General features: G+C 42.8%; 1 protein-coding gene across 1 annotated transcript; it reads right to left on the bottom strand.

Annotated features, from left to right (window-relative positions):
* Nucleotides 1–16,289: 16,289 nt before the first annotated feature.
* Nucleotides 16,290–57,827, bottom strand: HADH (hydroxyacyl-CoA dehydrogenase; the record flags this gene model as incomplete). Its single annotated transcript, XM_082243463.1, has 8 exons — nt 16,290–16,433; nt 32,148–32,264; nt 35,530–35,602; nt 37,845–37,934; nt 43,297–43,423; nt 44,858–45,015; nt 45,470–45,598; nt 57,705–57,827. 8 exons carry the CDS (start codon nt 57,825–57,827, stop codon nt 16,315–16,317), a joined length of 936 nt encoding a protein of 311 aa, XP_082099589.1. The 3' UTR covers nt 16,290–16,314.
* Nucleotides 57,828–62,191: the final 4,364 nt, after the last annotated feature.

Raw genomic sequence — 62,191 nt, 5'->3', positions numbered from 1 at the left:
GTGAGTGGTCGGCAAGTGGTTAAGGTAACAAATGTTTAGGCTATACAACCACTTTAAGGTTTTGTGCCCTTTTTGAAATTATTAGTAGCTTTACACAGTTTAGTTCTGAACCCTGTTCTAATGTAGGAGTATTATATTCAGTGTTTATATTTCTACATTTTTTCTATGCTAATGTATGCATGCCTATCCATTATAATGCATGTGCTTCCACTGTGGAGGCTCTTAAAATTCAGTTAGGACTGCAGATAATACTGGGGTGCCGTGAAGTAGCTCTATAACTTACGCATGTATTTGCAAATGTGTGTAAACTAAACCCCTGTTTTTAGCGCATACTGTTAGACAGGACAATGTGGTTGATTAGCAGGCTGATCAGTGGGTTTTGTTTTGCACATGATGCCCTTCCATGTGCTCTTTGCTGCAAAGGCTAATTAAAGGGGGGGGGGGGGCAGTGGCCATTTGCTTGTACTGTTGGAATACTGGGGAGGGGATGCATTGAACACCTTTGCTGCCATTGTGCTATATGCTGGGTGACCAGCGTGCCACTGTGCCTTTTGGCAGGGTTGAGCTCCCTCCAGGCTCACCTGCCCTCTACCTATCTATTATAATGCATGTGCTTCCACTGTGGAGGCTCTCAAAATTCAGAGTTAGTGTCCATTCACACTGGTATGACTTGTCAGGCGACTTGGTCAGCCTGACAAGTCGTGCACCGTCGCTCCCATAGTCTAGTACAGGACCGGTTCTAATAGGAGCAACACAAGTCACTCCGACTTAGAAAAAGGGTCCTGTACTACTTCGGGGCGACCTGGAGGCGACTTGCATTGACTTCCATTATGTGAAGTCCATGCATGTCGTGCCGAAGTCACGCTGCACGCGACTTCACAGGTCGCCCCCTAAGTCGGAGCGACCTAATGTGAACAGGGCTTAGAACTACAGAAACTGGGGCTTATGCATGTATTTGCAAATTTGTGGAAAAAAAAAACCCTGATTAATGCATACGGTTAGACAGGACATTTTGATTGGTTAGCAGGCTGGTCGGTAAGTTGAGCCAGGAATTTCTTTGGGTTTTTTTTGCACGTGTTGCCCCTTCCGTGTGCTCCTTGCTGCAAAGGCTAGTTATAGGTGAGGGCAGTGACCCTTTTTTACATGTATAATATATATATATATATATATATATATATATATATATATATATATATATATATATATACACACACACTATAGATCGAGAGATGTAAGAAAAAGTAAGTGAATCCCTTGGAATTAATGGTTTTTCTGCAGAAATTTGCCATAAAATGTGATCTGATCCTTATCTGTCACAACAATTGACAAACACAAGATGCTTAAGCTGATAACACAATTTCTTGTATCTTTTTTGAACACACCCAATAAATATTCACAGTGCGTGAGGAAAAAGTAAGTGAACCCCTGGGGTTTAATAGCTGATCGAAGCTCCTTTAGCAGCATTGACTTCAAGCAAGTGGATCAGACCTGCACAATGTTCAGGAGGAATTTTTGACCATCCCTCTTTACAAAACTGCTTCAGCTCAGACATATTTGTAGGATGTCTGGCTCTCTTGAGGTCATTCTACAGCATCTCGAAGGGGTAAAGCCCCGTACACACGTACCGATGGTCGGCATACAAATGTTCCTCTTTTCTCCCCGGGATGTCGGTGTCTGCTGAAAAGTGCAAAGACAGCACAAGGACAGCACAAGAATTTTGTCCGCCGACTGCAGAAGTGATGTCATGTAATGGTTAACTTTCCCTGTGTTTTCTATTTTCTGAGCATGCCCAGTCTTGCAAATCTGCGGTCTGTCGGCCGAATTCTGTACTGGCAGGCGAACAATCGTCCGTTCTGGTGTCGGCATACAAAAATTTTCATGTTTGCAAGAAAGACTTTTGTCCGCGGATTGTGCGCAGACATCTGTCGGAGGCACCATACTAACACGCGTACAATCGGCAGATCCTTCGTCCACCGACGTTTGTATGCCGACGATCGGTACGTGTGTACGGGCCTTTAGGGTCTAGAATCTGACAGTGACACTTCTGAAGCCATTCTGTGGTGGATTTACTTTGATGTTTAGGGTCATTGTCCTGCAGTGTTAATTTCGTCTACTAAAACCGACTAAAACGTTTTCGTCGACTAACACAATTCAGATGACTAAAATACGACTAAAACTAAAATGGCATTTTAGTCTTAAGACTAAAATACGACTAAAACTAAAATTGCATTTTAGTCAAAAGACTATAACTAAAACTAAATCGAAATTTGCTGCCAAAAATTAACACTGGTGCATGCTCAAAGCATAAATAATAACATATTAGATTTTTCACTCCAGGACCAACAGTAGTATATAATGAGTTTGGAAATTGTAGAGAAATGCTTAAATAATGCATTACAAATTACAATTGAACTACACACATTTGATTATAGATGACTAAAATGAGTTTTAGTCGACTAAAATGTAGGGCGTTTTAGTCGACTAAAATATACTGGAGTTTTAGTCGACTAAATACGACTAAAACTAAAACACTTGCAGAAGACTAAAATAGGACTAAAACTAAAATGCCATTTTAGTCCTAAGACTAAGACTAAAACTAAATTGAAATTTGCTGCCAAAATTAACACTGTTGTCCTGCAGCATCTCCCAACTTCTACTAAGCTTCAGCTGGCAGACAACCACCCTGACATTATTCTGTAGGATATTTTGGTAAACTTGGGAATCCACTTCTCTCTTGATGATGGCAAGTGGTCCAGTCTCTAAGGCAGCCAGGCAAGCCCAAATCATGATGGCCCCTCCATCATATTTCAGTGTTGGGATGATGTTTTGATGTTGGTAAGCTGTGCCCTTTTTGCTCCATATAAAGTGCTGAGTATTCTTCTCAAACAATTCAACTTATGTTTCATCAGTCCACAAACCATTTTTTCCAATAGCATTGTGGTTTGCCAAAGTGCTATTTGGCAAACTTCAGGAGGGCAGCAATTATTTGGGAAAACAGCGGCTTCCTCAGTGGTGTTCTGCCAAAGACACACTGCTTGTTTTAGGACTTAACATATGGTAGACTCATGAACAAAGATGTTTGCCAGTTTCAGTGATGTCTGAAAGCCTTTACCGGTTATTCGAAAGGCTCTTTTTTACCTCATTGAGGATTCTGTTTTGTGCTCTAGGAGTTATCTTGGCTGGGTGCCCACTTCTAGGAAGAGTAGCCACAGTACTAAATTGTCTCCATTTATAGACAATTTGTCTGTCGACTAAACACTTTGAGATTGCTTTGTACCCCTTTCCAGCCTTCTGCCAAAGCAACTACCCTTGACTGTATGTCTTCAGAGGGCTCCTTTTTGTCAGGAATGGTTCACATCAGCTGATGATTTTTATAAATACGTTTGAGTTTCTTTTATCAATCAAAGTAGCTCTAAACCCTACCTCCAAACTCATTTCATCAATTGGAGTCCAGATGTACAAACTTCTGACTCCAATTAGCTTTTCTTGAAGTAATTAGTTTGTGGGATTACTTACTTTTCCTCCAGCACTGTGAATGTTGAATGAGTGTGTTCAATAAAGACACAAGAAATTAGGCCACATTGGCCAGTTAAAAAAAAAAGCCAGACAATACTCAGCCCCTGTGTATGGCAGCCAATCCGACTGGAGTGTCCTGGTGAGGCGCTTGTCCCCATCAGAACGCAATAGAAGAACAGGGGAGATCAGTGTACTAACATTAGACTGTTAGTACCGTGGCTCTGATGCAAGCTGTCCCCACTGGGTTGAAAAAAAAAAAAAAAACTGATAGTGTATACCAGGCTTTAGATAACATTTTTATGGCAAATTACTGCAAAAAAAAAAAGTTACTTGCAAGTAAAAAAAATTTCTGTCACTGTAGTATATAATAAAGTGTAATAAACGCCCATAGAAGTCTCCTTTACCATGTACAGCCAACATATAGTGTTGACTGCTTGTTCTTTACTTCTATACTGTACAGATACTAAGCTGTTCAGCTGTAGTCTGACTCATTAAGTTTGTTTGGTCAGTTCTACCAGTCCCGCATATCCCTGTCTCTAATTAATTAGGGTGTATATGGAGTTGATGGGGAAGAAAGAACAAAGTAAGCAGCTGCTGTTGGGCTGTCCTTTTAGAAGGTGACCAGTGTCATGGAAGCACTGTGTATTCAATCTTTATTTCGAACATGAAGATGTATCATTTAACTATGTTTACTTGTGTCACGCTACCCCCAAAGGAGCCACTGGAATACTGCCCGGGTTCTTTCCCCAGTATATTGTCCCACAACTAGGCACACATTCACAGTCACTCTTTTCCTCCAAAACCAGTCTAGCGGGTATTATTTTTTTGTTGTTTTTATTTTTGGAGCAACCTACATAGGGTTGAGGGAATTGAGTGGGATACTCCATAAACAGAACTATGTACAAGGTAAATAACAAGTGCAGCGCTCACAAACCCATAACGAAAATGATAAAAATAGTCATGAAACATTATCATATGAATCACCAAGATCTTACCCCTAATGTCTCCTATGTAATCAAAATGCTTTACATAAACTGTAATAATGTGGTAACATAAAAAAACATAAAACAAAGTGCTTAAATCCAGGAATTCATATAGGAGCATATAAAAAAGAACATACACTAGGACAGAATAAAAAGAGTCCCACAAGTCGAGATGAGAAATTAGGATGAGCTCCTCAGGCTGTCACCATCAAACACTTGTAAAGTCTCCTAGGTGTCATTACCAAATAATGTGACCCTTCATATAAGGCCACTTGCACACAATACTCCTGTTTGAGCATCTACTTTTTCCAGACGTTTTTTTTTTTGTGTGTATTTGTGCGTATTCATGTGTATTTGCGTGCATTGAGGCTTACTGACCAAAAATGCTGATTTTTCTATTTTATTTTTACTGAAGAATGCACAGTGCTTGTTTACGCGCATGTGTGCACAGGCACATTACAATTAATGGGCTGTATTTTAGCTCAGAAAAAAAAAAAAAAAAGCTGTACTGAGCTTTTTCAAGCTGCGAGATGCTCAAACAGGAATATCGTGTGCAAGAGGCCTAAGAGTGGTCATATGTGCACAGTGAAATTCCCAGAGGGAAAGGGTTCTCTCCAGCTTTCACTCATCCACAGAGACACCAGGAATTTTGCTTGTCAGTTGTCACTACGACATCTACAGCTATCAGGGCACTGCTGCACCACTGGTAATTAGCTCAATAGGACTGATGCATTTATGATAAAAGACACTCAACATAGCATAAAACCACTCATAAAAAGGAATTGTTTAGGTCTGAGGACTTACAAATGTCCAGAAGTAACACAGCATATCACATAGTACAGCAATATGGAATTCCAGCCTCAAAGATGGCCGTCATGCCTTCGCACAAGCTAAGTAGCGTGTATCTGACTCCGCCCCAATAGTTTAGTCACAAATGATGCATGCCCCCCATTATGTCATTTGTGACAAAACTGGTAGGGCGGGTTTGTGAGCGTTCCACTTGTTATATACTTTACCTATATCTGTTGGGCCTAGGATCTAGGCATAGTGTCAGCAGCTAATATATGCATTGATGCACCTGAGCGCGGATATTACAAATTCTATTTTTTTAGAACTATGTACAAGTTGAGGGCAGTGAAATCCTTTCTGAAAAAAGTACTTGCTTATAGAAAGTTGTGGACTTGGCTTTGTAGTAGAAGCAGTTAACAGCACAAACACTTTCTTTAGAGCAACCAGAGTAGAGTCCCTTTACAAAGAATCAGATAGACTAAGCTCTTCAGGACACAAGCGGATGTCCCCTTTAGCAAACTTCTTTATACAGGCTCCCAGCAGCCTTCAGGGCCACCCTCCCAAGGATTGGCCAGGACTGCATAAATATTCATGCTCCCATCTGCATTAGGTCTACACCTATGTTCCAGAAAGATCTGTAGTGGTGTGCCCCTTTATCCAGATGCAGGTGCAAGTCCCTTTAACTCAATTCCCCACAATCCTCTGGGCTCCCAGCATCCCCTGAGTTCCAGGACATGCCCAGGGAGTATAAATGCCAGCTCCGCCCAGCTTCCTGTGCTCAGAGAGATCCTGCCTGATGGGACAGCAGTGACTGGGCAAGTGAGCTGTCCCCAGGTGCTGGGTCATCAATCGATCAGTCTGGTGTGTGGGCCTCCAGCAGTGAGCACAAGAGCACGCGGTATTTATCCAAGCCCCAGTCACTGGAGAGGACTCTGTTACAGTCCATGTGGAGAAGTTGTCCAAGCAGTCGGTTGGTCCTATCTACGGCCCCCAGAGCCTCCTGACCAAAGTCATCATCAGCAGTGCCTGTGTGAAGTCTGTGCCAGCATGAAATCCCCTCAACTCCCAGTCTGCTGAATGAACGATCAATCTCTGGGAACACGTGAGAATATTCAGATCTTTTCCTATCTGTAAACTGAACTCAGAACACTCTGCTGCCATCTAGTGGCCATTACTAGAACTACAATAGAATTGTTTTCACATGTTTTATGAATATTTCTCCCTTCCTCATATTGCTGTTTTGTACTGCACACCCCTGTTCACATGATCTCCTGTGTAATCTACGTTCCACATTGTTAAGTAAAGTAGAAATTGCACATCACCACTGGTCTGATCATTGGCTGATACCATTACATAACACTTGGCGTCACGAACAGGATCAGCCATGTCAGTCAGTGGTGAGGGAAGCAGCACTGAGGGTGTCAAACAGTCTGCCATAGCTTCCCTATTACTGGCAGGATTGCTACCACAGCAACTGCCTAAGTACACAGGACCAGATCAGGACTTGGATGACTGGATTAGGAGATTGCGGGGCTTGATCCGGTCATATGGGGTGCCACCCACACAGCAGGCAGATCTGGCTATTAATGCCCTTGAAGGGGAAGCAAGGAAGTTAATTTTGCCCCTTCCAGCAGAGGACCAGGATTCCCTAGACAAGATAATCAGCCGCTTGGAAGCAGTGTATACCCAACCGGTTGCATTAGGGGATCTTAGGGCTCGCTTTATCAGTAGAAGGCAGAGAGTGGGAGAATCCATTCCGCAGTACGCTCTGGAACTGCAGGATATAGCAGCCGAGATCCGACGCAATGAGAGGAGGCGAGCAGGACGTGCTGGCTGGAGTGATACAGATGGGTGGCTGAAGGATCAGTTTTTGGATGGACTTCTGTCTGACAAAGTCAGGGAAAAGCTACAAGAAAAGGACAGAAGTAACCCAAACTTAAAATTCCATGAAATTTTAGAAGCAGCTATCCTGTATTCAGAGCCCAGACGTGCCAGTGTGGATGTTAGGTGTCAAAAAAGACACATACGACCCCATACCACCCACAGGGTAATGGAGCATGTGAGAGGTTTAATAGTACCCTGATACAGCTGTTGAGAGGACTGGCCCGTGAGAAACGAACCAGATGGACCCATTACTTGGCTGAAGTGGTTTTGAAGTATAACCATACTGTGCACTCAGCGACAGGTCGCTCTCCTTACCATGTGATGTTCGGCCGTACTCTTGGGGGACCCACAGATCTATGGGGTGTTGTCCCCACTGAAGAACTGGAGTATACTCCAGCATCCTGGATTCAAGAGTGGAGGCGACGCCTGTCAGAAGTCCAACAGTTCGTAAAGGATCGAACCTGGGTGGAACAAGAAGAGTCAGGAACGGAGGTCCATGACCTGAAACCTGGAGACAGGGTCCTGATCCGGCGCAAAGGTGCAGATCAGCAGGGTAAGCTACAAACTCCATGGGAGGAAATGCCTGGAGTTGTGTTACGGCAACCCATCCGAGGAGTGCCAGTCTATGACATACAGAAGCAAAATACTCAAGACAGGCCAAGACGGCTACACCGCAGGCTCCTTAAGCCTATTGAAAGCTACAGGGAGATTCATGGGAGCTCATCTAGAGAGCCAGAAGAACAGGTTTCAGAGCCACCAGTAACAACCCCAACAGAGAATCAGTGTTGGCTATTCCCTGTTCCCCCACTGCTACCTCCAAGTCTCTCAGGAGAGATTACAGGTACAGATGATGCCGTACAGCCCAATGATTGCCCAGCTCAGATTCCTACTCCTGCTGTGGAGCCCTCTGACCCACTGTCTATGGAGAGGCCTGAAAGTGAGGATGCACCTTTGCCTGCTCCTGGAGAAGAGCCTGAACCTCAACCCTTGAGATGTTCTCAGAGGCGCAACTTTGGGAAACCACCGGAACGCTTTGCACAAGAGGACTTTGTATGGTCTGTAAACTTGCCTGGGATCGCAAGTTCAAGTGGGGTGGAGTGTAGTGGTGTGCCCCTTTATCCAGATGCAGGTGCAAGTCCCTTTAACTCAATTCCCCACAATCCTCTGGGCTCCCAGCATCCCCTGAGTTCCAGGACATGCCCAGGGAGTATAAATGCCAGCTCCGCCCAGCTTCCTGTGCTCAGAGAGATCCTGCCTGATGGGACAGCAGTGACTGGGCAAGGGAGCTGTCCCCAGGTGCTGGGTCATCAATCGATCAGTCTGGTGTGTGGGCCTCCAGCAGTGAGCACAAGAGCACGCAGTTTTTATCCAAGCCGCAGTCACTGGAGAGGACTCTGTTACAGTCCATGTGGAGAAGTTGTCCAAGCAGTCGGTTGGTCCTATCTACGGCCCCCAGAGCCTCCTGACCAAAGTCATCATCAGCAGTGCCTGTGTGAAGTCTGTGCCAGCAGGAAATACCCTCAACTCCCAGTCTGCTGAATGAACGATCAATCTCTGGGAACACGTGAGAATATTCAGATCTTTTCCTATCTGTAAACTGAACTCAGAACACTCTGCTGCCATCTAGTGGCCATTACTAGAACTACAATAGAATTGTTTTCACATGTTTTATGAATATTTCTCCCTTCCTCATATTGCTGTTTTGTACTGCACACCCCTGTTCACATGATCTCCTGTGTAATCTACGTTCCACATTGTTAAGTAAAGTAGAAATTGCACATCACCACTGGTCTGATCATTGGCTGATACCATTACATAACAGATCTACAGTTTTCTGTAAAGCAGAGGAAACCGTCAAAACTACCGTGTTTCCCCGAAAACAAGGCCTACCCCAAAAATAAGATCTGGCGTGAGTTTCTGGAAGAACTGCAATATAAGCCCTACCCTGAAAATAAGCCCTAGTAAAGTCCTTGTAAAATCATCTAATCCGTTCTGTAACAAGGGTATATAATGTGCAGAATGTCCCCTTGTGTAACTTTATTGTGGAAAATAACATTTACAGCACTGCTTGGTGCTCATTTGACCCACTGTAGTGCTCGGAGTGGGCTCCCTTTGCAGTATTCGGAGCAGGGAAGAAGAGCTCTGGCGGGTTACGTGAGCGCCCAGCCCTACTGTAAATAAGGTATTTTCCACAATAAAGTTACACAAGGAGACACACTGCACATTATATAATCTTTTTACAGAATGGATTAAATGATTTTACAAAATCTTTAACTAAGGTATATTTTTGGGATTACAGAATTTTACAATGCTGACTCCTGAGTTTACAGGGGGAGAAAATATCCCCTAGTGTTTTTTTTGTAGCCAAAATTATTACAAGAGAGTCTTATTTTTGGGGAAACACTGAACAGACTTAACTAATCACATTCAGCTACACCGATTACAGCGAGCACAACTAAATTTACCTAAGCAATTACAGCCACACTGGTTACAGCGAGACAAGCTAAATTTACCTAGAAACAAAAATACAGCTCCACTGAGCACAGTAAGCTAGAACTAAATCTACTGAATTCTAGCACCTATCTAGGAGGGTGCTACACTTGTTAATATGTATTAAATATTTTTAAGGTTTGATTGTGGACTCTACACAAGGAACATGAAAAAAATGCAAATGTGGGCATGGCTTATCACTATTGGAATTGTGGGTGGAGCCTAGCATTGGAAGTGTGGGTGGGGCCTATCGCAATTGGAAATGTGGGAGGAACCTGTTACTTTAAAAAAATGTCGGGAGGGCTTGTCACAAATGGAAATGTGGGCAGAGACTGTCACTATTGGAAAAGTGGGCAGGGTCTGTCACTATTAAAAATGTTGGTGAGGATTCCTACTATTTGAAATGTGGGTGAGGTGTGTCACTATTAGAAATGAGGGCGGGCTTGATACTATTAAAAATGTGAGCAGGGCCTGTCACCATTGGAAATGTCGGTGGGGCCTATCACTATTGGAAGTGTGAGTGGGGGCTTGTCAGTATTGGAAATGTGGGTAGGGACTGTCACTACTGGAAATCTGGTCTGTGCCTGGCACTTTTGGAAACACAAGTGGGGCTTGTCACTGATAGGAATTTTGGTGAGGCTTGTCATTTATAGAAATGTGGGTGGGGCTGTTCACTATTGGAAATATGGGTGGAGCTTGTCACTTTTGGAAATGTGGGTGGGGCTTGACAGTATTGAAAATGTGGGTGGGGCCCGTAACTATCGGAAATGTGAGCAGAGCCTGTCACGATTAAAAAATTAGGGCAGGGCTTGCCATTATTGGAAATATGGATGGGGCCTATCACTTTTGGAAATGTGAACAGGGCTTATTACTATTGAAAATGTGGGCGGGGCATGTCACTGTTGAAAATGTGGCTGGGGGCTTGTCACTGTTGAAAATGTGGGCAGAGCTTGTCACTCTTCTAAATGTGGATGGGGCTTGTCCCTTTTGGAAATGCGAGTGGGGCCTCTCGACGTTGATAAATGTGGGTGGGGATTGTCTTTGTTGGAAATATGGGCAGGGCCTGTCACTACTGCAAATTTGGGCAGGGCTTGCCACTGTTGGGAAATGTGAGCAGAGCCTGTCACTAATGGAAATGTGGGCAAGGTCTGTTACAATTGGAAATGTGGGTGGGGCCTGTCACTATTGATTTTTGTGGTAGGAGCCAAGCTTGTCACTGTGGAAATCTGGGTGGGGTCAAACCTGTCACTGGAAATGTGGGAGGGGCTAAATCTTTTACTGTGGAAGTGTGGGAGTAAAACCTGTCACACAAACAGGACGTTACAGGAGACGCAACAGGTGATGAAGATGAGGGTGACAGGAGTGCAGTTCTTCAATTCTGTGATCCGTTTTCAGCTGACAGTGTGCTAAAGCACATTGTTGGCTGACATCACAGAGCCGGTCCAAGCTCTGAAAATATCGAAACCATATGGTTGAGATCAGTCCAGAAGCCTGGACCAACAGCTGGCCCAGCCTCTAAGCGAGCCGCTGAGAGCCTGTGCCAGCCACTTCGAGCCCCTCCACAGCTCAGTGCTGTAGGCTAAAGACAGAGTTGAGCGATCAGCGGTGTTTGAAGATCAGTTCTCGGTCTTAGAGACAATGGGGGCAGCCACAGCTGGGATTGGTGCTGCAGCCATCCAGGTAAGTGTGTTTTTTTACAAAAAAAAATACTTTATGACATTTTGATTTCTAAAATCACTCTTTTTACATTTTTTTCTGTGTTCTTTTGTTTTAGCTCAGTGCTGTTAATCTCCTGCAGACTCTGCAGCCACTTTCTGTAATCTCACAGTTCCTACATGGCATTTCTCAGGATGGGTTTCCTGATGGTGACTACAATGGACCATATCTTTACAATGCGTGTTGAAATCGTCTGTCAGTCTGTGTGTCCAGGCAACAATGCAGGAGCTAAATTAAACAGGAAGATCCCAAACAAGGATCTCCATGAGAGGAGCAATGGGCAGTTGCAGATTTAGAATGATTGAACATTTGTTTAAATAAGATTGTAATAAAGTTTACTTTAACTACTTGCAACCTGCCCAAAGACGACTGCTGACAGGCAGCACAGGCAGGCCTGCTGCTTATGTCTGGGTCTGTGGGGCACATGCACGTGCTCTCTGCCTATCTATGCTGTGATTGGACACAGCAGGAGTTTTGCAGCAGATTTCCGTCAATGATTTTGGCTGAAATCAGCTTATCGGCTGTCTCCGATCACACACAGTGTTCTCTGCTTGCAAAACACACAGAACTTTGTGTACATACAGTGGGTATAGAAAAGAATCATTGCCCTTAGACATTAACCTCTTCCCAGCAAGTGTCATTAGTACAGTATTATCACTGATCACTGGATTAGTGTCACTATGTCACTAACGACATCAGTGTCAGTTAGTGACCCTCCCGGAAAGTGTGTTAGTGCCAGATTGTCCGCCACATTATCACAGTCACTCTATAAATCACTGATCACTGCCATTACAGTAAAGCTTCTATAGCTGCATTAATTCCAGTATTCATACCATAGTTTGTAGACACCATAACTTTCACATAAACCAACAATATACACTCAAGCAGCATTTATTCATAAGTGAAGTTTTGCTTTAAGCAGCATTTATTCAGCATTTTCAAACTCTCATAACTGCCCTTCAACCCCTGCCATAAATATTACAATGGGCACCACACGGTGCTGTACACACAGGATTGGTAAACTTGCATTGTACTAAAAATTAGGCAGTAGTCGCTTTCATGGGACTTGGACGCTCATCAGCCGACTCAATTTATTGCAATGCTCTGTAACAGCACCTATAGCATTTATGGTATGTTGTTATGTTAGTAAAGCATTAGCTAGTCATTGGGAGAAAGGCAGTGGAGGCTCCAGTATCCCAGAATGCACTGCTAAATAGAAAACTAGGACAGAGCAGCTCCAGACACTTCCTGGTTGTACAGAGCGGCTGTGTGGTAGCACCAATTGCTTCTGTGTTCAGGCAAAAGCATCAATCCAGCCAGCAATACTGACAGTGACAGATAGGAGCAGAGGCATTCAGCATTAGTGTCAGTGACAAAGCTTTTTGTTTCAGCAAAGTTGAGCTAGACCAAGCCAAGTGTCAACGAGATCAAAGTATACAAATCCATCTTCCAGAGAATTGACAAAAAAACCTGCTATCACCTAACCACACCTCAAATCAAATCCTCTACATCACTTCCCCTTTAATCCCTTCCCACTAATAAAGCAGCACTTCCACTGGCATTTATCAAGCATTCTTGAAGCTTTTTTGAACACTTTAAAAACATGTCATAAATGCTATTGGCACTGTAACAAATGTGGGAACAACAAAATTTATAATGAAGGTATACTGGACAGCCACTGAAATATCTAGTAAATATTTAAAATGAACAGACACACCAAGAGCAGTTTTGATAGAAAGCATAAAACAAAAAACTTTACCGGACATCAAAATACATAAAGCGTCTTACCATAAACATTACACAAAATACCACGAATTAAACATACACTCCTATTCCCAATATCCAAAAATATAAAAACTAACTTAGCTCTGGTAGTTGAATGTCAAATAGCTTACACTGGATAGATAGAGAAACAGGACAATAAGAAATGCTGGCTGCATGCTTGGTCTTTCCACAGCTCCAAAAAACAGGCTATTCCTCAAGCTATGGTCTCTTTGTATACCAGAGACCACCCACAGAATGTAAATCATTCATCTTGACCAATCACAGGTCATTTTGTGAGTGAGGTCAGCAACACATGGTTGCACTTCCCCCTATAACCACATGGTCAATTGCATATGCGGCAGCCATTTTTACACACGTCAAAGCTCACCAAACCACCTGCGGGTGAGAGATATTACACATGTATGGGAACATTTGTCATGAATCAGTTAAAAATATCCACAACTGATACAGGCGTATTAATGAACGTTGCTTCATTCCATCGACCCACGGGAATAAGACTTTAAAGTGGTTGTAAACTTCAGACATGAAATATCAATAAAGCATATCCCTTGATAGTGTGTAATTGTGTCATTTCTGGCTGCTGCTTCCTTTCTCTATCAGCATGAATCACTTTTTTTCTGACACCAAGAGAAAAATGGAGAAGGGAGGGATCTCCAGCTGATTGACAGCCTCAGCTCTGTTCCTGTGTGGAAGGAGGGGGGAGGTGTCCTTTCCCTCCAATCAGCTCTTAGAGCTCTCCTCACTGAGCTCTGCAGGGTGTAACTTCAGCTCACCACCTCATTTTTTTGAGCTCTCAGATGAGCTTTATAACTCAGCACTTTGAACGGATATAGAGAAGAGAAGACTGCAGATAGACAGTTACAACTTATGTAGGAGGATGTTTCATCTCTGTGTATCACCTGAGGATAGTCCCTTCACTGGGTATATGGAAGGGTTTACAACCACTTACTGAGGAGTTGCTTCATTCTTTATAGTCAACACACGGTTGAACGTGCCTGAAGAAAGCTGGCTTAGCAGCTAGCACTATGTGTTTGCATCATGAACCCCTGATCTGAATTTGCACCATAGACACTATGTAATGGAGCTAGGATGGTAATCTAAGGCCTGTTTCACGCAGGCTTCAGTTTAAGAGCAGTGTGCACAGCTAGCTTTGAGAAAGCATTTGCAGAGCTTTCAGTGAGCTTTGTTGTAGTTTTTAAAAGTACCATTCAACTCCAGTTTGTAAATTTTGAACACAGACCTAATTGGAGTGCTGATTGCCACTTTAAAGAAGCGGCTAAGCTGGCTTCAGCACTACTTAAAGCATGTTAAACGCCTGCTAGCAGCTTGTTTAAAATGACTATCAGCACTCCCATTAGGATCTGTGTATAATATTTTTCAACAGGAACTGAAGGGTGCTTTAAAGGCTTAGAGGAAGCTGCTCAAAGCTTGCTGAAAAGTTTCATAACACTTTTACAAAAGAAATCCCCCTGAGGAAGACACGTGACCCTGTGTCCACACACGTAGGGGAGGGGCACGGACGGTGATGACACCTGGAACTAGCGTGGAGCTGGCTGCCGGCAAGTTGTCTGCGAGGTTTGTGTGGAGTGAGGGAGAGACCTCAAAATAATGGAGGTTTATGCTGGTTATAGACTGATGCACTGGAAGCACCAGTGAAATGTGAGTACCTTGTGCATGTGTGTATGCAATAAATTGCTTTTTTAAATGATTTAAGCACTATTAGATTTTCCTTTTATATATACTGTGGATGTCATGGGCTATTTGAGAGGAGATAGTGGAGAAGAGGCTTGGAATGGGCTAATTTGTTGCCCTGGAGAGGCTAAAAAGCAGTTTCTGTCCCTACTTGGCTGTAGTGGTCGCATTACATCAGGTGAGATTACTCTGGGGGGGGGGGGGGTATGGGGGGCATTTTGCGGTGACACATTTGTTTTCACCATTTTTGAGCACTAAGTAAGGAGCGGATGGGGTAAAAGACACCAATATGTGGATCCTATTTATGTGAAGAAGGCTGTTTTCTTCCATTTGCACGGACACTTTTCGGTTTGGACTGCACTTATTTGATGTATGTTTTTTGACATTTGCATTTTATTTTCTTTGTTCACACCATTTATTGCACATTGTAAATATTAAAATAGTGTAATATTGGGCACAGTTTGTAAATAACACTAGTGGTTGTAACGCATCTATGGGATTGTGAGTAGTGCCAGTGGCTTTTTTATTTTTTACAATTTTTTTAGTAGCGTGCAGGTTTGTTACATACATGGTAAATTTCCATTGTTTGGCTTTGTTGTAGTGTGTTGGCAGCCCATGCCCTTATACAGCACGCATTAACATGTGTATGGTCCCTAAAGTTTTCTTCCATGACACAGAAACATGCTGGAGGGTTAACTGGCTTCTACCAAAACTGACCCTCATGTGTCTCTCTCTGTGGAAGAGACATTAGTCTGAAAAAATGCATGAGCTACGTAAATAGGCAACAGCAATCATCATTTCCAGTACCAAAAAATAATAATTTATTGCACTAACTACTAGCGTTTAAACTCTTCCCGCCACCACCTTCCGACTCTTTAAGAGATTCTAAATGCTGGGAGGCAGAGGCAGGCATTCAGGTCATGTGAGCGCTGTGATTGGCTGTCACGCGATCAGAAAGCTTCCAAACACAAGTATGGATCAGGAGCTATGCGGTCCCCATCAGTTACTGTACTGGGAGTGCGCAGGGCATGAGCTCTCACACAGAAAGGTGTTTACATAAGGCCGAATATTGGTGTTAAAGCCCACCCGTCGAGAGGCTACATATATGCGTACCATCAGCGGGTACAGGTTAAGAGTCACTTTCACATTTTCCACCTTCAAAAACAAAAACAAAAAAAATCTCATACAGAAATAAATTACCATTTTTTTTTTTTATTGGTTCTGGCTTGGTTATGACATTTCAATACCTGAAAGCGTCTGTACAAAAGGCTTTTTTTTTTTTTTTTTTTTTTATAATGAACAGAAACAATCTTTGCTCTAAGGCACTAGTGTGGACATGAAGAGTGTAGAAAAAACTACTATGGTAAATTTGGCCACTCGACAAGAAGCCACTGTCACAGTCACCGTGAGGCAAGCAGAAAGCTTTATAAAAAAGGACGTCTGCAGAGTGGTAAGCCGGTTATCTGTATTTGTAAAAACCTTCTCCAGTCTTCTTTCCCAGCTTGTTCTCAGCCACCAGTTTATTAAGCAACTCACTGGGCGCAAAGAGATTGTTTTCCGGTTCCATCTGGTGCCAACCTAAAAGGCAAGTGGAATATGTTAGCTGAACAGTGATTTACATATATAAAGGCAAGACTACATGTCAAGGTGTCACATGCAGGTGGACTATGGTGGAGGATAAAGGAGGTTTTCAATCTATTTTTTCAAAAAGAAGCATAGAGATAGGCAGGCAACTTCTGCAGCCAAATAGTATAACTGTCCATACTAGGGTTGTTGAAAATAATTGTGGAATAGATGAATAGCGATGCAGCCTTGAATGATTCTGCATCTATGCAGAGAAGGGCTGCATCAAGATTCCATAAATAACATCACCCTGGCTCGTCTCCTGGGACAGCCCTGCCAGCGTACTTTCAAGTAAAAAAAATAAATAAAAATCACTGCCAGCCTCTGTTTCATGCATTCTTCCTACTCTGTGCAAATGTCAATGTAAACCGATGCCTCTAAATACTTTATTATCTTCGTTCTTTCATGGCTGGTCACGTGCCCTCCGCCAGCTACTCTCATCCTTCTCCTCAGGCTGTAGTTTTAAAATTGGAGGAGAGTGATGACGTGACTGGCCATAAAACAACAAAGATAATAAGGTATTTAGAGGCATCAGTTTACACATTGACACTTACACAGAGTAGGAAGAATCCATGAAACATTGGGTCTGGCAGTGATTTTTTCTGACAGGGTCTCCTGGGAGTGCAGGGGGGCTATTTAATGTGCAGGGGGTCTCCTCGAAGTGCAGGGGGGATGTATAATGAAAGGGGCTGTGAAATGTAAAGGGGGGCTGTGAAATGTAAAGGGGGGCTGTGAAATGTAAAGGGGGGCTGTGAAATTTAGTATTTACTGTTCAAAATAAATAATGTTGTTGTCTGCTGGGTTCAGACTTTGCTACATGCAAGTTGTTTTTCTTTTTTCTTTTAAGAGCAGATAAGAAATAAAAATTGAGTTTGTTGACTGCTTGAATTTTTTGATAAAAATCATGGGCAGTAATCGTGATGCACTGCGGAATTGAATCGAAGACAGGATAATCGTATTTGAATGAATTGTGAGACCAGTGAAGATGCGCACCACTAGTCCATACCATGGAGAAGCAAAATGGACAATCCTTGTGTCCAATGGCCTTCTTGCAATACTTTATATACATTTTCACCCCTAAAGATTTTCATTCATTTTGTAGTGATACACCTCTTAAATAAAATGGATTTAACCAGAATGTTAAATACACAAGAAAGCAGGCAAATTGACAGCTAAGGTTAAAGGATAACTATACTTTTAGTATAGTTATCCTTTACAATGTGTCTAAAAATAAGAACAAAATGTAATATGTTGCAGTCTACCAGTCCTAGATGGTCACTACATTAGTTTTCTTTTTAAAGGCTTTTTCCACTTTATTTCAGCAGGTCATCATGCCAGTAACAAACTGTCGAGTGACAACACTAATTTACTGAACTGTATCCATGGAGAAGCAGTGTTGTCATCTTTCAGAAGCAACAGGCGCTGTCAGTTCACATTTTTAATTTTCATACTAATTTTCTTTAATTCGCTTGATTGCAGATTTGTATTTAAAGTCGCTGATCTGCGGAAATGTCTGCCCCAGTTTCAGTTTTCTTGCACATTGGAGTCTCTCTGCTCAGTAACTGGCTCCATCCATCTTGCTTGCTCCCAGTCCTCTCCAGTTTTAATTTCCTTGTTGATAAACAACTTCCTCATAAGTCATGTTACCACCTCCTTACTTTACACTACTGGAGAAAGTAATGGCAATTCTGCCACTGTTGTGATTGCTCTTGGTGCAGGGAGCACCTGCCTTCAAAGGGGTCTTGCAAACCTTGAGGAAGTCAGAGCATGTTACTTTGCAGAGAGACACAGAGTGGTGGCAGCTTTTCAATTCATAATTATTTTCTTCTTGGGGGGAAAGCTAGACACAAGCTCAGATTTTAATTGTCATGTTCTATCACTGTAAACTTGCCCACTAAGTTCTGTAATTATAGAAATTCTGATTATTTTGTTTCTGAAGCTCAAAGAACAATAAAGCTAGTTGTAACTAGACAAACCTGAGCACGGATCACAGAAGTGCAGTTCGTTCTGCAATCCTGTGACCTGTTTTCAGCAAACAGCAGGCTAAGTTCTGCTGACAGCTGACATCACAGTCGGGATCCACTCAGAAGGATAGATTGGCAGCTGGCTCAGCCTCTCAGCAAGCCAGTGGGAGACTGAGCCAGCCCCTCCCACCCCCTCTATAGCCTAGCATTCCAGTGAGCGCTGGAGGGATACAGCAGAGAGCCACATACTGACAGTCATGGCTTTCTGCTCAGAGCGGAGGGGAGAACTCTGGGTTCAGCAGTGTTTGATTGCTCAGTTCCCAGTGCAGGACTGGCAGGGAACAGATGCAGCAACAAATCGATAAAAACTGGATTTTTGTAAGAACTTACCGTAAAATACTTTTCTCTCCATCTGGATATAGGTCACAGCGGACACAGGTAAACCTTTACGTGATCCCTCAGTAAGGACAAAAAGAGCATCCGATTTCCTCAAAGACTCAGTGACCGTCAGGTAAACCCTGACCGCCCAAACCACATCCAGAGAGTGCAAAGCAATTTCCTTGGGATGCCTAGGCTTAGGACAGAGTGAAGTCAACACAGTGTCTTCATTTAGATGGAAATCACATACCACCTTAGGGAGAAAAGACGGATTAGGTTGGAGTACCACTTTATCTCTGTGGAACACCAGGACAGCGCTGCCAACTCAGACACTCTGTGGGCAGAAGTAATTGCCACCAGAAAAGCAACCTTCTTGGATAAAGAAAGCAGAGAAATCCCCCTAATGTTCTCAAAAGGAGGCTTTTTAAGGACAGACAAAACCAGATTTAGATCCCACGGAGGCAGCAAGGATCTCCGTGGGGGAGCCAGATGAAGCACCCCCTGAATAAAAAAGCAAATCAAGGCAATAGCAGCCAACGGACCTTGGAAATAAATAGCCAAGGCCGACACTTGGCCCTTGATAGTGCCCAAGGCCAACCGCTGCTCAATCCCTTTTTGTAAAAAAGCCAAAACCCTAGCTATAGAAAACAAGCGAGGGTGCAGCTGCAGCGATTCACACCAGGAAATGTATGATTTCCACGTACGATGATAAATCTATCCTAGAAGTCGCCTTCCTAGCCTTCAACAGAGTAGGAATCACAGATTCAGAGAGACCCCTATCTCTCAACATCCATGTTATTAAAGCCAGTAATCGTAAAGCAGGATGGAAGATCGGTCCCTGGGACAGCAGATCCTCCCTCAGAGGAAGTCTCTACGGAGGATCGGCAACCATTTTTACAAGGTCTGCGTACCAAGACCGATGAGGCCAGTCTGGAGCCACCAGAATGATCGGAATTCCTTCCACCGCCACCCAGCAGAGAAGCTTTGGGAAGAGTTTTATCGGAGGGAAGGCATAGATCAGTCGATACTGGCTCCTAGGAGCCACCAAGGCGTTTGTGGCGTCGGCCAGAGGATCCTGAAACCTGGCCACAAACCTCTGGACTTTTTTGCTGAGGTGAGACGCAAACAGGTCTACCTCTGGAGCCCCCACCGGACACAGAGGAGATGAAACCCCTCCGGAAGAAGGGACCATTCCCCTTGATCCAGCACCTGACAACTCAGGTAATCCGTTTGCCAATTCTGCACACCCGGAATGTGGACTGGGAAAGAGACGGAACATTATCTTCTGCCCATACCAGAATCTCTGCCACCTCCTTGGCTGCCAGGACACTCTTGGTGCCCTCTTGATGATTGATGTAAGCCACAGCCGTGGCATTGTCTGATTGGATCTAAACCGGAGAACTGTGTAGTCGATTCATCCAGTGGATCAGGCAAAGCTTGATTGCTCTGAGCTTCAGAATATTGATCGGTAAGGAAGACACCTCTGTTGACCAGGTCCCCTGGGCAGAGAGTTTCCCCAGCACTCCACCCAAGCCTGACAGGTTGGCAATCGTGGTGACCACCGTTCAAAACAGTGGTAGGAAGGACCTGCCCTGACACAATGCTGGCGACTAGATCCACCAGGATAGAGCAGACCTCGTGAGTTGGCTCAAGCGTATCATTTTGTCTAAAGGCTATGGATCCCTGTTCCATTTGGTAAGAACCTCCTTTTGCAGAGGTCTCGAGAGACTGAGCAAACAGAACCCCCTCGAAGGTTGATACCCTCAGACCCAGGGCTCTCATGCAAGTCCGTAGTGAGGACAGATTGGTTTCCAACAGCAACCGGATCGACCCCTACAACTTCTGAAGTTTTTCCTGAGGAAGAAAGACCCTCACCAAGATGGAATTTAGCTTCAGCCCCAGAAAAGCCAACATTACTGAAGGCGTCAGAGCAGGTTTTTTTTAATTGATAGTCCACCCGAATTCCTGAAGGGTCTGAACTGTTTTTGACAGGTCGCCCAACAAAGCTGAGGGAGAGTCCGCTCTCAATAGATCATACAGATATCCCAGGATCGCAATCCATTTTTGACGCAACAAAGCCAATACCGGAGCCAGTACCTTGGTAAAGACTCTGGGAGTGGAGGCAAGACCAAAGGGTAATGCCACAAATTGAAAATGTTCCTCTGTCACCGCAAAGCGGAGAAATCGCTGGTGTCCACCGTAGATAGGGATGTGTAGATACGCATCTTTGATATCGATGGAAGCCAGACAATCCCCCTGATTTAAAGATGCTACCACCGACCTAATGGATTCCATTCGAAACTTCTCCACTCGCACAAAGTGGTTCAGAGCCTTGAGGTCCAGGATTGGACGCACCTTGCCCTCCTTTCTGGGCATCGTGAACAGGTTTGAATAGAAACCGTGAAAGCGTTCCTGCGGAGGAACCGCCACAATCACTCCTTGAGCAAGGAGATCATGCACTGTGTCTTGGAGATTCTTGAAACGATCCGGAGACAGGCGAAGATGTGACGGAAAGAACCTGTCCACCGGTGGGGACCGAAATTCGATCTTGTACCCGGAACGAATAAGTTTGTGAACCCATTTGAAGGAAGTCCAGGGTTCCTGAAAGAAGTGCAGATGTCCCCCCACCCCAGAAACGGGTGAGGTCGCCCCTTCATGCTGAAGAGGACTTGCCCACAGAACCAGACTGGCTGGTCTTGGTCTTGTCTGGCCATGGCTTTTTAGCCCCTCCAGAAACCCTGAACGGCTTACCTTTGTCTTGCGCCCCTGAGGCACGAAAAAACCGTCTATGAGCAGTGAAAATAGGCCCCCCGCTTACTACGGGGCGCCTTACCTTTGGAGGATTGAGGAAGAAGAGTACTCTTCCCACCAGTTAGACCTTTGATCAACTCATCCAGCGAGTCAGCAAAAAAAAAAAAAAAGAAAAAAAATCGCTCTCCCAGGAAAGGGAGATCCGTTAAGGCCTTCTTGGAAGCCTGGTCTGCCGACCAGCTCTTCAGCCAAACCATGCGTCTTATGGCAATCCCCACAGCCGACACTCTGGCCACCAGGGGAGCTACATCTAAGGACGCATCACACAGGAACACCAGGGCCTGGGCCATCGGATCCATAAGTTCCATCAACTCCGGGAAACTAAGTGAGCTAGGCTCCCTCGAAAAACCTTTACCCATTCCGTAACCGTCTGTGACACCAGAACAGACACAAAAATCGGTTTCAGGATTGAACCCCCCCGCCAACACATGAAGGTGGGTTGAAAGGGATTCAACCCGCCTGTCCACCGGGTCGGAAAACACCGGAGAATCATCTAGAGGCACTGTAGTAGATTTGTTCAACCTGGATACAGGGTGATCCACCTTAAACTGTACCATCCAACGGTTTAAAACGGTCTCTGCAAAGGGATAATGGCGTTTAAAGCACTTAGGCACTACTAGAATATCATGAAAATTGTCGGGACAAGGGAAAACCTTGCCCGATTTTTGGATTTTGTGGGAGCCAAAGGACACCCGTGTCCCTGTCGGTGTGGGCTCATCTGCCATTTTTATAGTTTCCATTACTGAAACAATCAGGGCTTCCACAAAAGCGCATTCCTGCGCTCAAGCTGAAGAGGACAGGTCCTCTTGACCATCCGATTGCGAGGACAGCGATCCTTCAAGGAGGGGGGGCATCTGTGGCGACCATATCAGCCTCTGAATCAGAGGACCCCACCGATGACGGTGAAGGCAGTGGCCGTTTTCGGCTATTAAGCTTTTTCATCACAAAATCGACTTTGGTCCCCAGGCTTTCCAGTGCTGCTAAAATTGCAGCCAGTGGCTGCGATATGGAAGGTCTGTTAGTCGCACTAAGGGGGTCTGAGGGTGAAACCGCTGCCTGGGACTCCATAATTAGTTCAAAATAAAACAGGTGTACTGTCTCTATAAGAGCACGGTCCCCACTGCCGATCACCGTGGAATGCGGAGTCCCCTTAAATATATTCAGATTGCAGAGTGTGCAGTGATATGCCCACAGAGACCCAGTACTTTACCACCTCTCTGAGAAACCTGCAGAGCCGATCTGTGCAGCAGGAAAGTGAAAATGAAAGTCACACGATATGACATCAGCCTGGGTAGAATGTGAAAGGTCACGCTGCCTGTGTAGTTCCATAGGGCTACACAAAAATGGCTGCTGAAGGGGAATGACAGGACCTCTTTCTAGTTGCTGGCAACCATTTTCTAGCTTGACCTGTGTAACACCATTTTCTTTCTTACAACTCTGACTTGTAATGACTTGTTTCAGTTAAGGTTACTTTAAGTCTTTAGTTAAACACGAACAATGACCTAAGTAAATCACCCGATATGTTTTTTCAGTGTTTTCACACCTTAGCTAAAGATACATTCTTTATCGCACATTAACTTCCTCTTTAGTTATACTAAGTCTTAGGGTCTAGACAAGGCATATTTTGCAATTTCTAACGAACATTCTGTTAAACTTTTGTGAGACATGACTCTTCCTGAGAGCACTCATTCCCCCCTCCCAACTGTATTTCCTGTTCAATACTGTGTATAATAGTTACCCCGCTTTGCAAATAAAACTAGAATGTTTTAGACTGAGCAGTGGTTGCACGTGTCTTCTTTAACAGGATAAAACATTCTCCAGAGCTCTGCCTTTTTTTGCATAGAACAGACTAGACTATTGCTATTAAGTCAGGGACTTAACTTTTGAATATACATTTAAAGGTATCTAGGGTGAATATAAAAGAGAAATCACCAACAGATTGGGGGCTACGTCTGGGATCGGAGAGAGAGCGGCCATCACGGGTCCAAGGATTCACCGGTCTGGGTAAGGAGATATTTTATTTTATCTGTTTGCCTGTCCGGTGGGACTTGGCCGTTTGGCCCTGGTTCCGTTCTTTGAGCCATAGACACCAAACGCTCAGGGAGCGTGTTGGATAATAGAGCAGCTCTGGGAGACGCTCTGGATTTTTTACATATATATATATATATATATATATATATATATATATATATATATATATATATATATATATATATATATATATATATATATATATATATATATAGAAGCTTCAGGGAAGCTTGAATACTAATATATATATATATATATATATATATATATATATATATATATATATATAGAGGCTTCAGGGAAGCCAGAATAATATTTTTCAGGGAAAGATATTATATGTTAGGTTGTTGAACCTGAATACGTTCCGGGAACGTATCGAGACAGTGTCTCTGGGAGACACAGGATTTGTCATTTATAAGGAAAGACAATATCCGGGGCTTCTGGGAAGCCCAGGGGATTTTTTCCTTGGGAAGAATCCCGTTCCTCTGGGAGGGACAAATAAAACGTCTCTGGGAGGCGTTGAAGCTGTCTTCAACAAAGACAGTTTTTTTATTTGGGTTTCAGGGAAGCCCAGGGGGTTTTAGGAAAACCCCGTTCCTTTAGTGAATAATAAATAGATGTCAGTCTGTTCTGTGTAGAAAACAAATACTTTCCTTTTCTTGCTTCTATCTTTCTATCGCATAGAAACTGTAAGATTTAGAGTCTAAGATAATTTGTTTGTGTGATCTAAAAAAGCTTATTTAGTAAGTAGATAAGTTCGTTCATCACGTGATTATTTTGTTATTCCATTTGAAAATATTGTCATATTGTATTGGAGTATTATATTGCTGGTTTGACATATATGGAAACTGTGTCTATAATTATATATGACTTGTAAAAATTGCGCCTGCTGACTGTTAATATAACACTGATAACGACAGTTTCATTATTACTGTAAAAATTGGCTGACCGATCGTAGGTTATCAGACAAATCAAGATAAATGTTTATTATGTGTATTGTCTGTTTGTCTATAATGGTGAGAAAGCCTTCTTGATAGCCACTATACCTGGGAGTATAAGGTGTAATATACATACACCAAATGGCTTTTCAGGAGGGTTTTTAACCATAAAGAGGGTCTAAGGACCCAGATACATTTAAGTGATTTTGTGAATGTGTAAATCTTAGAGACGTGTTTTGTTTATGCTTTTGTGAAATTATACTGAAGGTTTAGGTCTGATGCTGGCCATGCATGATACAATTTTCTTATAATTTTCAATGCGGTTTTCTTTAAATTTACCTTCAGCTATGTAGTACAAACCTCTGCCTAATTGAATACAAATGAATGTGTTTAATTTTGACCTTTTATTATGAGGTTTGTGGTGGATCTAACAGAAAATTGTACGATAAAGAGTTGTCTGGACATGAGTGGCCAGCCTTAGAGATATTAGGATACAAGTAAATCTTTTAGTAAATGTTTAGTTGTAATATAAAGTACATGGAAAAAGTGGGGCAAATTGGTTTATTTATGCCCCGTATTAGTACACAAAAAAAAAAAAAAAACTACAAAGAGCTACTAGAAGTGAAAGTGAAAGTCTTTAAATACGTAGATATAGACCACAGCGATTGCCTATAGACAGAAGACGGGTGAGAATTTGGCGTTTTTGGGCAGTGAAGTGTCATTGCTGAGTAGCACAGTCTTAGAATTCAAACATTTGCCGTTAATTTAAAGTCACAGTACATGTTAATTGTAAAACAGCAAGTTTCTGATTGGGCTACTAAAACTTTGTAAGGTTTTCAAAAAAGCCATAACAGAGAGCGATGTGGCTGGCTCTTTTGATCTGTCTAAAGAAAAGCAGCCTGTCAGGGCGCATTTCCAAGGACCTTATCAGAAGAGGCAAATCAAAGAGTAGGACATTTTCAACATAGGTCCCCCTATAATAATAATATTACCTTACAAATACCCCTGACCACACCTGCACCCCACAGTTTCATTCTCCAAGGCAGGTGTAGTTTTCTTCGTAATGTCAGACAAGCAGAAAATGTTTATGTGTCAGATACATTTAAAACTACTACATTTCCTTACACGAGGGGAAAAGAGGGGGGGTCACTTCTGCAAATGAACGGTCTCAGCATTCCTACACATATGCAATTATTTTTATAGAATTTTTTAGAAGTTTTGCCATTTATACAATTGTGCCCATCCTGTATGAGCGTAGTAATAATGAATAAAAACACTATTTTATAAAAAAAAAATAAAATAAAATAAGAAAAAATATAAATTGCCGTTGTCGGCAGGATATTTTGAAGTTATTTTTTATAGAATTATAGATAATGAAAAATTATATTTGGCAAATTATCCCCTATGTGAAGGGGAGCCTTCCTGCAAAATTTTGAAAATTGGCTATTTGCCAAGAAAGCGTTCAAATGTCAAATCTTTATTCCTGTTATAATTATGGAATTTATTTTTGGACAGAAAGAGTTACCGCAATTAGTGTGACCATTGGACCCTGTTGGCACAGAGCCAAAAGTTTCAAATCAGATTAACTTTTTATCTGATTATAGTTTTTAAATTATGTTTAATGTGTATCCTCTATTAAAAGAGGGGAACCTCTGGCCAGATTTTTGTTAGAATCTGAAAAAAAAAAAAAAAAAAAAAAAAAGTTTTTTGGAAAATTGGCACTAAGCCAAAAAGTTTTTTAGTTCTTAATCTGATCATAGCATGCAAGTGGTATCTGATATGCCATCTCTACTGACAGCCATACCATCCGATGCTACCCACTGTACAGTGATTGGTTTAAGTAGTGTGTTTTTTTTTAAAGCGTCCTATTGGACAAGGAGACACAGCCATCTTTGTTTCTTATTTTTCAGTCCAGGTAACTTACCTGGTGTAGAAATGCCTTAGGGCCAAGCAGACAATTCAATTGTCCGCTCTATAGTTCTCCAGACCATGCAAGAGGGGATGGACACCTGCTCATGGGTCAGTCCTGCTACAATATGTATATGACATATGTAGTCACTCTGTGGAGGCCAGTCAGAGCGAGTGAGTTTATTGAAGAAATGTACATGTATGTGGACACAAAGTGTCACAGGAATTATGACAGTGGTGTCAGGAAAGTGTTGTTTACCTTGGTTTTGTTCTCACAGAGGGTGATAGTAGAGTCAGTCATATAAGAAGTGGGTCTTGCCAGCCCACAGTGGGTCTTGCCCGCCCACAGGATCATTAATTGTTATGGATCCAGACTGCTCCTATCTATAATAACATTTTGAGACAAACCACAGGTCCAGAAATGTCACAAGAGATGTTAATGTTAACTGTGTTTATATATCTGGAAAATGCTATGGTTGTAGCGCCTGCACTGGGCCTCCCAAATCATGGAAAAATGTTTTGTGTTTATGCAAGGGACAATTGTAAGACCATGACAGGTGTACTTGCCCAGAAGTATGGTGGTAAACTTTGCCCTATAGTTTTTGTCCAAAGATGGTCGCAGTCCAGGCCTAAAGGCATGCCTGAAGTGACTCCGAACATAGCACAAAGCATCTTGTGAGATGGTAATAGAGATGGCCACATCATTTACCCTAGGTAGGCCCCAGTTTTAAATGGGCTACTGGTATTAAAGGTTGTGTTACACCACAACATGATATATAGGCAGCCATAGAGGGAGCAGAGGATGTTTTTGTAGTTAATTTCCTGCTCCAAGCCAAAAGATCACACATTATTGAAGCTACAAACACTTACTACAGAACAAGTTTTAAGGACTTAGGTGATGTTTTAGAAAAAGTTGAGAATCGCCTTTTTCTAAAAGAGGGGAGCTCTTGTGTGTATCCCCGCAGCTAGCGCCCCACTGTTTATTGCCTAGTATTATGGAATAGGACACAGGGGGTGGGAAAGAACATATGAAGTATTACTGACAGTTTAGTGCAAGCATATGTTGCTAGATGCATCACCTGTATTAGGAACAAACAATCCAAACATGAGCATCTCCAATACCCATCAAACCCATTCACACATCTACAAATAGATTTCACATATAGGCCCAAAGCAGGGAAGAAATAAGAGTTCTTTTTAGTCAAATAGTGGACGTGTTCAGCAGATGAGTGGAAGCTTTTAGGACCACAAAAAGGGAGATGCCCACACGGTGGCATGCATTCTCAATCAAGAGATTATTCCTGGATGGGGGTGCCTGCTATGAATTAGTCCTAATAATGCTCCAGCTTTCATCAAAAATCTTTCTTATCAAAAATATGCCAGGAACTAGTTAAAATCTTGAAAATAGATTATTATCCGCAGAGTTCAGGTATAATGGAAAGAATGAATAGCACAAATAAAGAGTAATTGAAACTTAAGAATCAAGTGGAACGGAACGAAAAGTTGCTCGCACCTTTTCTTTTCTTTTTACAGGAAAATACCCATCCCTTCAGGAAGGAGACGTGGTAGTAGTGAAGCTGTTGCCCAAAGCAAAGAAGCAAAAGGATTTCGCCTACGGCCCAGAGACCACTGTGGTAGCAGTTACCAGGACCGCTGTCTTGACCGAACACAGCCCTACTTGGATCCTTGCCACTAGAGTGAAGTTGGTGCAGACAGGACCTGAGCCAGAGGATCCAGAAGCAAGCAAGAAGGTACTAACGGGGGCAGACCACCCTGACCTTGAACAGGAGGATCCAGAAGCAAGAGAGGTACTAACGGGGGCAAATTGCCCTGACCTTGAACAGGAGAGTCAAGAAAAGGGGGTACTGACAGGGGCAGACCGCCCAGACCCTGTAGAAAATGACTTTTCCAGTTGCACCGGACTCAGCCAAACTATGGCTGCTGATAATCCTGATTCCATTTTCAGTGTTTTCCCTTGTATGGACTGTTACTAGCTGCATCTATCACCCTGAAAATTTGGGTGCCATGAGAAGTATATGCGGACCATACCCTGCATATGAGACGCATAACAGAACAAAGAGAGAATTGAGTATTGAGCATGGTGTAGATGAGAATCCACCCACTTTTCATAGTGAAATGTTACTAACAAAATTTAAATATGCTTATGCAAGGAAGTCAGGTTTTGAGAAATGTTGGATATGTAGCAAACTCCATCCAGAAACAGCCCGCATCCCTCTTATTGCTGTCCCTTTGAATATTACACAGTTCCTTAATGACACCTCTGCTACTTTAACTAATGTGCCAAGTAATAATAATATCACCTTCCCAGTAGATGGTAGAAGCCATTTCCTAGACTGGTGTTTCAGCCTGGGAAATAACACGTGTTAACCCTTCCATTTGCAAAAAGTCAATTCTTAATATTACTTCCTGCCAAGTCCCACCAGGAGACTCATGTTCCCTGTTTGACATATCAAGTCCTAGCTTAAATAAGACCATAAGGGATAATTACCAGAATTTCTCTAAAGACATACAACAAACAAATATTGGACCACCTTGTAACTGCAGTACAAAATAGACGCCTACAAGAATACATTGCCCAGAGACCCTTTTCACTGGGAAAAAGTATATATGTATGTTGTGGGAGGGAATGTTACCCCTGGGTCCCCCTCCATGTCTCAGGGTGGTGTTATTTAGCTTCAGTGGTCCCAATTATGGGAGTTGTGGATAATGACAACAATGAGCACATGCTTGAAGCAAGTGCACATCCAAGATACCCTTTAAGACATAGAATCAAAAGAGATCTGTTCAGCAAGGGAGACCTCGCGTGGGCGTGGCTCCCTTCCTGGACTGGGTGGTCAATCGATATGATGAAAAAATTAAATAAGTATTCTGGAATCATTGATGAGATCATGGAAAAGAATTCAGATGATATTAAGTTGCTGAATCTTGAACAAAGGGCCATTAGGAAGAAGTTAGAATTACATGAGCTAGCTATAGAAAGTATGAGTGCTGCCCTGACTGGCCTCTGTGAGCATACTGAGGACTATGAATGTTGCACTTGGATATACAATACCACTTTGGAAGTGCCAAATTATTATGACATAATTGCCCAACACAGAAAGGAGGTCAATAAGTTGCAAGAAGAGGCCCGTAACATTGCTAAAAGCTGGGATCCCTTTGTAGGTATGGGAGGTTTTGGTTTTGGAGGAGTGTTTTCCTGGTTAAAAGACATTGCTATGATGATTGTGATGATTTTACTTTTTCTATTATTTTTATATGCATTTTTTAAGCTTATTATGTGTTTAATCGCTAAAACCACAAAGAACCCAGACTCAGCTAGCAGAGGGGGATCTTATGTAAGTTTGTACTTTAACAGAGATGCTGAAAATGTTGACACATTTCTAACAGCTAGACAAGGTGTTCTGATCCAACAAACCCAAACCCCTTTTGATTACCAGGAATATGTAAAGTTTTATAAAGCTAAGAAAGCTAAGTCTACCGTTTAGGTGGGCAGGTTTAGGTCCTTATTTGATTATACTAAGGAAACAAAGGACATTGTCGCCTAACCTGCTATCCCTTTCCAGAGAGGCCTGGTGTCCTCTGATGACACCGTATAAATGATAAGGAGAAAAATCATGCATATGGAATTATGATTTTTTAGAGGGGATTGAAGGGGAATGACAGGACCTCTTTCTAGTTGCTGGCAACCATTTTCTAGCTTGACCTGTGTAACACCATTTTCTTTCTTACAACTCTGACTTGTAATGACTTGTTTCAGTTAAGGTTACTTTAAGTCTTTAGTTAAACACGAACAATGACCTAAGTAAATCACCCGATATGTTTTTTCAGTGTTTTCACACCTTAGCTAAAGATACATTCTTTATCGCACATTAACTTCCTCTTTAGTTATACTAAGTCTTAGGGTCTAGACAAGGCATATTTTGCAATTTCTAACGAACATTCTGTTAAACTTTTGTGAGACATGACTCTTCCTGAGAGCACTCATTCCCCCCTCCCAACTGTATTTCCTGTTCAATACTGTGTATAATAGTTACCCCGCTTTGCAAATAAAACTAGAATGTTTTAGACTGAGCAGTGGTTGCACGTGTCTTCTTTAACAGGATAAAACATTCTCCAGAGCTCTGCCTTTTTTTGCATAGAACAGACTAGACTATTGCTATTAAGTCAGGGACTTAACTTTTGAATATACATTTAAGGTATCTAGGGTGAATATAAAGAGAAATCACCAACAGCTGCCAATGCAAATCAATGGGAAGCACAGGGAAAGTTGCTGCACCATGCAGGTCAAAAGGGAGAAATTCTCCATATGCCCACACTAAAGATGGCAGCCCCCACGGCTCGCCATGCGGTCAGGGGACCCCAAATTGGAGGCCACAGAGGATCTACAACAAGACCAAGCAGGAACAGGTACCATTTTTACAACACCCCCCCCCCCCCGGATGCCGCAGCAATAGCGCCCCCCCCAGGTGAAAAACAGCAAGAAGGGCAGGGCTGGGGGAGGGGGGGCATGGGCCAGGTATCCTGACAGGACAGGGGGATCTTTTAGGAAGTACTAAGTCCTATCATCCCCAGGAGTGTGCCCGCTAAAGGATATTGGGGGGGGGGGGGGCTGCATTTACTCAACAAACCATTGACCGGGTGGACAGACCACCTCCTACCCGGAGTGGGGGTGCTGCCAGCCCAGAGGTACACTGCAACTCAGGGCGTTCCAGGTCGTTGACTCATCCAAAAACGGGGCTTGTCGTGGCGAGGCCTAGTGCGGGACTAGAACCTGCTCACGCTCGTAGGCCAGGCTGGGAGACCTTAAGGATCTAGATTATCCAGTGCGAAGCCTCAGCCGGCTTTTGCTTGTAGTTCACCAGGAGGAATCCCCCTGAACACTAACTAGCAGAAGTGAGTAAAAGAAAAACAAAATATTCTTAAAAGAATAAAAAAACTGAGACCAAAGTCCCAGCATGAAACCTAGGTCTTACTCCTTCACTAGGCAGAAACAAACTGGTATGCTGGAGAAGGGTGTGTGGGGGTTATGCCTATAGGGACAGCCCCGTAGGCGTGGTAAAGTGTTTTTTTCCTGCCTAGTACTACTCCAGTAGGGGGCAGCATAACCCAATGGTCTAAGAAGCATAAGGGCTGGTATGGCCAAATAAAATCCATGGCTAGGGTGCTTTCAAGAATTTGTATCAGCTAATTAGAAGGGAGAGGACAGCATATCTACTCTAATATGCATTTAATGTGTGCATCACCTAGACCTCCAATTTCCAAAATGGCAACCATTCTGCACTTTGACAAAGTATTTTCTCACCAAACCTAAACTGTAAATGTAATTCTGCTTTAATCAAGAAGATGCAAGATAGTAATGAAACTGTGCAAAACCTTACCTGTTGTTATGTGTAAAGCAGGTCTTGGGATTCTCTTATGACCTGAAGCCAGTATGTTTGGTAACACCAAGGACTCTAACATCAGAGACCCATCAGTGTGCTGCCACCACGTGACCCACTGTTTACAGATGACAGCATGGTTTTGCGCCCACATAGCTCGCCACAGTAATACCGTCTGTGTGATTACAGTTGGTCTAACTTTACAGTTTAGGTTTAAGATGAATGCATTTATTTATATACCGTCAATGATGAATTTGCTAGTGTCAAGGCCGACATAGTCCAAGAGTTCAAAAGGGCCCATTGGATATCCAGCTCCCAATTTCATTGCAATGTCGATGTCTTCTTTAGATGCATGTCCTAAAAAACAAATTAGGAAGGTTACCAAAAGATCATATAAAACAGAATGTATTTGCAGTGTGTTCTCCAATTAGTAAACAGAGTTTCCGTATGTTCACCTGCATTTCATTTTGGTTTTTTGAGTATTTCTTAACATGCATCTTAAAGGCTGAAAAAGCACAAGCAAAATGCAGATAAAACACAAATCAAATAAGTGTTGAAAGTGGAGATTTGCTAAACCAGGTAATAGCAGGTCACCTGCTTGACTGTGTGGTGTGGCAATGTGTATAAATCACAAGACTGGCTGTACAGAATTTCAAATCCTATGGCAGACTAAACAGTAGATATATACCACATCTATAGGAAGGCTGAACCACCAACAACTACCACTATCATACTTAAAAATGGCTGAATGCTGAAAATGGCTTATGCATTTCTGGGGGCCTAACCCCTTTTTATCAGAGCCTGAGGCCAGAGGTAGGGCCCCACAAACACAACAGTCATTTTCAACAATAGCGGTTGACAGCTATTCTGTTGGATGTTAGTTGTGGTTGTCCATCCTTCCTATAGATGTGCTTTGGTGATCATCTTGATATGCCTAATGATCTTTTAGGTTTGTAAATTTCATTCACATTTTAATTTCAATAAATAACTTTGCATATTTCACAAAGCCAATGCCCTCTGTGGGCTGTTTTTTTTGTAATGCATAATACCAGGTTTCCTTGGTAATACGAGCAGCCTGCTGTGGTGTAAGGAGCTAGAAGACGTATGCATACATCTGTGAGATATACCAGCTGGCCTCACTTGCTTGTGCCTGAGGCACTGTGGATTTAAAGGACTGTGAATAATTACCTGTTTACCTGGGGTTCCCTTTTAATTGTGCTCCAAGTTCAACACAATCAAAACCATGTCATTAGCAGTGTGTGTGTGTGTGTGTGTGTGTGTGTGTATATATATATATATATATACATATATACATACACATATATATATATATATATATATATATATATATATAAAATCACACATACATACACTGCTCAAAATTAATAAAAAGTGTTCCTTTAATAGAAAACACAGTTAGCATTGCATTTTGAACAGGCGTCAAGACTCTACTTTCTTTTAAAGAGGAAGTAAACCCTCCTCTGCAAGTTGTACCTATAGGTAAGCATATGATAAGGCTTACCTATAGGTACTGTAAATATCTCCTAAACATGTACGGTTTAGGAGATATTTACCTTTAATGCAGCCAGTGACGTCACTGGCGCATGCGCTCTGAAGGAACGGCTGATCGTGCCGTTCCTTCAGAGCCCCGTGCCGTGATCGTCGGCTCCCGCGCGCGGGAGTGACGTCACCGCGGCTCCGGCCAATCAGATGGCCGGATGCCGCGATCCCGGAAGACGGGCGACTGAACATGTCGCTCGTCATACAGGTAAGAGAGCGGCACGGCGGGGGCTCGTTCTAAGGTAAGTATTTCATAATGAGCTAGCATGCGATGCATACTAGCTCATTATGTCTCTCTCTTGCAGGTTGTAAAAAAAAAAATTAATTTTGAACGAGTTTACAACCTCTTTAACTATATCTTTGAATGTGGGAAGAGTACATTGAAAAGATGTGGCTCACCAACTCTACACTAGATGGCAGCAGAGTTCTGATTAAAAAAAAAAAAAAAAAAATACGTGTAGAAGGGACTGAGGAAGAATGTGTGATGGAGGAGTGTGGAGGTGGCGAGGTGCTTTGGAGCATACAAAAATTGAAACAGGTGAGTCAGTGGAATTGGGGACAGTACTGAAGACATTCAAAAGAAGACACCGACATTTTTTGGGTTAACAGGGACTGTGTCATGGAGTCCAGGAAGAGTATTAATAAGGATGTGGGCAATGGGGCAGGGTTTTGTCGCCAGGGACAGTTTAGGCAGGAATATCGGATAATGGAGCGGAGATTCCCACTCAGTGAAGTTGAAAATGAAATTTGGCATGCTGCACTGAATAACTTTGAGGGATTATACCATTTATGGTGGAGAAAGGGCACTGAGGGGGTTAGCACACGGCTGGGCACAATGGGGTTACTACACATATGCTGGGGACTGGCTGCTGAAGAGTAAATGCACATGCACTGGGTACTGGCAGCAGAGGGATTATTGCAATAAAAGCAGAGGGTGCTGAAATATTAAAGCACATCCACTGGGTGCTGAGTGCGGTGGTGTTTACTTAGCACCCTATACCCAGCTCAGGTAAGTCGATTACGGCCTACACTTAAAAAGTTCCTGGGGACTGAGCACTGACGAGATAATGCACCTGGGCTAAAGGACTGGGAGTTGTGGAGTCATTACATATGTGCAGAGGGATAGGCACTGTGCTCTTAATGCACCTAGGCTGAGGCTGGGTGCTTAGGAATTAATGCTTATAGGCAGGGGCATGGGTCACTGAGGGGTTAATGTCTTGAAGATCATTACTGCAGACAGGTAACTAAGGGGTTAACACTTTGGTGGGAGCTGATAACTGAGAGGTTAAATGCACATACATTGCAGCCTGGGTTAATGCACACACTCTGCTGGTGTAATACTAGCTAGATATTTCTGTGTACTGGAGAGGCATCTAAAGCTGGCCATACATTGATTGAAATTTGGCCAAATTAGGAGGAATAGGAGGAATTTGTGATCTAGGTGTATTGATTCCTGTTCTACAGAAGCCAATCTGTCAAACAGTAATGTTGGAAAACTTTTTTTCAATCAGTGGCTGCAGCAGCTGCTGATCAGTGTAAAAAGGTAAAGTTGATCCAGGGAATATCCGATTGCCTCTCGGGGGATCAGGAAGAAATTTTTTTCCCTGCTGTAGCAAATTGGATCATTCTTTGCTGGGTTTTTTCGCCTTCTTCTGGATCAACTGCAGGTATAGGATTGTGTATATGGGATTGCATGGAGTTTTTTTTTTTTTTTTAATTGGTTGAACTAGATATAAACTTGTGTCTTTTTTCAACCGGACTACTAGCCATTTACCTATATTCACTGTCCCAGCAGGAGGGATTCCTCCAACCACCTCATTTGTGTGGAAGGAGGAATCTTTTCTTTTTATCCCCCCCCCCATCCCCCCTCGTTTAGCCTGCTGACTGAACGGAAAAAAAAAATCATCAATGGCCAGCTTTCATGCTGGTATAGATAATGGGAAGGGGTGTGTGTGTGTGTGTGTGTGTTGGGGTACAGTATACATTGTACACTATAGAATGGAAAAACCAACCACAAACACAATTGTGGACTACTATTTTTTTTTTTTTAAAACTCAATTACCTCGCTCATAAAGGCGGACGGATTCCATCAAGTAGGGTACCAGAAGGCGGTTAACAATAAAGCCAGGAGTGTCCTAAAATTGCAAAGAAATATCAAATCACACATTAATAAAGCATTTTGAGTTTAATTAGAGCACACTAATATATATATATATATATATATATATATATATATATATATATATATATACACACACACATATACACACACATACACAGTATATATAGATAAATAAAATAACTTTTTTTTTCCCCAACAATGTTTTTTTTTTTTTTTTTTTTTTTTTTTTAAGTTTCAGAGGGACAATCGTATACAAGCAGTATATAAGAGAGGACAATAAGTAAACTCTTTATGAGGATATGGTTAATGCACTACAAAGAGAATAAAAAGGAACAGCTTGGTTTCAACACTTCTCTATATTTTAATGTGGAATAGAACATATCAGTAGAGGGTAAGAGTCAAAAACACAGGTTGGCAGGAGGACAATAAACAGCCAAACTGTTAAATACAAAAGTTGAATAAACATTTGTGAACAGATTTAGGCTGTGAGCACAAGGGTGTAATTGTCCATGCAGAGTAAAGACCCTGTGTATTTTTGTTTTTCTGGATGTCCTAGAGCTGTGTACATCCGGCTTTACTTCAGACATGAATGGGTGAAGATGGCTGTACACAGCTATCTGCGTAGAGTAGCGCACACACAGACAGACATAATGCACCTAACATGTTCTGGAGCATTACGTCTGTGCACTTGCACTACTCTATGCAGAGTATGTTTGCCTGTGTTGCCCATCCATTGAGAGCATGGTTTCTTGGTACTGAGAACTAGAATGAATACAGAGAAAAAAAAAAACACTAGTGACACTTTTCTGGTCCCCTAAAATGCACTGTACCAGATTAAAAAAATACCTACCCCAGTTTCAGTAGCTTTACCACCATGTGGCAGATTCAGGTCGTTCTTAATAGCCCCACTTTTACAAAGTGCTCCCATTACAGCACCAAATTCAAAAAGAATTACCTCCAGTTTATTAGATAAACTGGAGGTAATAAAAGTGGCTGTAAACCTCAGACATGATATATAAACAAGGCATCTACCTCTATAGTGTGTACTTGTCTCAATGCAGAGCACTAAGCACCATTTCTCCCTGCTGTCTAGATCCCTTGCTATCAGCATGACAATTTTTTTCTGACAAGAGAAAAAAAAGTGACAGGGAAGAAGCTGCAACACATAGTCTGTGATTGACAGCCTCCGCTCAGTTCCTGTGTGAAGGGGGTGTGTCTCTTCTCTCCAATCAGCTCACAGAGCTCCCCTCACTGAGCTCTGCACTGTGTAATATCAGATCTCTGCCCCCTGTTTTCCTGAAAGCTCAAACAAGCTATATAAATTCTGGATGTGTAAAGAGAAGACTGAAGATAAATGGGTACAAGTTATGTAGGAGGATTGGTTTCATCTCTGTATCACCTGAGGCCAGGCACTTCACTGGGTATATGGAAGGGTTTACAACCACTTTAAGACCAACTCTAACATGGCGTACAGAGACAGGCAGAATGCCTGTCTCTGAACACTGTAGCATGCAACTTCTTTACCGCCACTACCGCCTCCACCTCCTATTGGTTTTTTAAGGATGCTGATGGCTTCACAGCTGACAGCCTTCTAGCGACCAGTGACGCCGACAGTGGATGGAGCCTGATGGGGAAGCTAAGACACTAGTTCTTCATTAGGTAAGCTCTCTTGACTGACAGTAGGCAGTGGGTGGGTTCTATAGCAAATAAATAGCTGCGCATTGGCTATGGATCTGCCCACTACCTGCTGTCAATCACAAGGAGAATGGACCTAAAGTATGTGAATCTCCACAGGTTCTGTCCACTTAAAACTCTTCGACTGCTGTACTGTTTTTATAATAGCTGCAGCGGAGGGGGAAGGAGCTCAGCTGCACTAAGGATGGTGTGTTCATAAAGGAGACTGCAGTCACAGTGCACCTTCGTATATGGTGCTTGTCCCAAATTTATGTATCTATTTAGGACAGGTGCATGAAACTTATCTACACAGACATTTAGTAAGGCACTCTATGAATTCCCATGAATATTCTTATACTTAATCAATATCATATCTTAAATTACACAAACATTCTTGAATTTTATATAGACATTTGTAAACCTTTGGAATATATACTTTGTTATTCACCATGTGTTTCTGGGGCCCCTTAAATGACCAAGGCTGGTCAAATACCAGTTTTTATGATAGGTACCTCATTAGGATAAATGTGAAAAGGCCTAGAGCTGATTACAGAACAAATTATAATCTTGCTCTTCCTTACCTTACATGACACGGGTGTCTTTCCAAGTGCTTTGCTAAAGTCTAAGAGAGAGTCGAAAGTTGTCTGGCTTGTCATAGGTGCCTTAATGACCTTAAAGAAAAGATAAGACCTGTAAACAACAAATGATTACTTCATTCAGCATAAAATAATTTTTTATACATTATTCAACAGACAAGCTATATTGCAAAAAGTGTGGGATATCCAGCGATACCTTATAGGTAATAATATATGGCTTGTCTTGTGATGGGTTGCTGCATACAACCCAATTGTGTTCCCACAATGTGACTCGCATAATGAGAGTGTGTGTTGTTGCACCTAATGCCCTTAGTAGTGTCAATAAAAGAATTGTGTTGTGAAGTGCAAACAAACCCTAAAATCTTCCTCCTTAGTTTGTCCTTGGTAAATAGTAAGTGGGTCATATATAAAAATCGATATATATTAAAAATGAAAACTGGTTCCTAGGTAAACTCTAATACAGGGATTATAAATGTGAAACACAAATATGTACTTGGAAAAAAATAAATAAAATCAACAACTGAATGGCGTGATCGCAAAATCACAATTTTGCAATATAATTGCATAAACAAAAATAAATCCTTAAAAATGCAACATGTATATGCAATTTATAAAGTGAATCCATATTATTAAGAACAAGTGCAACCAAAGTCTGAAACTTTCCTCCTTAGTGTCCTTTATAAATAATATTGGTGAATACACAAATCTAAATTGATCTCAGAAATCCAAACCCTGGTTCCTAGGCATGCTCTAAATCAGTGCAAATAAAATGTGAACAATGCAAAAATCACAAATTCGCAGTATAATCGCATAAAATGCAACATGTATATACAATTCATAAGTGAGTCCATAAACCTCCGTAATCACAAAAGTGGCTGGTGCACTATTTATTAACTTTTTGCACCATTTATTATTTGTCATTTTTTGTGAACAGATCGTGGCTACTTATTAACAAAAAAAATATTTTTGATGTAATTCACTTGATACATCGTTCTAGGCAACAAGAGTTTCCCTTATCTAGTGACACTTTGCCATCTGGACATTCACTATTGTTTGATTTTGCTTATTGCACATTGTTTATTGCATCTGTTACCTAATCGTTTTTAAGATAATATCTCAGTCAAAAACAGCACACCTTATTTATTTTACAAGGAATGCATACCAGGTTTGTTATTTTAAAAAAATAACTAACAATCACTTTGATTTTATCTGTATTAGGTTTGTAATTCTTCATTATCAGCTGTAAACTAGATTTTAACATGGTCTATCCCAGCAAATGGTTACAAATTTAGAAACTGCCCTTCTGCATTGTATACTAATGAGGGATCGCTTAGTCTGTGTGGGGGCAGAGACACTGCGAGACTCTCCAGAAGTTCCTAGAATCAGCCATGACACCTTCTCCCTAGAAACATCTAAAACATAAGAAATCATTTTTAAACTTTTTCTTTTTTAGCCATGCTGTGGGAATGGGACCACAAACAGTGAGGTTTTATCAAATTGGACTACAAAAGCGGAAATACGCTGTAAAGAACTTTCACGGACTGATGCCAGATTTTCTAATTTAGGCTTCTTTCACACGGCCGCTCCGCATTTCTTCTCCGCTGCGGGACTTTTTTTTTTTCACCGAGTGGATGACACTTGTGTCATCCGCACCGTATGCCCGCATATCATCCCATCTGTTTGCGGGTGATATGCGGACATAATGTAAGTATATGGCATTGCGGATGTCAGCGGATGACACCGCCGACATCCGATTTTCCTTCCTTTCCGTTTTTTGAACAGATGAAAAAATAGGGTTCTGTTCCGTTCCAAAAAAACGGAACAGAACTGAAAGGAAGAAAATCGGATGTCAACGGATGGTATTCCGATGACATCCGCAATGCCATTCACTTACATTATGTCCGCAAATCATCCGCAAAAAAATAGGATGATTTGGGGACAAGCGGAGCGGCCGTGTGAAAGAGCCATACAGAAAGGATATTACAATGCCAATTCTGACAGCCACCCAGCTTTCCAGTTCTTTAATAAAGTGATTTGGCACTCCAGTGTGAAACAAAGCGATAATCTTATGATAAACCTCCACTCTAATGATCTCATTACCAACACTGATTTTTTTTATGCTAAAATACATGCCTATTTATAGTGCCACAATACATGTCTATTTATAGCGCAGAGATTCTTGCAGACTCATGCTAAGCCCAAGAGCGCGAAGTATGGCCAAGCTGTAAGATATGCAAACTGTGATCACTGCATACAATTACACAACTACAAAATGCAGGTTTATGGTGGTGAAGGGCCTTCTATAAACTGAGGACTTCCGATACTTAAAGCGGTACTCATCTCCCCTCGCCCCCCCATTTTTTTCCCCCCGACTTACCTGCAATGATGCAGTTCGGTTCAAAGCATACTCATCCACACAGCGAATCCAGCGTTTTCCTGCTGTAATCCGCTATTCTGGAGCCACACAGCAAATCTCATTCAGCCATCTTGGTCCTATTCATTTGGCTGACTCTTCTGAGTGCAGCCAGCTCTAAACACACGCTGAACCCCCTGATCCATTAGCCGCTTGAGACATTTGATGGAAGTATCCCAGGAGGTTGCAAGACCAGGTACACATCATTCTGGCCTAAGCCACACTGAGCTGCACATGGTGATGGCTGAAAACTCTGAGAAAGTTGTCAGCACCGGAAAGTGCTTGCAGGTGTTACTGGCAGAGAGGTGGGTATTGGGGAGTTTAGTCCTGTTTTAACCACTTCAGCTCTGGAAGGTTTACACCCCTTCATGACCAGGCCATTTTTTGCGAAATAGCATTGCGTTACTTCAAATTATTATTGCACGGCCGTGCGCCACTGTACTTATAAAACTGACCCCCTTTTTCCCCACAAATAGAGCTTTCTTTTGGTGGTATTTGATAACCTGTTTTTTTTATTGGTATTTTTTGCGCTATAAACAAAAAAAAAAAACAACAATTTTGAAAAAAAAAAAATATTTTTTATTTTCTGCTATAAAATATACCCAATAAAAAATGTTAAAAAATCTAATTTCTTCATCAATTTAGGCAAATAAGCGTATATTAAATTGGTTTGCGAAAAAGTTATAGCTAGTAATAGCGGTGATCAGCCATTTCTAGTGGGACTGCGACATTGCGGCAGACAAATGTGGCACGAAGTGACGCTTTTTGGGGACCAGTGACACCAATACAGTGATCAGTGCTAAAAAAAAAAAATGCATGACAGTGGCAGGGAAGGGGTTAACATCAGGGGCGATCAAAGGGTTAAATGTGTTCCCTGGGAGTGCTTGCTAATTGTGGGGGGTGTTTCGACTGGAGGAAGACAGAGATCCGTGTTCCTGTTTAGAAGAAACACAAGACCTCCATCTTCCCCTCTGACAGAACGGCGATCTGCCTTGTTTACAAAGGCAGACCCCCGTTCTACCTCTCTTGCAAACGATCGCTGGGTGCCAGCGAACATCAGGTCCACTGGACCTGCTGATTGGCTCCTGCTATGTCCAATCACAGCGAGAGCGGGTCGCTAGCGGCATGTATGCGCGCCCCAGACCTGAAGAAAAGAAAAGATGTACAAGTATGTGATTTTGTGCTAAGGGCCGCCCCGCCGCAGTAAATTTATGCGTGGGGTGATCCAGAAGCGATTAAAATGGCAACTGGTCCCAAAATAATTGCAAGTAGAGGCCTTTGAAAATTATTTCAAGATGGTTTTGGTGGTCACGTCGGCACCTAGCAAAATGTTTAGCAGTTAAAGTGATATTAGGCAATTATGTGATTTTTTTTTTTTTTTTTTTTTCGGAAGCTGATTGAATCACTTGCTTAGTATGTGGTTTCTTTATCTTTTAACCTTTGTCTATGTTCCAGTTTAATCTGGTGCCATTTCCACTGTCCCAGTTCCTTGTTTCGCTCCTTTCTCTTGCAGCGTCCTATGGAGCCACCCTTACATGCAGGGGCTAGAGATGTGACTCTCTACACAGTGTGCATCTATAAAACACACATCCCTATAGCCCAGGATGGCAAGACACTCACCTGTTCCTTCCTCCTCCCCTTCCCAAAGGTAATAGACTGGCTCAAGACTGCACTTTCCACTGTTCACTCTTTCCTGTAAAGACAGGAAGTTCAGGGAAGCAGCACTGAGAGAGCAGGAGCCAGCAACATTAAAAAGTTGTAAACCGCAATTGCTGGGTTAAAGTTTTTACAAATTAATAGTTTAGTGGCAAATGGTTATTTTATTGTGCTCAGTGTGTTAACGGATACGTTCACTTAAAAATAATAAATGCACATTTTTTGCAGGTAAAAAAATGTGCATTTCTTTTTTGGAAGCTGTAAAGCATTGCACTAGTGATCAGCAGATTGCTGGTGCCATGCAGGTCTCCGTATGGGTAAACAGATACAATCTGACAGGAAGCATTAATGAACTACCATGGTGCTCCACAGAGCCGGTGGTAGTTCACTGAAAACTACAAGCGGACAGCCGCAAAGACCCTGAATATGGGTGCAACATGTAACATGTTACGAAAGGTAAAATTATCCTTTAAAGGAGATGTTCACCTTTTTAAAAAAAATAAATGCACATTTTTATGCAGGTGAAAAAAATGTGCATTTACTATTTTGGTCTTTGGAGCCTGTAAAACATTGCACCCACTATCAGCAAATTACAGGTGAAATGCCAAGCTCCTGCAGACTGTCAGTATAGCTGTCTGCCCGTATCTCTGAAACAGGCAGACAATTACTTCAGTCCAGAAAGTTCAATGACTACGAGAACAGTAACCTAGTGTAATCACAGGGAATTACAAGCCGTCAGCCGCAGAGGCCGACAGTAGATGTAGGCATTCATTCACAGAACTCTGTGACTGAATGAGCTAGCCCTGCGGGGGGGGGGGGGGGGGGGGAGCCCCACTGGCACGCTCTTTTCAAATTATGACAGTGGGTGCGGGAAGAAGATCCCCGCCCGATGTCACAAGAAGGGCGGAATTGGGAAGGGGTTGCAGGAGCAGGTTACATGTTCCACCCTAAAAACGGGCGGAACATGTAACATGTTCCCAAAATTGAACGTATCCTTTAAGAAGGATTCTGTTCTAAGTCACCTTTAATGGGGTTGGATTACTAAAGGTAGAAAGGCTGTTCACTTTGCAAGGGAAGCTAAAAAGCTTTGTTCACTGTACACTTATTGTATAACTGCCTTCTTGATACAATGTAATGGGAGAATAAGGCCATTGCGTAAAGACATCTTGTGTTGCTATGCAGTGACACAGAGAAAATCAAGTTTACAGGGCCATGTAAAATATCCACTACTAATAAGCAATTATAATACTCAGACATCAAATCTATAAAGATTACAAAAAGCAGGCCAACCGTTTGGCAACTCCCTTATTTACAGACGTTACACAACTTATCACACTAGAGCGCAAAGGTCCAGATAGTACAGCTTACCTCCACCAGCTTCATCATTGGGACAGGATTGAAGAAATGTAAGCCTCCAAACCGGTCCTGTCTGGTTGTGCAATTGGATATGTCAGTTATTGGCAAGGAAGAAGTGTTGCTGGCAAATATGGTATGTCTGTCAAAGATTGAAGGGCAAAATGGTCAAGAACATGTACTGCATTTACAGAGTATGTATATGAGCGGCTATATGGCATGGTTTCATGACACTTATTCTTATGCCAACTGCACAATCTCTCCTTATACTCTGTTTCTCACACAACTGCAAAAGCCACATTTCTGAACTGCTGAGATTGCAGGATACGCCCCAAATACAACATTGTTTTTCACCAGTCTGGAATAAATATCTGAAAGGAACAATAAGGGACCTAACCATTGTGTTCCATTACGAAGCCAGAAGCGGCTTCTGCCATGTACATACTGTATATAATTAGAAGCTACAGATTTAAATTTAAAATACATTTCAAAATATTAACACTCGTTAATATTGCAACCATACTATAAATATATTTTGTTGCTCTCAGGACTCCAGCCAGATCTTTGTAGATACCAGTTATTGGAGAAATGCACTGGCTGCCATTTTTGATCTTATACCTTGAAGTTTAAGGGCTACCATGGAGGATCTGCTTGTTGGCCAGGTACACTATAGGTAATAAGTGGTGCCAGAGGGTGCCCGTTATCCAGCTTTGGGGTTACTTTACTAACTAAATCCCATCCCCAGTTTACACCACATGTGGCTTTAAAAGCCCAACTCCAGGCTGAGTACTTTTACCTTTAATGTTGCCCCACCCTCTTTGGAACTCCCCTCCCGCCACCTCAGTATGAAGAAAAATAAAATTGAAATAATTTTGTAGTACATTCTTTTTTACATACTTTCATCAGAGTAGTTCAGTGCCACCATAGTAATGGTGCTACTCTGGGGGGGGGTGAATGGGGATTTTTTTTTTTATTATTATTATACTGCGACTGCGGTTAACCACTTAAGCCCCGGAATATTTTACCCCCTTCCTGACCAGGGGGTATTTTGCGATTCGGCACTGCGTGACTTTAACGGACAATTGCGCGGTTGTGCGACGCTGTAGCCAAATGAAATTGACGTCCTTTTTTTCCCACAAACAGAGCTTTCTTTTGGTGGTATTTGATCACCTGTGCGATTTTTTGATCATGTGCTAAAAACCAAAAAAAGAGCGACAATTTTGCAAAAATAACAATATTTTTCACATTTTTTATATGAAATTCCCCCCAAAAAAAAAGTAAAAATCAAAATTTTTTAAAATTTCTATGCATATGCACTGTTACTGTAAAAATGACACTGGGAGGGAAGGGGTTAACTTTATTGGAGAGGGAGGGGCTAAGTGTGTCCCTAGGGGCGTCTTTCTTACGGTCATTGGATGTGGCTGTGTGTGCAACAGCACAGATCAACGGTCCTACATAGCAGGACCGAGTGATCTGTGCTTTTACACAGGGGAGAGTGACAGGCGGCTTTGTTTACATGTCAAAATATTTTAAACCTGTATCTTTATAATGCCATATTAGGCTTCTGGTGACTTACTCTGGGGCAAATTTATCCAGTCTCTTGAAGAGTTCATGTTTGACTTCCAGGTTTTCTACAATTGCCTCTACGACCAGATCAGTGCTGTGTACTACTGCCGCAGCGTCTGTGCTTGTGCTTAGGTTTGATAATGTTTTTTGAACAAACTGAGATAGTGCCTGCAAAACAAAGGGCAGGGGAAAAAAAACCTGGTTACAATGATCACAGATTACTTTACTTACAATAAAGCCGGGTACACATGGGCCGAATGTCGGGAAACATTTGCCGCTTCAAAAAGAAAAAAAAAAAAATAGCCGACATCCGTCCCGTGTGTATGTCAGACATGCATGCTGCAGCCGACCGACTCCCAATCAGCGCTCTCAGCCAATGGCAGACATGATCGGAGTGTTCTATAGTGGCTCAGACCGGAGGGGGCAGTTTTTTTTTTCGTTCAACCCAACTAATAGTGTGTACCAGGCTTAGGACATTAAATTAAAGTCAGCACCTGCTATCAAGTTTAACTTCAATAATCTGGTAACTATTATTAGCTTCTCTGAAGAAACCTTGCCTGTATCCTCTACATGCCATGTCAAGTACGGGTAGTTCAGTAGCACTAAAATACCAGAATATCACCTCGGGCTTGTCTGCAAACATCTTCTTGGCGACCCTCTTCAAGCTCTCCTCTATATTCTTGGAGGACTTTTTCAAGATTTCATCAGTCTGGTCTACTAATACTACGGTGTGTCCTGTTGCTGCAGCCACCTGTAGAAAAAGCGAAAAACACATTGCAATATCGCCAGGTAGCTAAAATGAAAATATAAATTGTGTAAACAACCAATGATCACTCTCACACAGTGAATAGGCTTTTTTTACATCGATGCAGCTTAGCCCCCTCATCAGTGCAATTATCTCATTTTTAGACCTGATTTGTTCAAAAAAATATTCTGTCCCATTGTTTTCCATATGGTGACTGATTGGAAGGGCTGGAATGCTGCAAGACATACTGTATGTAGAGACTTTGTACAACTGCCTCTACATAGTCCAGAAATGTCACACTGATGCTGTATCTTTACATTTACAAGATTTCACCAAGGCAAATCTTTTAAGGTTAGGAATGTCTGTCCCTGGGAAAAAAAAAGTGTTCCAGTGGACCGGATCATTTAGTGGATTGCTTAAACCTGAAATCTAGGCAAACATCCAAATACACAGGTGAAATACAGAAAAGGCTTTTTACCGGCTAAAGAAATTTTAATTTCTGTCAGCCCTGTTCTTTTTTCCACAGCTTTGCAACATCGCCCGGTTCCTGTATGGCAATGGAAGAAACCTGATTTTTCACTTGTGCAGTTCAGTCACATTTACAGGTCTCCTCCCCACCCAACTACGACTGGACAGTGAAAGGAGAAGCAGCAGACTGATGAGCTCATCTCCATCACTCTGCTCTCTCATCAGCATGCTCCTTGCACTTCAGCACAAATCAATACTGTATATGCCGGCGTATAAGACGACTTTTTAACCTTAAAATTATCCCCCAAAAATCGGGGGGGGTCGTCTTATACGCGGAGTATAAAAAATGTGAGGACTACTTTACATTAGTTTGCCCAAAACAGGCATCCCTAATCTCTCAACCCACTGGATGTGCGGTAATACTGTATGTACCGTAGCTTCGGCTACATACACTATACCGCGCTGAGCCAATCACGGTGAGCGATGTATTCCATTATTGAATACAAAGCCTGCGACAATTGGCGGAGTCAGAGAGGCGGGCTGATGTTACAACCTCTGACTCAGCCAATGCACGCTGGCTTTGAATTTAATATTAGAATACATTGCTCGCCATGAATGGCTCAGCACGGTATACTGTAAGTAGCCATTCAGTATTACTGCACATCCAGCGGGCTGAGAGATTAGGGACGTTCGTTTTGGGCTGACAGATTAGTGAATGTAAACGCCCGAAGGGGGGTAGTCTTATGTGGCGAGTATAGCCCAAAACCTATATATTAATGAAATTAGGGGGGTTGTCTTATACGCCGGCATATATGGTAGTTCCTTGTGCGGCTTCTCTCTTCCTCATTTGAAGTGTAAAAGTGGATGTAAACCCTCACATATACCCAGTGAAGTGAACAGCCTCAGATGATACACAGATATGAAACAAATCTCCCTACATATGTTTTATTTGTAGATCTGCTGCCTTCAGCTTCAGTCTTCGCATACACTGTGGTGACAGCTTATTGGAGGAAAGGCACCTCCTCCCCCCTCCACATAGGCAGAGGAAGGAAGAAACATGCAGAGCTGTGCTGTGAATAAACCAGCTCTCTGTTAATCTATCTCTATGCACCCACCCCGACACAAATGTCCAGCTGCTTTTATCTCCTGTGTCAAGAGAACTTGTCAGAAGTTATCATGCTGATAACAGAGGAACGGAGCAGCAGAAAGACACGGAACTTAGGGCTTTGGAGAGAGAGAAGTAAACACTACAGCTATGTGCCCAGGTCAAATTTCATAAATGGTGTTTACATCAACTTTGAGAACATACAACCTGGTACTTACAAAAGACCACCAAAGACACAGAGCACAGTTAGACATGCAGGATGCAATCCAAATGTTTTCAGGCATTGAGGGGGGCTACTGGGGCCTTAAGCATGAATGTCTGCAATTGATAGCCTATAGAAGAGGGAAGCTCACTTGCAGACACTTTTCTCTGGCTTATCAGGAGAAAAACAAAAGCGGCCGGATACATTTTCCATCATATCCAAAACAGGACATAGATGGAGCGATTTTCTAAGAAAATCCCTGGATTCTTTCATCAACACAGTCAGTGTTGATGGGGGAATCCCTCTCATGGAGACATTGTGTTCTCCCAGTGGGGGAAGCCATCCCCGCCAAGGGAACAGAGTGATTATTGCTGGCAGCCATCCCAGCTGCTAGCAATAATCGCATATAAAATCTGACAGGCTGGTTGTACCAAAGTTGATCAATCGATCAACTTGGGTACATTTAGTCTGCCCATACATGGTTTGAATCTCGGCTGGTCCATGCTGACCTAGCTGAGATTTGCACCGTCTATGGCTGGCTTAACTCTAAAAAGCCTCAGCCAGCAGTATTGGATTATATTACCCACATACACAACCTCATCTTCTGACCTGGATGTTTTAGCTAAATCAGGACACTGCCATCTAATGTCTATGAGCACCAAATCCATCTCCAGAACAAGCTTTAAAACACAATCTGAAAAGATCCCAAATTAGGCACCTTTCAGACATAGCTGAATCAGTCAAACAAATCCGCCTGTTGAGTGGGAGATCTCTCCGCTGATCGCCGTTAAGCAGGCAGATAACAGGTCCGTGTCCGCTCTGCAGAACAGACAGGGACACAGCCCGCTTTCCTCTATGGGGCAGTCGGATGGAAATGGTCATCTGATCCGAGCTGCTGGACGGATGGGGAACGTACCCCCATCCATCTGTTTTTAGCAGACAAGATCAGATGCCAGCGGATACATGTCCACTCATATCCGCCGCTCTACGGAGAACAATGGGTGGTCCAATCAAGACCGCCTGAAAAAGGAACAGGTAGATCCGATCGGTCTGCTGGTGTGACAGGGGCCTTACAAACATAAAATAAATACAAACTTTATGCAAAAAAATAGTACCATTCTTGCTGGCCATACAATGCAAAATTAACATGCATAAGGTCTTGCTTTCACCCCATTTGTAGGACTGTTAAGAGCATAGGCCAAAAACAACCCATTGTACCACAACAGTGAGCAAACGTTTGGGTACCAGGATTCAATTGTTTCATTTGCTTTTTTATTCAATAGTGCACAAAAACGGTTTTAAAAAAACATTCTTTGTGAAGTTTTCTTACTTTATAAAAAAGAGATCTTCTAACACAGTAAAACAGACAAACTACTCAGACATTATCAGCAATTAATGCATTTCAAAGGTTGAGCAGAAGGACAAAACTTCTGAAGCAAAATTCAAGGTTAGCACAGACTGAACTAAACATTAACCTCTGTATGGTCAGACGACTTTGATTTGCCTTTTATCCAGGCTCCATTTTAAATTTGATTCCAGTGAATGTTGGAGGCATATTTACCCAAAAAACAGGTTAATCCAAAATTAAAACATCTAATAAACCTTACAAATACATGGCTGTTTGTCAGAAGCACATTTTACTTACGATTATGGAAAGGGGAGCCAAGCTCTATTACTATCCGCAATGGACTGCCTGTCTTTGGATCTGAAGCGGATTCACACATTGGTGAATGTTACATATAATCACCATTACACAAATCTCACAATTTAGAATAAGCAAACCTTAAAGTGATACTAAACACACTGATTACTTTACATGGTCCCTTCTACTTCTGTATGTGGATGATGGCACTGTAATAATTATTTTAAATTAAAAAAAAAAAAAAAAAAAAAAAAAAAAAACATACAAGTACCTTTTTCCTAATCGATATAAAACTGTCACATGACCCAGATCTTTCCCAGTCTGTGTGCAGGGAAACATACAGTGCCTTGCGAAAGTATTCGGCCCCCTTGAACTTTGCGACCTTTTGCCACATTTCAGGCTTCAAACATAAAGATATAAAACTGTCATTTTTTGTGAAGAATCAACAACAAGTGGGACACAATCATGAAGTGGAACGAAATTTATTGGATATTTCAAACTTTGTTAAATAAAAAACTGAAAAATTGGGCGTGCAAAATTATTCAGCCCCTTTACTTTCAGTGCAGCAAACTCTCTCCAGAAGTTCAGTGAGGATCTCTGAATGACCCAATGTTGACCTAAATGACTAATGATGATAAATAGAATCCACCTGTGTGTAATCAAGTCTCTGTATAAATGCACCTGCACTGTGATAGTCTCAGAGGTCCGTTTAAAGCGCAGAGAGCATCATGAAGAACAAGGAACACACCAGGCAGGTCCGAGATACTGTTGTGGAGAAGTTTAAAGCCGGATTTGGATACAAAAAGATTTCCCAAGCTTTAAACTTCCCAAGGAGCACTGTGCAAGCGATAATATTGAAATGGAAGGAGTATCAGACCACTGCAAATCTACGAAGACCTGGCCGTCCCTCTAAACTTTCAGCTCATACAAGGAGAAGACTGATCAGAGATGCAGCCAAGAGGCCCATGATCACTCTGGATGAACTGCAGAGATCTACAGCTGAGGTGGGAGACTCTGTCTATAGGACAACAATCAGTCGTATACTGCACAAATCTGGCCTTTATGGAAGAGTGGCAAGAAGAAAGCCATTTCTTAAAGATATCCATAAAAAATGTCGTTTAAAGTTTGCCACAAGCCACCTGGGGGAGACACCAAACATGTGGAAGAAGGTGCTCTGGTCAGATGAAACCAAAATCGAACTTTTTGGCAACAATTCAAAACGTTTTGTTTGGCGTAAAAGCAACACAGCTCATCACCCTGAACACACCATCCCCACTGTCAAACATGGTGGTGGCAGCATCATGGCTTGGGCCTGCTTTTCTTCAGCAGGGACAGGGAAGATGGTTAAAATTGATGGGAAGATGGATGGAGCCTAATACAAGACCATTCTGGAAGAAAACCTGATGGAGTCTGCAAAATACCTGAGACTGGGACGGAGATTTGTCTTCCAACAAGACAATGATCCAAAACATAAAGCAAAATCTACAATGGAATGGTTCACAAATAAACATATCCGGGGTGTTAGAATGGCAAAGTCAAAGTCCAGAACTGAATCCAATTGAGAATTTGTGGAAAGAACTGAAAACTGCTGTTCACAAACGCTCTCCATCCAACCTCACTGAGCTCGAGCTGTTTTGCAAGGAGAATGGGCAAAAATTTCAGTCTCTCAATGTGCAAAACTGATAGAGACATACCCCAAGCGACTTACAGCTGTAATCGCAGCAAAAGGTGGCGCTACAAAGTATTAACTTAAGGGGGCTGAATAATTTTGCACGCCCAATTTTTCAGTTTTTTATTTGTTAAAAAAGTTTAAAATATCCAATAAATTTCGTTCCACTTCATGATTGTGTCCCACTTGTTGTTGATTCTTCACAAAAAATGACAAGCTTTATATCTTTATGTTTGAAGCCTGAAATGTGGCAAAAGGTCGAAAAGTTCAAGGGGGCCGAATACTTTTGCAAGGCACTGTAAGCAGGAGGAGCTTCTGGTCCTCTGCTGTTGATCAAATATTAAAAAAAAAAAACAGACTTTGGAATGCAGAGTGAAAATATTATCAATAAACTGTCTGCATGCAATTTAGATTTGAAATCAAATAATTTGTATTTTTTTCTCAATAACGTGGAATGGCTGGATTTCTGTCAGTCACAGGCTGTGTCACGCCCTTCCAGCATGTGTCTTAGAATAGGAGGGAGGTGAAGCCTCCATCAATCTACATGTAATATCCCACCCCTATTGTGTTTAGCTGGTAAGGGGACAAGGAGGAGGAAGGAGGGAGGGAGTGGGCTGTCATTAACCACCGTGTATACACCCACATGTGTGACTCTATAGTCACATGAGCTGCTCAGATGTGATAGGGAGGAAATGATCAGCATAGAAACTCACTGAAAACGGAGCATGTGCAAAGTTGACAACACTGCTCTGCACAATCCCCAGCTGAATTGGGACTTGGACAGAAGGTAAGATAGAGAACAGCAGGATCAACCAGTTTTTTTTGCAGAATATAGAAAATGAATCTCATAGTGACTGAGTGAGCATGAACAGCATGTAATATAACATTTACTAATAGTTTTTTTTTAGGATGTGGGTTTAGGGACAGTTTACCTACTCCCCCCCAGCCAAGGCCGTCATATGATGTCCTGGACTTTGAGTGGAGATATCTAAACGGTGTCTGCATCTGTAGGCATCATTCAGATATCATCTTTTTAGCCAGCGATTCCCTGCACTGTAAGAACAAATATAGTGGCAGTTCGGCCGCTTGATAGTTTTTACAGGCGGTGGGAGGGAACGCCCCTCCTTCCGATGCTTCCACTGATCGCACAAGCGAGCCAGAGAAGGAAGCCAATGGCGGCAGAAGTTCACCATAGAGAATACAGAGGACCAGATGGTCCATATGACCTTCCGAGGACTGAGCGTGACGTTATGACGGCCCAGCAGATGTAAACACTGCTGGAAAGGCCAAGATAACTTTTTTTTCTCTCAGTCTTTCCTGCCTAGAGAGATGTGGGGACTTCTAGACCCCACATCTCTCCATAAAGAGAAGCTGTCATGCCCTATTCCTATTACAAGGGATGTTTATGTTAAGCGCAAGCAACAATTCTAGCCCAAGACCTCCTCTGTAACTCTAAACCAGTAACCTGTGAAAATTTTTAAAGCATCGCCTATGGAGATTTTTAAGTACCAAAGTTTGGCGCCATTCCCCGAGTGTGCGCAATTTTAACCCTTTCACTGCCAGGGCCATACGGACCTACAGCACTCCTTGCAGCGGGCCAGGTGGGTACGCCGTACGGACCTTAATACTCCTTCTGCTATAAGCTCATGGTCACTTCAGTGACCATAAACGTATAACAGAATTGTTCAGCAGACTGCTGAACAATCCCATAACTGATAAGTGGAATACAATCCGCTGATCAGAGTTATTCACCTCAAATGTGACCCCCCCCCACGCCCCACTGCTGCTGCCTGCCTGTTCACTATTGTTCAGACCCCTGATGTCTCTCCAACCCGTCCCTTCAAAAAAATAAATAAATATTATATAAATATATATCGCACTGATTTTACCTTTAGTTACACCTAAATTTAATGGGTTTAGTTCTGTTGAAAAGCAGAAATAACATATGGTCAGGAGAGTGGGTGACTAGCAGTCCTTTGAAATTACAAACTACAGGTTGTCACCTGTTCGTTTTTATTCTTTGTGGCCTTCTTTTCTTCTCGTCTCATCTAGGATGTCCCTATATGGTATGTATGAACATCTATATAACTTAACTTTGTGAACAGTGTACCTCATTATTGGTGTAACAGACACTTTGCACATTGAAAATATGTAAATGCATACGTGATTACAACAATTTTATTACTCTTCATTGATTGCAATTTTTCTCACACCTCTAGTCTGAGACTTTCCTTTTTGGACCACTGAGAAAGGTGATCGGCCGAAACGTGTCTGGTCTCTTTCAGGACATCTCAGCCATCTCTAGTTTCTGTGACGTATATCTTTGGCCACATGCTTTTAATGTTTTTTGTACATTATTATGTCATGTTTTTTGTATGTTTCTGAATTTTGTACATTTATGTAATAAACATTGATACTCATATTACTCAAGTCCTGGTCATTGCCATTTAAAGTCCCACCCTTTAGGGGATTTTGTCTTTTTGGTCTCACATCAGGGATGTTGACAATTCCCAGGAAAACCACTGAATCCGAACCTCCTTTTCAAAAGCAGAAATAAAGGCTTAAAGTGTTACTAAACCCATAACAGTAAAATCAGTCTGTTTATGCAGTAAAGTATGCATGTTATATTCACTGTGGAATCTAAGAGGTTAATCCTGCGCATTGTATAAAAAGGTCGTTTGACCCTGTCTTCTCTGATCCTCCCCTTTCTCCACTGTCCCCAATCCATCCCCAGACAGTACAGAGCCCTGGGGGCACTCTGCACATGCTCAGTTTGGTGTGTATTGCTAGAGAGTTTTTTTTTTTTTGTCCATGGAATGGTGCAAGTAATTATCAGGGGGCCAATCAGCACTGTCTAATCAGAGGGTCAGGAGTCCTGCAGCCTCATAGAACAATCATGGGAGAGTGAAAACTTCTCCTGTAAGTTTTACCAGGGCTCGGCTGGAAACTGATACAACTCATAAAACTGCTAAAATAATTGCATTTCCATGTTCTGTGTACGGTGGGAAACCAGATATAGTGAATGCAGGCTCCTGGGTTTAGTAACACTTTACTTATCTGTCCAACAGTCCTGTGTTGGCATCTTCTTCTAAACACCGGGCCTCTTCAGTGGCCGGTGGGGGGATGAGGTCACTCCTACGCATGCGCAGAAGGCTGTCTTTCCCCCACTCAGAGACTGGCCCAGCACTGTAAGCATGTGCAGCTCAGTTTTTCAGCGCCTGGGAGGACCGCGAGCAGAGGGGACAGTGCATATTTCTTCTGCATGTAAAGCCTGCCTGCTCGCTGTTTCGTACAGTGGAACTTCAGTTCCGCTTTAAATTAGGGATCTTTTAAAAATATATACCTTAGTTATTTAAAAAAAAAAAGAATGGTATCAGCACTTTCTGTATTTGGGTACAATAGAATACCATTCAGAGATGTGATTATATCTCATGCATATGTATCATGCATCAGGGTTTGTAAAAAGCATTATGGGTATTCTAAGGTACAGCAACAGTCACCCTACACACAAATCTTAGCACATGCAATTGTTTTTCTGTACAGAGCTACAACTCTAAGCTTGTTCTACTATATCCAACAAGTAGGGTAAAGGTAAGGGGAGGTCCCGTGTCACATTCTTTTACATACAGTATTTAGTGAGTAATAAATAGCTCTGATGTTACTCTCAGCAAGTGACCAATTGGAAGACACCTTTTATTGTCTGAACTGGTGCCCATAAAATACCCATAGTCCAGCTGATTTTCAGCACATAAGAATATGGAGACAAATAATGAACATTAATTCTTCATGCTATGCAATAGGGATGCACGGATACCGTTTTTTTTTTTTTTGTTTTTTTTTAATAGGCGAATACCGATACTGTTGGTACTCACCGATACCAAGTACCAAAACTTTGCAGTGCGATTTAGGTCAGTACTGAAAAAAAAAATTGGCACAAATTGCACGGCAAAGAATCGCATGCAATTTGAACAGGAATCCAGTGCGATTCCTGTCCGAATCACATCTGATTTCCCACACTGCACGCGTGCGTGTGTACATTATATACAAAGGGATTAAAGCACCATCTAGTCAGGTTAAACGATGTTAGAACTAACAGTTCATTTCTGGCAGCAAATCAGGGTCCCTGGAGGTGCTCACAGGGCTGGAGAAGTTCCGGGATCCCGTGAGTATAGGGTGGAAGTGATGGCAGCTTAGGAGCGGACCACCTCTACATCGCCTCAAGCTGCCCTGATTTGCTACCAGATATGTACTTTAATCTCTAACATTATTTAACCTGACTAAATGGTGCTTTAATCCCCTTGTATACACACACACACGAGCAGTGGGGGAAATCACATGCGATTCGGACAGGAATCGCACCACATTCCTGTTAAAACCGCATGCGATTCTTTGCAGTGCGATTTGCGGCCATTCACTTTGTATTGACGCAAATCGCACTGCAAAAGTATCGGTTTTGGTATCGGAAGCATTTGAACGAGTACCGATACATGTTACATATTGTGTTGGCATATTGCACTGCCATCTATTTGAATGCACCCCAACAAACATGTATCGCGGTGCACACAATACACATTGACACGCTACTGTTGTTCTGGTTTGCTGAGTTGCTAAAAAAAAAAAAATGTGCATGCCCATTTTTTCAATGATTTAGTGTTGCCAGGCTATTCATTTAAATAGGCTGCCCTAAAGCAACACATATGTGTGAAAAAGCATACTCTTAACACACTGTACCATGACATGTGGGTATGAATAGCCCCTTAGTAAATGAAGCAAATAAGTCCATGAGAGGGTACAATGCATCAGTGGGGTGTGGCTTTGGGAGGAGACAAGCTGAAGTCGATCCGCCACACACTGGAGTTGATTTACCAAAACTGGAGAGTGCAAAATCTGCTGCAGCTGTACATGGTAGCCAATCAGCTTCTAACTTCAGCTTGTTCAATGAAGCTTTGACAATAAAACCTGGAAGCTGATTGGTTTCTATGCAGAGCTGCACCAGATTTTGCACTCTCCGATTTTAGTAAATCATTTTCACTGTGACTAGGTGGTTTTCTGGCATGCAGCTCCCGACATCCTATTGAATGCTGGGAACCCTGGAGCACTGGAATCACTGGGCTGACACATATCGGCATTTGGACAATTGCTCTTTGTTTTATAGGGTCACAAAAAGAAAAATTACTTTGCATAGAATACTCTATCATATTTAGGGAAAATGAAACTGTTCTTTTTGCCTTCATATTAGGAATCGACCGATATCGTTTTATCACAGCCGATACCGATTTCCCAGCCACCCTTCAGGCTGATATTTTGTACATTTAAAGAGGTTGTAAACCTCAGAATTTTTTTTTTTTTTTTTTTAAAACCAACACCTGAAAGACAAACACATAATGAGCTAGTATGCATCGCATACTAGCTCATTATGAAATACTTACCTAAGAACAAAGCCCCGAAGTGCCGACCGCTCACCTCTCTCATGGGTGACATGTTCTGTCACCCTTCTTCCGGGTTTGCAGCATCCGGCCATCTGATTGGCTGGAGCCACGATGACGTCACTCCCGCGCATGCATGCGGGAGCTGACGGTCACGGCACGGGGCTCTGAAAGAACGGCACGAGCGGCCGTTCCTTCAGAGTGCATGCGCCAGTGACGTCACTGGCTGCATGTAAGGTAAATATCTCCTAAACGGTACATGTTTAGGAGATATTTACAGTACCTATAGGTAACCCTTATCATAGACTTACCTATAGGTACAAGATGCAGGAGAGGGTTTACTTCCTCTTTAAAGTTTTTTTTTTTTTCTTTTTACACTGTCCTTTTAAATATTTTTTGATCACTTTTATTGCGGTCACAATGTGGAAATGTAAACATCCCTTGTGACAGTAATAAGCAGTAACAGGTACTCCTTATGGTGAGATCTGGGGGTCTATAAGTCCCCAAACCCATCCTCTGCACTTAGAAGCATTCAAAACGCCAAGTTTGGCTGTTTTGAATACTGTCATTGTTTTTAAATCTGCCACCTTTAAGGCTCCAGTAACCGGAAGTATTGTCATGACATTGCTTCCAGGTTACTACATAGAAGACCCGATCAAAGCTGATTCTGGCTTTGTTGGGGTCTACCGGCCAGCCGGAAAATGTGCTGGCTGGTCACTCGGGCCTCCTGGTGGGACAGGGGACTGGGGTGTAGCGGCGGGAGGGGACATTCCCTCCTGCTGCTTGTAATAACAGCTGAGTGGGCGGATTAGCCGCATCAGTTATTACAAGAAAGCTGACTGCCGGCTCTAAAAAAAAAAACTGTACCGGGTCCCGCTGCTGCCAAAAGCCAATCAGGAGTGCGAGTCAGGGTAGAGGCAAGGCTCTCGTGGACATAGCTGGATCGAGAGGGGGCTCAGGTAAGTATAAGGGGGTGGGGCTGAGGCACACAGGTTTTTTTTTCCATGCACAGAATGCATGAAGGCCAAAAAAACCTTGTGCCTTTACAACCACTTTAAAATATGATTGTACATTAACAATCACATCCCTGTAATCTCAAAACCTGATAAAGTATCAATTAAACAATTAATAATCTTTCGCCTAACCTGAGCTAAATTGATCAGAAGGGAAAATATGGCTTTTCATTTTTTTTTTTTTTGCAGATTTTCTCATTGTGATCAAATGACACACTGATCTGACAATGAAATTGAAGCATGTATGGGCACAACTAGTCAATGGAGCAAAGACAAGAATCTCACCCAGCACTGTTGGCTTTATTTGGGGCCAACAGCAGCAATGGGAACGATGAATTGCTCACAGTGCAGTCAGAACCCATAAATGGGATCCACAGACATGAGATCACTGCATCGTCCAGATCAGACTGTGTTCTATGCTGCAATGAGGATATCTGGGTCACAATTATCTGTTCTAAAAAGAACTTGCAGGCACTCCTTATCTGCAATGTATTCGCAGCTCTCTCGGAGAATGCTTATCCCCCATAGGCTGCCAGCCTGCACACAGTGCTCTCCTATGCCAGCTGGCTAAGACTGGGTGATCTCACCTGAGCTATCCCTGAGCCCATCAGGCCCCCTCCGATCACGGTGACATGTTTGATGACCAGCTTTTTGGCGGTAGTGCTGCTAGACATACAACGGGCGATGAGCTGCCTGCTGGCGGAGGCCATGTCTGCTGAGAAGAGTGTAGGTGAAGGACACAGTCCGAGTGACAGCTCGTGACGTCAATACTCAGCGCCGAAGAGAGACGACGGGAGGGGCGGGGCCTCTTCCTAGCATGGACCCAGGAAGAGATTCCTAGAGGCTGTCAAAAAAGACAACCCGCCAATGCAAAATACGTCATTTGTGATTCGTATTGCAGCCCAGTTGTTTTAATGTAACGGCTGCATTCCATACAGTGCCGTGAACCGGAAGTGACGAGGGGTAGGTTTTTCTCACGGGTAGGTAATTCTCACGGAACACAGTAGCTAAACTCCGTCAGATCTTCGCGCCTGCGCAGAAGTAAAAGTATCTGAAACCTCCATCTGATCTTCCCATCGCCGCACTGCGCCTGCGCAATGTATAGCTGCTCTGTCACCCGAAAAACAACAGAGATGCGCGGAGAAAGGAAACAGGGATTAGGATGCGAAATTAAACGCGATTAACACGATGAACTGGCAAAATAATTTACGGAACAATGCGTGGATCTGTGTCGGGGTGATAACATAGTTCTAGAAATAAATACAATTACGGATGGCTGTGCCTGGGTGAATGGATAATAATAGGACAAGCAGATCAGATATGTAGACTGTATATATTCAATTTACATATGGTGGAGGAAGGGATTATTTTATATAGATGGACATCAACAATGGGGTCCAGCAGGACAATACCGATCTTGTAGTTAAGAATGAAATCAGTAGGTAGTTTAGACTGGGGGTAAGGCTGGTAGTCAATCGCTGCCATACAAATTGATTAAAATAGGACCTATCATACCTAAAATTCAGGACCTAGCACCTCAACATAGAGGACTGATCAAGTCCAGCATCAGAATCTGACATTCCAACATTCAGGGGACCCATATGTGCAACATTGGGACCTGTCATTCCTAACATTATGACATTGCATCCCCAACATTCATAAAACCCATATTCCCAGCACCATATCTATCATCCCAAACATACAGGAGACCCAAATTCCTAATGCACAGGACCTAGCATCCCCAAACTCCGAATCTGACATTTACAACATCCAAGGGACTCTGATACCCAATATCAGGAACCAGGCATCCCCAACACTCAGGGGACCCAGATTCCCAATGTCAGGAACCTAGTATCCCCAACATTCAGGGGATCCAGATCCCCAATGTCAGGAACCTAGTATCCCCAACATTCAGGGGATCCAGATCCCCAATATCAGGAACCTAGCATCCCCAACACTCAGGGGACCCAGATCCCCAATGTCAGGAACCTAGTATCCCCAACATTCAGGGGACCCAGATCCCCAATATCAGGAACCTAGCATCCCCAACACTCAGGGGACCCAGATCCCCAATGTCAGGAACCTAGTATCCCCAACATTCAGGGGACCCAGATCCCCAATATCAGGAACCTAGCATCCCCAACACTCAGGGGATCCAGATCCCCAATGTCAGGAACCTAGTATCCCCAACATTCAGGGGACCCAGATCCCCAATATCAGGAACCTAGCATCCCCAACACTCAGGGGACCCAGATACCAAATTTCCAGAACCCAGCATCCCCAACACTCAGGGGACCCAGATATCCAATTTTCGGAACCTAACATCCCCAACAGCCAGGGAACTCAGATCCCTAATATAAGGAACCTAGCACCCCCAACATCCAGGGGACACAGATCCCAATATCAGGAACCTAGCACCCCCAAAATCAGGAACGTAGCATCCCCAACATCCAGGGGACCCAGATACCTAATATCAGGAACCTAGCATTCCCAACATCCAGGGAACTCAGATCCACAATATCAGGAACCTAGCATCCCCAGCATCCAAGGGACCCAGATCCCCATTATCCGGAGCCTAGCATCCCCAACATACAGGGAACTCAGATCCCCAATATCAGGAAACTAACATCCAGGGGACCCAGATCCCCAATATTAGGAACCTAGCATCCCAAACATACAGGGAACTCAGATCCCCAATATCAGGAACGTAGCATCCCCAACATCCAGGGGACCCAGATCCCCAATATCAGGAACCTAGCATCCACAACAGACAGGGAACTGTGGAGGATATTGGGGATCTGGGTCCCCTGGGTATTGGAGATGCTGGGTTCCTGATATTGGGGATCTGGGTCCCTTGAGTGTTGGGGATGCTGGGGCCTGTGCATTAGGAATTTGCATTTCCTGTATGTTTGGGATGATAGATATGGTGCTGGGAATATGGGTTTCATGAATCTTTGGGATGCTATGTCATAATGTTAGGAATGACAGGTCCCAATGTTGGAGATATGGGTCCCCTGTATGTGGGAATGCCAGATTCTGATGCTGGACTTGATCGATCCTCTATGTTGGGGGATGCTAGGTCCTGTATTTTAGGTATGATAGGTCCTATTCTAATCAATTTGTATGGCAGCGATTGACTACCAGCCTTACCCCCAGTCTAAACTACCTACTGATTTCATTCTTAACTACAGGATTGGTATTGTTCTGCTGGACCCCATTGTTGATGTCCATTTATATAAGATAACCCCTTCCTTCACCACATGAAAAGTTTATATATACAGTACCGTCTACATATCTGATCTGCTTGTCCTATTATCCATTTACCTAGGCACAGCTATCCGTAATTGTATTTGATTTATTTCTAGAACTACATTATCACACTGATACAGATCCACACATTGTTCTGTAGATTATCTTTTCAGTTCATCATGTTAAATATCTTTCATTTTGCATGCTAAAACCCTGCTTTCTTTATCCACGTATCTGCGTTGTGTTATGGGTGACAGAGCAGCCTTACATTGTGCAGCCACAGTGCAGCGATTGGAAGATCTGACGGGGTTTCAGTTACTCTGTCATTCGCAGGCGCGAAAACCTGACAAGGTTTATGTTACTGTGTAGGATGCATGCGCGTGCGCGCATGGGCAGCAACTCTTTTTGACTCTGAGGAAGGGGGTTCGCCCCTGAAACGCGTCAACCTAGACACAGCAGCCTCATGCGGCACACTGCATACCATTCAACACAGTGCGGTTCCTTGGCTACCTTGGAGACTTTATGTGTATTATGTTGATGTGTGTCCATACACACCTGCTTTATGAGTATAATGTATACTTTTTAATATTTTTAATACATTTTATTGGTAATGCACTAGGTCGGTGCGCCCCTTTTTTTTTCTTTTGTTGTTCCATAGTTGGTTTCGGATACCCTTGATCCTGAAGATGCAGCAAGACCGCAAGCTTTGTCCACTCAAGTCTGAAGTATTCCTCTTCCCTCCGGCCTATTTTTCACTTGAGCGCAGGACAATTGTTCTACTAATGGTGGAACAGAACCACCTGAGGCTGACCAGCTCAGAAACCCCTATGTTAGCTGTGTTCCCCTTCGTTATAACTTCATGGTGCTCCACGTTAGAACCACAAGAATCACAAAGGGGCCCCATGGGATTGTAAACTCCCGAACCACTTTTGGTTTAACCCTTTTCGCTGTCAGAGCCATTTGTGCATTTTTTGCACACATTTAAAAAATAATTTTAGCCATAAAGACATTGCTTTCTGGTTCACAGCAAGATGGGGAGGAAAGTGGATGTGTGTCTTCTCCTTTCCCCCCCAGCGGCCAGCACCCGCCATATCAGTCCCGGGCCTGCAGATGGGCAAGTGGAGCCCTGAAAACAAGGCAGGGGGCACACGTGCAGAGAGGTGGGGGGGGTGCTGGTTCCAGGAGTGTGTGTGCGCAATTGGGCATCAGCGCAGCGGCACAATCTGCAATTTTTTGTGGGACTGCGACATTGCGGCGGACAGATCAGAGCCTTAACTGACATTTTCGACACTTTTGGGGGTACCAGTGACATTACTACAGTAATCAGTGCTAAAAATATGCACTGTTACGGTAATAATGACATTGGCAGGGAAGGGGTTAACCCTGTGGGTGATCAATGGGTTAAATGTGAGCCTAGGGGAGTGATTCTAATGGTGGGGGGCCGGGCTTCTAAAATGACCATAGAGACATGTGATCCTATATAGAAGGATCATATGGACTCTATGATCATTCCAGAGAGAAGAACGGTCAGCTGTGTTTACAACAGCTGACCGTTCCTCTCTCTCAGCGGGGAACGATTGCGGGTGTCAGGCGGCAATCAGAGCCGCCTGACCCGTGCATCGGCTTTCCCGCTGCTGAGTGGGGGCGGGAGCGCGCCGGGGGTGGCTCGCGTTTGGTCCCTAGCTTCCCACGCACGACCGACGTAGGTCTACCTCAGTTTGCGCAGGAGAGCCACCTTGCCGCAGTAAAAAGGCGATGGGTGGTCGGGAAGTGGTTAAACATGTATTGCACCACTGCATAAGTAAGGGGCATCTACTGAGTTGCT

The sequence above is a fragment of the Pelophylax lessonae genome (assembly GCF_965119305.1).
Source record: "Pelophylax lessonae genome assembly, chromosome: 1".
NCBI lineage: Eukaryota > Metazoa > Chordata > Amphibia > Anura > Ranidae > Pelophylax > Pelophylax lessonae.
Note: the sequence above shows the minus strand (reverse complement) of the source record. Positions and strands in the feature narration are given on the sequence as shown.